This window comes from Pristiophorus japonicus, unplaced genomic scaffold (assembly GCF_044704955.1).
Source record: "Pristiophorus japonicus isolate sPriJap1 unplaced genomic scaffold, sPriJap1.hap1 HAP1_SCAFFOLD_354, whole genome shotgun sequence".
Taxonomy (NCBI): domain Eukaryota; kingdom Metazoa; phylum Chordata; class Chondrichthyes; family Pristiophoridae; genus Pristiophorus; species Pristiophorus japonicus.
This window is the reverse complement of record NW_027253369.1, coordinates 78,907-147,437: the sequence shown is the minus strand read 5'-3', so window position 1 is coordinate 147,437 and position 68,531 is coordinate 78,907.

Below are 68,531 nucleotides of genomic sequence, written 5' to 3'. Positions count from 1 at the left end.
GACAGTCCAGTGGGTCAAGCGACTGTCCCGTGGGTCAAGCGACTGTCCCGTGGGTCGGGTGACTGTCCCATGGGTCAAGCGACTGTCCCGTGGGTCAAGCGACTGTCCTGTGGGTCAAGCGATTGTCCCGTGGATCGGGCGACTGTCGCTTGGGTCGGGCGAATGTCCCGTCGGTCAAGCGACTGCCCCGTGTGTCAAGCGACTGTCCCGTGGGTCAAACGACTGTCCCGTGGGTCGGGTGACTGTCCCGTGGGTCAAGCGACTGTCCCGTGGGTCAAGCGACTGTCCTGTGGGTCAGGCGACATTCCCTTGGGTCAGGCGACTGTCCCGTTGGTGAAGCGACTGTCCCGTGGGTCAAGCGACTGTGACGTGGGTGGGTGACTGTTCAGTGGGTCAAGTGACTGTCCCATGGGTCAAGCGACTGTACCGTGGGTCAAGCGACTGTACCGTGGGTCAAGCGACTGTCCCTTGGGTCAAGCGTCTGTCCCTTGGCTCAAGCTACTGTCCCGTGGGTAAAGCAACTGTCCCGTGGGCCAAGCGACTGTCCCTTGGGGCAAGCGACTGTCCCGTGGGTCAAGCGACTGTCCCTTGGGTCAAGCGACTGTCCCGTGGGGCAAGCGACTGTCCCGTGGGTCAAGCGACTGTCCCGTGGGTCAGCTGACTGTCCCGTTGGTCGGGCGACAGTCCAGTGGGTCAAGCGACTGTCCCGTGGGTCAAGCGACTGTCCCGTGGGTCGGGTGACTGTCCCATGGGTCAAGCGACTGTCCCGTGGGTCAAGCGACTGTCCTGTGGGTCAAGCGACTGTCCCGTGGATCGGGCGACTGTCGCTTGGTTCGGGCGAATGTCCCGTCGGTCAAGCGACTGCCCCGTGTGTCAAGCGACTGTCCCGTGTGTCAAGCGACTGTGCCGTGGGTCGGGTGACTGTCCCGTGGGTCGGGCGACTGTCCCGTGGGTCAAGCGACTGACCCGTGTGTCAAGCGACTGTCCCGTGGGTCGGGCGACAGTCCCTTGGGTCGGGCGACTGTCCCGTGGGTAAAGTGACTGTCCCGTGGGTCAAGCGACTGTGCCGTGGGTCGGGTGACTGTCCCGTGGGTCAAGCGACTGTCCCATGGGTCAAGCGACTGTCCTGTGCGTCAAGCAACTGTCCCGTGGGTCGGGCGACTGTTCCTTGGGACGGGCAACTGTCTCGTGGGTCAAGCGACTGACCCGTGTGTCAAGCGACTGTTCCGTGGGTCAGGAGACAGTCCCTTGGGTCGGGCGACTGTCCCGTTGGTGAAGCGACTGTCCCGTGGGTCAAGCGACTGTGCCGTGGGACGGGAGACTGTTCAGTGGGTCAAGCGACTGTCCCATGGGTCAAGTGACTGTCCCGTGGGTCAAGCAACTGTCCTGTGGGTCAAGCGACTGTCCCTTGGGTCAAGCGTCTGTCCCTTGGGTCAAGCAACAGTCCCGTGGATCAAGCAATTGTCCCGTTGTTCAAGCGACTGTCCCGTGGGTCAAGCGACTGTGCCGTGGGTCGGGTGACTGTCCCGTGGGTCGGGCGACTCTCCCGTGGGTTCATGCGGATGTCCCGTGGATCGGGCGACTGTCCCTTGGGTCAAGCGACTGTCCCGTGGGTCAAGCGACTGTGCCGTGGGTCGGGTGACTGTCCCGTGGGTCGGGCGACTCTCCCGTGGGTTCATGCGACTGTCCCGTGGGTCGGGCTACTGTCCCGTGGGTCGGGCAACTGTTCCTTGGGTCGCGCGACTGTCCCGTGGGTCAAGCAACTGTCCCGTGGGTCAAGCGACTGTCCCTTGGGTCACGCAACTGTCCCGTGGCTCAAGCGACTGTCCCGTGGGTCAAGCGACTGTCCCGTGGGTCGGGTGACTGTCCCTTGGGACGGGCGACTGTCCCGTGGGTCAAGCGACTGTCCCTTGGGTCAAGCGACTGTCCTGTGGGTCAAGCGACTGTCCCTTGGGTCAAGCAACTGTCCCGTGGGTCAAGCAACTGTCCCGTGGGTCATGCTAATGTCCCATGGGTCAAGCGACTGTCCCGTTGGTCAATCAACTGTCCCGTGGGTCAAGCGACTGTCCCTTGGGTCAAGCAACTGTCCCGTGGGTCGGGTGACTGTTCCGTGGGTCGGGCGACCCTCCCGTGGGTTCATGCGACTGTCCCGTGGGTCGGGCAACTGTCCCGTTGGTCAAGCGACTGACCCGTGTGTCAAGCGACTGTCCCGTGGGTCAGGCGACTGTCCCGTTGGTCAATCAACTGTCCCGTGGGTCAAGCGACTGTCCCTTGGGTCAAGCAACTGTCCCGTGGGTCGGGTGACTGTTCCGTGGGTCGGGCGACCCTCCCGTGGGTTCATGCGACTGTCCCGTGGGTCGGGCGACTGTCCCGTGGTTCAAGCGACTGTCCCGTGGGTCGGGCTACTGTCCCGTGGGTCGGGCGACTGTCCCTTGGGTCGGGCGACTGTCCAGTGGGTCAAGCAACTGTCCCGTGGGTCAAGCGACTGTCCCGTGGATCACGCAGCTGTCCCGTGGGTCAAGCGACTGTCCCGTGGGGCAAGTGACTGCCCCGTGGGTCGGGCGACTCTCCCTTGGGTCGGGCGACTGTCCCGTGGGTCAAGCGACTGTCCCTTGGGTCAAGCGACTGTCCCGTGGGTCAAGCGACTGTCCCGTGGGGCAAGTGACTGCCCCGTGGGTCGGGCGACTCTCCCTTGGGTCGGGCGACTGTCCCGTGGGTCAAGCGACTGTCCCTTAGGTCAAGCGACTGTCCCTTGGGTCAAGCGACTGTCCCGTGGGTCAGATGACTGTCCTGTGGGTCAAACGACTGTGCTGTGGGTCGGGCGAGTGTCCCTTGGCTCAAGCTACTGTCCCTTGGGTCAAGCAACTGTCCCTTGGGTCAAGCGACTGTCCCGTGGGTCGAGCGGCTGTCCCGTGGGTCGAGCGACTGTCCCGTGGGTCGGGAGTCTGTCCCGTTGGTCAAGCGACTATCCCGTGGGTCAAGTGACCATCCAGTGGGTCAAGCGACTGTCCCATGGTTCCGGAGTCTGTCCCGTGGGTCAAGCGACTGTCCCGTAGGTCGGGCGACTGTCCCGTGGGTCAAGCGACTGTCCCGTGGGTCGGGCGACTGTCCCGTGGGTCGGGCGACTGTCCCGTGGGACAAGCAACTGTCACTTGGGTCAAGTGACTTTCCCTTGGGTCAAGCGACTGTCCCGTGGGTCAAGCGACTGTCCCATGGTTCAAGCGACTGTCCCTTGGTTCAAGCGACTGTCCCGTGGTTCAAGCGACTGTCCTGTGGGTCGGGCGACTGTCCCGTGGGTCGGGCGACTGTCCCGTGGGTCGGTCGACTGTCCCGTGGGTCAAGCAACTGTCCCGTGGCTCAAGCGACTGTCCCGTGGTTCAAGCGACTGTCCTGTGGGTCGGGTGACTCTCCCGTGGGTCGGGCGACTGTCCCGTGGGTCAAGCGACTGTCCCTTGGGTCAAGCGACTGTCCCGTGGGTCAAGCGACTGTCCCGCGGGTCGGGCGACTGTCCCGTGGGTCAAGCGACTGTACCTTGGGTCAAGCAACTGTCCCGTGGGTCAAGCGACTGTCCCATGGGTCAAGAAACTGTCCCTTGGGTCGGGTGACTGTTCAGTGGGTCAAGCGACTGTCCCGTGGGTCAAGCGACTGTCCCGTGGGTCAAGCGACTGTCCCTTGGGTCACGCAACTGTCCCGTGGGTCAAGCGACTGTCCCATGGGTCAAGAAACTGTCCCTTGGGTCGGGTGACTGTTCAGTGGGTCAAGCGACTGTCCCGTGGGTCAAGCGACTGTCCCGAGGGTCAAGCGACTGTCCCTTGGGTCACGCAACTGTCCCGTGGGTCAAGCAACTGTCCCGTGGGTCATGCGACTGTCCTGTGGGTCGGGCGACTGTCCCTTGGGTCGGGCGACTGTCCCGTGGGTCAAGCGACTGTCCATTGGGTCAAGCTACTGTCCCGTGGGGCAAGCGACTGTCCCGTGGGTCAAGCGACTGTCCCGTGGGTCAGCTGACTGTCCCGTGGGTCGGGCGACAGTCCAGTGGGTCAAGCGACTGTCCCGTGGGTCGTGTGACTGTCCCGTGGGTCAAGCGACTGTCCTGTGGGTCAAGCGACTGTCCTGTGGGTCAAGCGACTGTCCCATGGGTCAAGCGACTGTCCCTTGGTTCAAGCGACTGTCCCGTGGGTCAAGCGACTGTCCCGTGGGTCGGGCGACTGTCCCGTGGGTCAAGCAACTGTCCCGTGGCTCAAGCGACTGTCCCGTGGGTCAAGCGACTGTCCTGGGGGTCTGGCGACTGTCCCTTGGGTCGGGCGACTGTCCCGTGGGTCAAGCGACTGTCCCTTGGGTCACGCAACTGTCCCGTGTGTCAAGCGACTGTCCGGTGGGTCAAGCAACTGTCCTGTGGGTCGGGCGACTGTCCCTTGGGTCGGGTGACTGTCCCGTGTGTCAAGCGACTGTCCGGTGGGTCAAGCAACTGTCCTGTGGGTCAGGCGACTGTCCCTTGGGTCGGGTGACTGTCCCGTGGGTCAAGCGACTGTCCCATGGGTCAAGGAATTGTACCTTGGGTCGGGTGACTGTCCAGTGGGTCAAGCGACTGTCCCATGGGTCAAGAAACTGGCCTTTGGGTTGGGTGACTGTTCAGTGGGTCAAGCGTCTGTCCCTTGGGTCAAGCGACTGTCCCGTGGGTCAAGCAAATGTCCAGTGGGTCAAGCAACTGTCCCGTGGGTCAAACTAATGTCCCATGGGTCAAGCGACTGACCCATGGGTCAATCAACTCTCCCGTGGGACAAGCGACTGTCCCTTGGGTCAAGCGACTGTCCCGTGGGTCAAGCGACTGTCCCTTGGGTCAAGCTACTGTCCCGTGGGTCAAGCTAATGTCCCATGGGTCAAGCGACTGTCCCATGGGTCAAGCAACTGTCCCGTGGGTCAAGCGACTGTCCCATGGGTCAAGAAACTGTCCCTTGGGTCGGGTGACTGTTCAGTGGGTCAAGCGACTGTCCCGTGGGTCAAGCGACTGTCCTGTGGGTCAAGCGTCTGTTCCTTGGGTCACGCAACTGTCCCGTGGGTCAAGCGACTGTCCCGTGGGTCAAGCGACTGTCCTGTGGGTCGGGCGACAGTCCCTTGGGTCGGGTGACTGTCCCGTGGGTCAAGCGACTGTCCTGTGGGTCGGGCGACTGTCCCTTGGGTCGGGCGACTGTCCCGTGGGTCAAGCAACTGTCCTGTGGGTCAAGCGACTGTTCCTTGGGTCACGCAACTGTCCCGTGGGTCAAGCGACTGTCCCGTGGGTCAAGCGACTGTCCTGTGGGTCGGGCGACTGTCCCTTGGGTCGGGTGACTGTCCCGTGGGTCAAGCGACTGTCCCGTGGGTCAAGCGACTGTCCCATGGGTCAAGGAACTGTACCATGGGTCGGGTGACTGTTCAGTGGGTCAAGCGACTGTCCCATGGGTCAAGAAACTGTCCCTTGGGTCGGGTGACTTTTCAGTGGGTCAAGCGACTGTCCCGAATGTCAAGCGACTGTCCCGTGGGTCAAGCGACTGTCCCTTGGGTCAAGCGTCTGTCCCTTGGGTCAAGCGACTGTCCCGTGGCTCAAGCAAATGTCCAGTGGGTCAAGCGACTGTCCCGTGGGTCAAGCTAATGCGCCATGGGTCAAGCGACTGTCCCGTGGGTCAATCAACTGTCCCGTGGGTCAAGCGACTGTCCCTTGGGTCAAGCGACTGTCTCGTGGGTCACGCAACTGTCCCGTGGGTCAAGCGACTGTCCCATGTGTCAAGCGACTGTCCTGTGGGTCGGGCGACAGTCCCTTGGGTCGGGCGACTGTCCCATGGGTCAAGCAACTGTCGCGTGGGTCAAGCGACTGTCCCTTGGGTCACGCAAATGTCCCGTGGGTCAAGCGACTGTCCCGTGGGTCAAGCGACTGTCCCTTGGGTCGGGTGACTGTCCGGTGGGTCAAGCGACTGTCCCGTGGGTCAAGCAACTGTCCCTTGGGTCAAGCGACTGTCCCGTGGGTCAAGCGACTATCCCGTGGATCAAGCGACTGTCCCGTGGGTCAAGCAACTGTCCCTTGGGTCAAGTGACTGCCCCGTGGGTCAAGTGACTGTCCAGTGGTTCAAGCAACTGTCACTTGGGTCGGGTGACTGTCCCGTGGGTCAAGCGACTGTCCCTTGGGTCAAGTGACTGTCCCGTGGGTCAAGCGACTGTCCCGTGGGTCTGTCGACTGTCCAGTGGGACAAGTGACTGTCCAGTGTGTCAAGCAACTGTCACTTGGGTCGGGTGACTGTCCCGTGGGTCAAGCGACTGTCCCGTGGGTCAAGCGACTGTCCCGTGGGTCGGGCGACTGTCCGTTGGGTCAAGCGACTGTCCCGTGGGTCGGGCGACTGTCCTGTGGGTCAAGCGACTGTCCCGTGGGTAGGGCGACTGGCTCGAGGGTCAAGCAACTGTCCGGTGGGTCGGGTGACTGTCCCGTGGGTCAGTTGACTGTCACGTGGGTCGGGCGACAGTCCAGTGGGTCTAGCGACTGTCCCGTGGGTCAAGCGACTGTCCCATGGGTCAAGGAACTGTACCTTGGGTCGGGTGACTGTTCAGTGGGTCAAGCGACTGTCCCATGGGTCAAGAAACTGTCCCTTGCGTCGGGTGACTGTTCAGTGGGTCAAGCGACTGTCCCGTGGGTCAAGCGACTGTCCCGTGGGTCAAGCGACTGTCCCGTGGGCCAAGCGACTGTCCCGTGGGTCAAGCGACTCACCCGTGGGTCAAGCTAATGTCCCATGGGTCAAGCGACTGTCCCATGGGTCAATCAACTGTCCCGTGGGTCAAGCGACTGTCCCTTGGGTCAAGCGACTGTCCCGTGGGTCAAGCGTCTGTCCCTTCGGTCAAGCTACTGTCCCGTGGGTAAAGCGACTGTCCCGTGGGGCAAGCGACTGTCCCGTGGATCAAGCGACTGTCCCGTGGGTCAGCTGACTGTCCCGTGGGTCGGGCGACAGTCCAGTGGGTCAAGCGACTGTCCCGTGGGTCAAGCGACTGTTCCGTGGGTCGGGCGACTGTCCCGTGGGTCAAGCGACTGTCCTGTGGATCAAGCGACTGTCCCGTGGATCGGGCGACTGTCCCTTGGGTCGGGCGAATGTCCCGTGTGTCAAGCGACTGTCTCGTGGGTCAAGCGACTGTGCCGTGGGTCGGGTGACTGTCCCGTGGGTCGGGCGACTCTCCCGTGGGTTCATGCGACTGTCCCGTGGATCGGACGACTGTCCCTTGGGTCGGGCGAATGTCCCGTGGGTCAAGCGACTGTCCCGTGTGTCAAGCGACTGTCCCGTGGGTCAAGCGACTGTGCCGCGGGTCGGGTGACTGTCCCGTGGGTCGGGCGACTCTTCCATGGGTTCATGCGACTGTCCCGTGGGTCAGGCGACTGTCCTGTGGGTCGGGCGACTGTCCCGTGGTTCAAGCGACTGTCCCGTGGGACAAGCAACAGTCCCTTAGGTCACGCAACTGTCCCGGAGGGTCAAGCGACTGTCCCGTGCGTCAAGCCACTGTCCCGTGGGTCGGGCGACTGTCCCTTGGGTCGGGCGACTGTCCCGTGGGTCGGGCGACTGTCCCTTGGGTCAAGCGACTAACCCGTGGGTCAAGTGACCATCCAGTGGGTCAAGCGACTGTCCCTTAGGTCACGCAACTGTCCCGGAGGGTCAAGCGACTGTCCCGTGGGTCAAGCCACTGTCCCGTGGGTCGGGCGACTGTCCCTTGGGTCGGGCGACTGTCCCGTGGGTCGGGCGACTGTCCCTTGGGTCAAGCGACTAACCCGTGGGTCAAGTGACCATCCAGTGGGTCAAGCAACTGTCCCTTAGGTCAAGCGACTGTCCCTTGGGTCAAGCGACTGTCCCGTAGGTCGGGCGACTGTCCCGTGGGTCAATCGACTGTCCCGTGCGTCGGGCGACTGTCCCGTGGGTCGGGCGACTGTCCCGTGGGTCAAGCGACTGTCTCGTTGGTCAAGCGACTGTGCCGTGGGTCGGGTGACTGTCCCGTGGGTCGGGCGACTCTCCCGTGGGTTCATGCGACTGTCCCGTGGATCGGACGACTGTCCCTTGGGTCGGGCGAATGTCCCGTGGGTCAAGCGACTGTCCCGTGTGTCAAGCGACTGTCCCGTGGGTCAAGCGACTGTGCCGTGGGTCGGGTGACTGTCCCGTGGGTCGGGCGACTCTTCCATGGGTTCATGCGACTGTCCCGTGGGTCAGGCGACTGTCCTGTGGGTCGGGCGACTGTCCCGTGGTTCAAGCGACTGTGCCGTGGTTCAAGCGACTGTCACGTGGGTCGGGCTACTGTCCCGTGGGTCGGGCGACTGTCCCTTGGGTCGGGCGACTGTCCCGCGGGTCAAGCAACTGTCCCGTGGGACAAGCAACAGTCCCTTAGGTCACGCAACTGTCCCGGAGGGTCAAGCGACTGTCCCGTGGGTCAAGCCACTGTCCCGTGGGTCGGGCGACTGTCCCTTGGGTCGGGTGACTGTCCCGTGGGTCGGGCGACTGTCCCTTGGGTCGGGCGACTGTCCTGTGGGTCAAGCGACTGTACCGTGGGTCAAGCGACTGTCCCTTAGGTCAAGCGACTGTCCCTTGGGTCAAGCGACTGTCCCGTGGGTCAGGTGACTGTCCCGTGGGTCAAACGACTGTCCTGTGGGTCAAGCGACTGTCCCTTGGGTCAAGCGACTGTACCGTGGGTCAAGCGACTGTCCCGTGGGTCAAGCGACTGTCCCGTGGGTCGGGCGACTGTCCATTGGGTCAAGCGACTGTCCCTTGGGTCAAGCAACTGTCCCGTGGGTCAAGCGACTGTTCCGTGGGTCGGGCGACTGTCCATAGGGTCGGGCGTCTGTCCCGTGTGTTGGGCGACTGTCCCTTGGGTCAAGCGACTGTCCCGTGGGTCGAGCGCCTGTCCTGTGGGTCGAGCGACTGTCCCGTGGGTCGGGAGTCCGTCCCGTGGGTCAAGCGACTAACCCGTGGGTCAAGTGACCATCCAGTGGGTCAAGCGACTGTCCCATGGTTCGGGAGTCTGTCCCGTGGGTCAAGCGACTGTCCTGTAGGTCGGGCGACTGTCCCGTGGGTCAAGCGACTGTCCCGTGGGTCGGGCGACTGTCCCGTGGGTCGGGCGACTGTCCCGTGGGTCAAGCGACTGTCCCGTGGGTCAAGCGACTGTCCCGTGGGTCGGGAGTCCGTCCCGTGGGTCAAGCGACTATCCCGTGGGTCAAGTGACCATCCAGTGGGTCAAGCGACTGTCCCATGGTTCCGGAGTCTGTCCCGTGGGTCAAGCGACTGTCCCGTAGGTCGGGCGACTGTCCCGTGGGTCAAGCGACTGTCCAGTGGGTCAGGCGACTGTCCCGTGGGTCGGGCGACTGTCCCGTGGGACAAGCAACTGTCACTTGGGTCAAGTGACTTTCCCTTGGGTCAAGCGACTGTCCCGTGGGTCAAGCGAATGTCCCATGGGTCAAGCGACTGTCCCTTGGTTAAAGCGACTGTCCCGTGGTTCAAGCGACTGTCCTGTGGGTCGGGCGACTGTCCTGTGGGTCAAGCAACTGTCCCGTGGGTCAAGCGACTGTCCCGTGGGGCAAGCAACTTTCCCATGGGTCAAGCGACTGTCCCTTGGTTCAAGCGACTGTCCCGTGGGTCAAGCGACTGTCCCATGGGTCAAGCGACTGTCCCTTGGTTCAAGCGACTGTCCCGTGGGTCAAGCAACTGTCACTTGGGTCGGGTGACTGTCACATGGGTCAAGCAACTGTCCCGTGGGTCAAGCAACTGTCACTTGGGTCGGGTGACTGTCACATGGGTCAAGCAACTGTCCCGTGGGTCAAGCGACTGTCCCGTGGGGCAAGCGACTTTCCCATGGGTCAAGCGACTGTCCCTTGGGTCGGGCAACAGGCCAGTAGGTCAAGCGACTGTCCCGTGGGTCAAACGACTGTCCCGTGGGTCGGGTGACTGTCCCGTGGATCAAGCGACTGTCCCGTGGGTCAAGCGACTGTCCTGTGGGTCAAGCGATTGTCCCGTGGATCGGGCGACTGTCCCTTGGGTCGGGCAACTGTCCCGTTGGTCAAGCGACTGACCCGTGTGTCAAGCGACTGTCCCGTGGGTCAGGCGACATTCCCTTGGGTCAGGCGACTGTCCCGTTGGTGAAGCGACTGTCCCGTGGGTCAAGCGACTGTGACGTGGGTGGGTGACTGTTCAGTGTGTCAAGCGACTGTCCCATGGGTCACGCGACTGTCCCGTGGGTCAAGCGACTGTCCCGTGGGTCAAGCGACTGTCCCTTGGGTCAAGCGTCTGTCCCTTGGCTCAAGCTACTGTCCCGTGGGTAAAGCAACTGTCCCGTGGGTCAAGCGACTGTCCCTTGGGGCAAGCGACTGTCCCGTGGGTCAAGCGACTGTCCCTTGGGTCAAGCGACTGTCCCGTGGGGCAAGCGACTGTCCCGTGGGTCAAGCGACTGTCCCGTGGGTCAGCTGACTGTCCCGTTGGTCGGGCGACAGTCCAGTGGGTCAAGCGACTGTCCCGTGGGTCAAGCGACTGTCCCGTGGGTCGGGTGACTGTCCCATGGGTCAAGCGACTGTCCCGTGGGTCAAGCGACTGTCCTGTGGGTCAAGCGATTGTCCCGTGGATCGGGCGACTGTCGCTTGGGTCGGGCGAATGTCCCGTCGGTCAAGCGACTGCCCCGTGTGTCAAGCGACTGTCCCGTGGGTCAAACGACTGTCCCGTGGGTCGGGTGACTGTCCCGTGGGTCAAGCGACTGTCCCGTGGGTCAAGCGACTGTCCTGTGGGTCAAGCGACTGTCCCGTGGATCGGGCGACTGTCCCTTGGGTCGGGCAACTGTCCCGTTGGTCAAGCGACTGACCCGTGTGTCAAGCGACTGTCCCGTGGGTCAGGCGACATTCCCTTGGGTCAGGCGACTGTCCCGTTGGTGAAGCGACTGTCCCGTGGGTCAAGCGACTGTGACGTGGGTGGGTGACTGTTCAGTGGGTCAAGTGACTGTCCCATGGGTCACGCGACTGTCCCGTGGGTCAAGCGACTGTACCGTGGGTCAAGCGACTGTCCCTTGGGTCAAGCCTCTGTCCCTTGGCTCAAGCTACTGTCCCGTGGGTAAAGCAACTGTCCCGTGGGTCAAGCGACTGTCCCTTGGGGCAAGCGACTGTCCCGTGGGTCAAGCGACTGTCCCTTGGGTCAAGCGACTGTCCCGTGGGGCAAGCAACTGTCCCGTGGGTCAAGCGACTGTCCCGTGGGTCAGCTGACTGTCCCGTTGGTCGGGCGACAGTCCAGTGGGTCAAGCGACTGTCCCGTGGGTCAAGCGACTGTCCCGTGGGTCGGGTGACTGTCGCTTGGTTCGGGCGAATGTCCCGTCGGTCAAGCGACTGCCCCGTGTGTCAAGCGACTGTCCCGTGGGTCAAGCGACTGTGCCGTGGGTCGGGTGACTGTCCCGTGGGTCGGGCGACTGTCCCGTGGGTCAAGCGACTGACCCGTGTGTCAAGCGACTGTCCCGTGGGTCGGGGGACAGTCCCTTGGGTCGGGCGACTGTCCCGTGGGTAAAGTGACTGTCCCGTGGGTCAAGCGACTGTGCCGTGGGTCGGGTGACTGTCCCGTGGGTCAAGCGACTGTCCCATGGGTCAAGCGACTGTCCTGTGCGTCAAGCAACTGTCCCGTGGGTTGGGCGACTGTTCCTTGGGACGGGCAACTGTCTCGTGGGTCAAGCGACTGACCCGTGTGTCAAGCGACTGTTCCGTGGGTCAGGAGACAGTCCCTTGGGTCGGGCGACTGTCCCGTTGGTGAAGCGACTGTCCCGTGGGTCAAGCGACTGTGCCGTGGGTCGGGAGACTGTTCAGTGGGTCAAGCGACTGTCCCATGGGTCAAGTGACTGTCCCGTGGGTCAAGCAACTGTCCTGTGGGTCAAGCGACTGTCCCTTGGGTCAAGCAACAGTCCCGTGGATCAAGCAATTGTCCCGTTGTTCAAGCGACTGTCCCGTGGGTCAAGCGACTGTGCCGTGGGTCGGGTGACTGTCCCGTGGGTCGGGCGACTCTCCCGTGGGTTCATGCGGATGTCCCGTGGATCGGGCGACTGTCCCTTGGGTCAAGCGACTGTCCCGTGGGTCAAGCGACTGTGCCGTGGGTCGGGTGACTGTCCCGTGGGTCGGGCGACTCTCCCGTGGGTTCATGCGACTGTCCCGTGGGTCGGGCTACTGTCCCGTGGGTCGGGCAACTGTTCCTTGGGTCGCGCGACTGTCCCGTGGGTCAAGCAACTGTCCCGTGGGTCAAGCGACTGTCCCTTGGGTCACGCAACTGTCCCGTGGCTCAAGCGACTGTCCCGTGGGTCAAGCGACTGTCCCGTGGGTCGGGTGACTGTCCCTTGGGACGGGCGACTGTCCCGTGGGTCAAGCGACTGTCCCTTGGGTCAAGCGACTGTCCTGTGGGTCAAGCGACTGTCCCTTGGGTCAAGCAACTGTCCCGTGGGTCAAGCAACTGTCCCGTGGGTCAAGCTAATGTCCCATGGGTCAAGCGACTGTCCCGTTGGTCAATCAACTGTCCCGTGGGTCAAGCGACTGTCCCTTGGGTCAAGCAACTGTCCCGTGGGTCGGGTGACTGTTCCGTGGGTCGGGCGACCCTCCCGTGGGTTCATGCGACTGTCCCGTGGGTCGGGCAACTGTCCCGTTGGTCAAGCGACTGACCCGTGTGTCAAGCGACTGTCCCGTGGGTCAGGCGACTGTCGTTGGTCAATCAACTGTCCCGTGGGTCAAGCGACTGTCCCTTGGGTCAAGCAACTGTCCCGTGGGTCGGGTGACAGTTCCGTGGGTCGGGCGACCCTCCCGTGGGTTCATGCGACTGTCCCGTGGGTCGGGCGACTGTCCCGTGGTTCAAGCGACTGTCCCGTGGGTCGGGCTACTGTCCCGTGGGTCGGGCGACTGTCCCTTGGGTCGGGCGACTGTCCAGTGGGTCAAGCAACTGTCCCGTGGGTCAAGCGACTGTCCCTTGGATCACGCAGCTGTCCCGTGGGTCAAGCGACTGTCCCGTGGGGCAAGTGACTGCCCCGTGGGTCGGGCGACTCTCCCTTGGGTCGGGCGACTGTCCCGTGGGTCAAGCGACTGTCCCTTGGGTCAAGCGACTGTCCCGTGGGTCAAGCGACTGTCCCGTGGGTCTGGCGACTGTCCCGTGGGTCAACTGACTGTCCCGTGGGTCAAGCAACTGTCACTTGGGACGGGTGACTGTCCCATGGGTCAAGCTACTGTCCCGTGGGTCAAGCAACTGTCCCGTGTGTCAAGCGTCTGTCCCTTGTTTCAAGCAACTGTCCCGTGGATCAAGCAACTGTCCCGTGGGTCAAGCTAATGTCCCATGGGTCAAGCGATTGTCCCGTGGGTCAATCAACTGTCCCGTGGGTCAAGCGACTGTCCCTTGGGTCAAGCAACTGTCCCGTGGGTCAAGCGACTGTCCCGTGGGTCAAGCGACTGTCCCGTGGGTCGGGCGACTGTCCCGTGGGTCGGGCTACTGTCCCGTGGGTCAAGCGACTGTCCCTTGGGTAAAGCAACTGTCCCGTGGGTCAAGCGACTGTCCCGTGGTGCAAGCGATTGTCCCGTGGGTCAAGCGACTGTCCCGTGGGTCAGCTGACTGTCCCGTGGGTCGGACGACTCTCTCGTGGGTTCATGCGACTGTCCCGTGGATCGGGCGACTGTCCCTTGGATCGGGCGACTGTCCCGTGTGTCAAGCGACTGTCCCGTGGGTCAAGCGACTGTGGCGTGGGTCGGGTGACTGTCCCGTGGGTCGGGCGACTGTCCCTTGGGTCGGGCGACTGTCCCGTGGGTCAAGCAACTGTCCCGTGGGTCAAGCGACTGTCCCTTGGGTCACGCAACTGTCCTGTGGGTCAAGCGACTGTCCCGTGGGGCAAGTGACTGTCCCGTGGGTCGGGCGACTGTCCCTTGGGTCGGGCGACTGTCCCGTGGGTCAAGCGACTGTCCCTTGGGTCAAGCGACTGTCCCGTGGGTCAAGCGACTGGCCCGTGGGTCTGGCGACTGTCTCGTGGGTCAACTGACTGTCCCGTGGGTCAAGCAAATGTCACTTGTGACGGGTGACTGTTCCATGGGTCAAGCAACTGTCCCGTGGGTCATGCAACTGTCCCTTGGGTCAAGCGTCTGCCCCTTGGGTCAAGCAACTGTCCCGTGGGTCAAGCAACTGTCCCGTGGGTCAAGCTAATGTCCCATGGGTCAAGCGACTGTCCCGTGTGTCAATCAACTGTCCCGTGGGTCAAGCGACTGTCCCTTGGGTAAAGCAACTGTCCCGTGGGTCAAGCAACTGTCCCGTGGGTCAAGCAACTGTCCCTAGGGTCAAGCGACTGTCCCTTGGGTCAAGCGTCTGTCCCTTGGGTCAAGCAACTGTCCCGTGGATCAAGCAACTGTCCCGTGGGTCAAGCTAATGTCCCATGGGTCAAGCGACTGTCCCGTGGGTCAATCAACAGTCCCGTGGGTCAAGCGACTGTCCCTTGGGTCAAGCAACTGTCCCGTGGGTCAAGCGACTGTCCCTTGGGTCAAGCGACTGTCTCGTGGGTCGGGCGACTGTCCCGTGGGTCGGGCTACTGTCCCGTGGGTCAAGCGACTGTCCCGTGGGGCAAGCGACTGTCCCGTGGGTCAAGCGACTGTCCCGTGGGTCAGCTGACTGTCCGGTGGGTCGGACGACTCTCTCGTGGGTTCATGCGACTGTCCCGTGGATCGGGCGACTGTCCCTTGGGTCGGGCGACTGTCCCGTGGGTCAAGCGACTGTCCCGTGGGTCAAGCGACTGTGCCGTGGGTCGGGTGACTGTCCCGTGGGTCGGGCGACTGTCCCGTGGTTCAAGCGACTGTGCCGTGGTTCAAGCGACTGTCCCGTGGGTCGGGCTACTGTCCCGTGGGTCGGGCGACTGTCCCTTGGGTCGGGCGACTGTCCCGTGGGTCAAGCGACTGTCCCTTGGGTCAAGCAACTGTCCCGTGGGTCAAGCGACTGTCCCGTGGGGCAAGCGACTGTCCCGTGGGTCAAGCGACTGTCCCGTGGGTCAGCTGACTGTCCCGTTGGTCGGGCGACAGTCCAGTGTGTCAAGCGACTGTCCCGTGGGTCAAGCGACTGTCCCGTGGGTCGGGTGACTGTCCCATGGGTCAAGCGACTGTCCCGTGGGACAAGCGACTGTCCTGTGGGTCAAGCGACTGTCCCGTGGATCGGGCGAATGTCGCTTGGGTCGGGCGAATGTCCCGTCGGTCAAGCGACTGCCCCGTGTGTCAAGCGACTGTCCCGTGGCTCAAGCGACTGTGCCGTGGGTCGGGTGACTGTCCCGTGGGTCGGGCGACTGTCCCGTGGGTCAAGCGACTGACCCGTGTGTCAAGCGACTGTCCCGTGGGTCGGGCGACAGTCCCTTGGGTCGGGCGACTGTCGCGTGGGTAAAGCGACTGTCCCGTGGGTCAAGCGACTGTGCCGTGGGTCGGGTGACTGTCCCGTGGGTCAAGCGACTGTCCCCTGGGTCAAGCGAGTGTCCTGTGCGTCAAGCAACTGTCCCGTGGGTCGGGCGACTGTCCCTTGGGACGGGCAACTGTCTCGTGGGTCAAGCGACTGACCCGTGTGTCAAGCGACTGTTCCGTGGGTCAGGAGACAGTCCCTTGGGTCGGTCGACTGTCCCGTTGGTGAAGCGACTGTCCCGTGGGTCAAGCGACTGTGCCGTGGGTCGGGAGACTGTTCAGTGGGTCAAGCGACTGTCCCATGGGTCAAGTGACTGTCCCGTGGGTCAAGCAACTGTCCTGTGGGTCAAGCGACTGTCCCTTGGGTCAAGCGTCTGTCCCTTGGGTCAAGCAACAGTCCCGTGGATCAAGCAACTGTCCCGTTGTTCAAGCGACTGTCCCTTGGGTCAAGCGACTGTCCCTTAGGTCAAGCGACTGTCCCTTGGGTCAAGCAACTGTCCCGTGGGTCAAGCGACTGTGCCGTGGGTCGGGTGACTGTCCCGTGGGTCGGGCGACTCTCCCGTGGGTTCATGCGGATGTCCCGTGGATCGGGCGACTGTCCCTTGGGTCAAGCGACTGTCCCGTGGGTCAAGCGACTGTGCCGTGTGTCGGGTGACTGTCCCGTGGGTCGGGCGACTCTCCCGTGGGTTCATGCGACTGTCCCGTGGGTCGGGCTACTGTACCGTGGGTCAGGCAACTGACCCTTGGGTCGCGCGACTGTCCCGTGGGTCAAGCAACTGTCCCGTGGGTCAAGCGACTGTCCCGTGGGTCACGCAACTGTCCCGTGGGTCAAGCGACTGTCCCGTGGGTCACGCGACTGTCCCGTGGGTCGGGTGACTGTCCCTTGGGACGGGCGACTGTCCCGTGGGTCAAGCGACTGTCCCTTGGGTCAAGCGACTGTCCTGTGGGTCAAGCGACTGTCTCTTGGGTCAAGCAACTGTCCCGTGGGTCAAGCATCTGTCGCGTGGGTCAAGCTAATGTCCCATGGGTCAAGCGACTGTCCCGTGGGTCAATCAACTGTCCCGTGGGTCAAGCGACTGTCCCTTGGGTCAAGCAACTGTCCCGTGGGTCGGGTGACTGTCCCGTGGGTCAGGCGACTCTCCCGTGGGTTCATGCGACTGTCCCGTGGGTCGGGCGACTGACCTGTGGGTCGGGCGACTGTCCCGTGGTTCAAGCGACTGTGCCGTGGTTCAAGCGACTGTCCCGTGGGTCGGGCTACTGTCCCGTGGGTCGGGCGACTGTCCCTTGGGTCGGGCGACTGTCCCGTGGGTCAAGCAACTGTCCCATGGGTCAAGCGACTGTCCCGTGGGTCACGCAACTATCCCGTGGGTCAAGCGACTGTCCCGTGGGGCAAGTGACTGCCCCGTGGGTCGGGCGACTGTCCCTTGGGTCGGGCGACTGTCCCGTGGGTCAAGCGACTGTCCCTTGGGTCAAGCGACTGTCCCGTGGGTCTGGCGACTGTCCCGTGGGTCAACTGACTGTCCCGTGGGTCAAGCAACTGTCACTTTGGACGGGTGACTGTCCCATGGGTCAAGCAACTGTCCCGTGGGTCAAGCAACTGTCCCGTGGGTCAGGCGACTGTCCCTTGGGTCGGGCGACTGTCCCGTGGGTCAAGCGACTGTCCCGTGGGTCGGGTGACTGTCCCTTGGGACGGGCGACTGTCCCGTGGGTCAAGCGACTGTCCCTTGGGTCAAGCGACTGTCCTGTGGGTCAAGCGACTGTCCCTTGGGTCAAGCAACTGTCCCGTGGGTCAAGAAACTGTCCCGTGGGACAAGCTAAAGTCCCATGGGTCAAGCGACTGTCCCGTGGGACAACCAACTGTCCCGTGGGTCAAGCGACTGTCCCTTGGGTCAAGCAACTGTCCCGTGGGTCGGGTGACTGTCCCGTGGGTCGGGCGACCCTCCCGTGGGTTCATGCGACTGTCCCGTGGGTCGGGCGACTGACCTGTGGGTCGGGCGACTGTCCCGTGCTTCAAGCGACTGTGCCGTGGTTCAAGCGACTGTCCCGTGGGTCGGGCTACTGTCCCGTGGGTCGGGCAACTGTCCCTTGGGTCGGGTGACTGTCCAGTGGGTCAAGCAACTGTCCCGTGGGTCAAGCGACTGTCCCGTGGATCACGCAACTGTCCCGTGGGTCAAGCGACTGTCCCGTGGGGCAAGTGACTGCCCCATGGGTCGGGCGACTGTCCCTTGGGTCGGGCGACTGTCCCGTTGGTCAAGCGACTGTCCCTTGGGTCAAGCGACTGTCCCGTGGGTCAAGCGACTGTCCCGTGGGTCTGGCGACTGTCCCGTGGGTCAACTGACTGTCCCGTGGGTCAAGCAACTGTCACTTGGGACGGGTGACTGTCCCATGGGTCAAGCTACTGTCCCGTGGGTCAAGCAACTGTCCCGTGGGTCAAGCGACTGTCCCTTGGGTCAAGCGTCTGTCCCTTGGGTCAAGCAACTGTCCCGTGGATCAAGCAACTGTCCCGTGGGTCAAGCTAATGTCCCATGGGTCAAGCGACTGTCCCGTGGGTCAATCAACTGTCCCGTGGGTCAAGCGACTGTCCCTTGGTCAAGCAACTGTCCCGTGGGTCAAGCGACTGTCCCGTGGGTCAAGCGACTGTCCCGTGGGTCGGGCAACTGTCCCGTGGGTCGGGCTACTGTCCCGTGGGTCAAGCAACTGTCCCGTGGGTCAAGCGACTGTCCCTTGGGTAAGCAACTGTCCCGTGGGTCAAGCGACTGTCCCGTGGTGCAAGCGACTGTCCCGTGGGTCAAGCGACTGTCCCGTGGGTCAGCTGACTGTCCCGTGGGTCGGACGACTCTCTCGTGGGTTCATGCGACTGTCCCGTGGATCGGGCGACTGTCCCTTGGGTCGGGCGACTGTCCCGTGGGTCAAGCGACTGTCCCGTGGGTCAAGCGACTGTGGCGTGGGTCGGGTGACTGTCCCGTGGGTCGGGCGACTGTCCCATGGTTCAAGCGACTGTGCCGTGGTTCAAGCGACTGTCCCGTGGGTCGGGCTACTGTCCCGTGGGTCGGGCGACTGTCCCTTGGGTCGGGCGACTGTCCCGTGGGTCAAGCAACTGTCCCATGGGTCAAGCGACTGTCCCTTGGGTCACGCAACTGTCCCGTGGGTCAAGCGACTGTCCCGTGGGGCAAGTGACTGTCCCGTGGGTCGGGCGACTGTCCCTTGTGTCGGGCGACTGTCCCGTGGGTCAAGCGACTGTCCCTTGGGTCAAGCGACTGTCCCGTGGGTCAAGCGACTGTCCCGTGGGTCTGGCGACTGTCTCGTGGGTCAACTGACTGTCCCGTGGGTCAAGCAACTGTCACTTGTGACGGGTGACTGTCCCATGGGTCAAGCAACTGTCCCGTGGGTCATGTAACTGTCCCGTGGGTCAAGCGACTGTCCCGTGGGTCAAGCGACTGTCCCTTGGGTCAAGCAACTGTCCCGTGGGTCGGGTGACTGTCCCGTGGGTCGGGCGACCCTCCCGTGGGTTCATGCGACTGTCCCGTGGGTCGGGCGACTGACCTGTGGGTCGGGCGACTGTCCCGTGGTTCAAGCGACTGTGCCGTGGTTCAAGCGACTGTCCCGTGGGTCGGGCTACTGTCCCGTGGGTCGGGCGACTGTCCCTTGGGTCGGGCGACTGTCCAGTGGGTCAAGCAACTGTCCCGTGGGTCAAGCGACTGTCCCGTGAATCACACAACTGTCCCGTGGGTCAAGCGACTGTCCCGTGGGGCAAGTGACTGCCCCGTGGGTCGGGCGACTGTCCCTTGGGTCGGGCGACTGTCCCGTGGGTCAAGCGACTGTCCCTTGGGTCAAGCGACTGTCCCGTGGGTCAAGCGACTGTCCCGTGGGTCTGGCGACTGTCCCGTGGGTCAACTGACTGTCCCGTGGGTCAAGCAACTGTCACTTGGGACGGGTGACTGTCCCATGGGTCAAGCTACTGTCCCGTGGGTCAAGCAACTGTCCCGTGGGTCAAGCGACTGTCCCTTGGGTCAAGCGTCTGTCCCTTGGGTCAAGCAACTGTCCCATGGATCAAGCAACTGTCCTGTGGGTCAAGCTAATGTCCCATGGGTCAAGCGACTGTCCCGTGGGTCAATCAACTGTCCTGTGGGTCAAGCGACTGTCCCTTGGGTCAAGCAACTGTCCCGTGGGTCAAGCGACTGTCCCGTGGGTCAAGCGACTGTCCCGTGGGTCGGGCGACTGTCCCGTGGGTCGGGCTACTGTCCCGTGGGTCAAGCAACTGTCCCGTGGGTCAAGCGACTGTCCCTTGGGTCAAGCAACTGTCCCGTGGGTCAAGCGACTGTCCCGTGGTGCAAGCGACTGTCCCGTGGGTCAAGCGACTGTCCCGTGGGTCAGCTGACTGTCCCGTGGGTCGGACGACTCTCTCGTGGGTTCATGCGACTGTCCCGTGGATCGGGCGACTGTCCCTTGGGTCGGGCGACTGTCCCGTGGGTCAAGCGACTGTCCCGTGGGTCAAGCGACTGTGGCGTGGGTCGGGTGACTGTCCCGTGGGTCGGGCGACTGTCCCATGGTTCAAGCGACTGTGCCGTGGTTCAAGCGACTGTCCCGTGGGTCGGGCTACTGTCCCGTGGGTCGGGCGACTGTCCCTTGGGTCGGGCGACTGTCCCGTGGGTCAAGCAACTGTCCCATGGGTCAAGCGACTGTCCCTTGGGTCACGCAACTGTCCCGTGGGTCAAGCGACTGTCCCGTGGGGCAAGTGACTGTCCCGTGGGTCGAGCGACTGTCCCTTGGGTCGGGCGACTGTCCCGTGGGTCAAGCGACTGTCCCTTGGGTCAAGCGACTGTCCCGTGGGTCAAGCGACTGTCCCGTGGGTCTGGCGACTGTCTCGTGGGTCAACTGACTGTCCCGTGGGTCAAGCAACTGTCACTTGTGACGGGTGACTGTCCCATGGGTCAAGCAACTGTCCCGTGGGTCATGCAACTGTCCCGTGGGTCAAGCGACTGTCCCTTGGGTCAAGCATCTGCCCCTTGGGTCAAGCAACTGTCCCGTGGGTCAAGCAACTGTCCCGTGGGTCAAGCTAATGTCCCATGGGTCAAGCGACTGTCCCATAGGTGAATCAACTGTCCCGTGGGTCAAGCGACTGTCCCTTGGGTAAAGCAACTGTCCCGTGGGTCAAGCAACTGTCCCGTGGGTCAAGCAACTGTCCCTAGGGTCAAGCGACTGTCCCTTGGGTCAAGCGTCTGTCCCTTGGGTCAAGCAACTGTCCCGTGGATCAAGCAACTGTCCCGTGGGTCAAGCTAATGTCCCATGGGTCAAGCGACTGTCCCGTGGGTCAATCAACTGTCCCGTGGGTCGGGCGACTGTCCCGTGGGTCGGGCGACAGTCCCATGGTTCAAGCGACTGTGCCGTGCTTCAAGCGACTGTCCCGTGGGTCGGGCTACTGTCCCGTGGGTCGGGCGACTGTCCCTTGGGTCGGGCGACTGTCCCGTGGGTCAAGCAACTGTCCCGTGGATCAAGCGACTGTCCCTTGGGTCACGCAACTGTCCCATGGGTCAAGCGACTGTCCCGTGGGGCAAGTGACTGTCCCGTGCGTCGAGCGACTGTCCCTTGGGTCGGGCGACTGTCCCGTGGGTCAAGCGACTGTCCCTTGGGTCAAGCGACTGTCCCGTGGGTCAAGCGACTGTCCCGTGGATCTGGCGACTGTCTCGTGGGTCAACTGACTGTTCCGTGGGTCAAGCAACTGTCACTTGTGACGGGTGACTGTCCCATGGGTCAAGCAACTGTCCCGTGGGTCAAGCAACTGTCCCTAGGGTCAAGCGACTGTCCCTTGGGTCAAGCGTCTGTCCCTTGGGTCAAGCAACTGTCCCGTGGTTCAAGCAACTGTCCCGTGGGTCAAGCTAATGTCCCATGGGTCAAGCGACTGTCCCGTGGGTCAATCAACTGTCCCGTGGGTCAAGCGACTGTCCCTTGGGTCAAGCAACTGTCCCGTGGGTCAAGCGACTGTCCCTTGGGTCAAGCGACTGTCTCGTGGGTCGGGCGACTGTCCCGTGGGTCGGGCTACTGTCCCGTGGGTCAAGCAACTGTCCCGTGGGTCAAGCGACTGTCCCTTGGGTAAAGCGACTGTCCCGTGGGTCAAGCGAATGTCCCGTGGGGCAAGCGACTGTCCCGTGGGTCAAGCGACTGTCCCGTGTGTCAAGCGACTGTCCCGTGGGTCAAGCGACTGTCCCTTGGGTAAAGCAACTGTCCCGTGGGTCAAGCGACTGTCCCGTGGGGCAAGCGACTGTCCCGTGGGTCAAGCGACTGTCCCGTGGGTCAGCTGACTGTCCCGTGGGTCGGACGACTCTCTCGTGGGTTCATGCGACTGTCCCGTGGATCGGGCGACTGTCCCTTGGGTCGGGCGACTGTCCCGTGGGTCAAGCGACTGTCCCGTAGGTCAAGCGACTGTGCCGTGGGTCGGGTGACTGTCCCGTGGGTCGGGCGACTGTCCCGTGGTTCAAGCGACTGTGCCGTGGTTCAAGCGACTGTCCCGTGGGTCGGGCTACTGTCCCGTGGGTCGGGCGACTGTCCCTTGGGTCGGGCGACTGTCCCGTGGGTCAAGCGACTGTCCCTTGGGTCAAGCTACTGTCCCGTGGGTCAAGCGACTGTCCCGTGGGGCAAGCGACTGTCCCGTGGGTCAAGCGACTGTCCCGTGGGTCAGCTGACTGTCCCGTTGGTCGGGCGACAGTCCAGTGTGTCAAGCGACTGTCCCGTGGGTCAAGCGACTGTCCCGTGGGTCGGGCGAATGTCGCTTGGGTCGGGCGAATGTCCCGTCGGTCAAGCGACTGCCCCGTGTGTCAAGCGACTGTCCCGTGGGTCAAGCGACTGTGCCGTGGGTCGGGCTACTGTCCCGTGGGTCGGGCGACTGTCCCTTGGGTCGGGCGACTGTCCCGTGGGTCAAGCGACTGTCCCTTGGGTCAAGCAACTGTCCCGTGGGTCAAGCGACTGTCCCGTGGAGCAAGCGACTGTCCCGTGGGTCAGCTGACTGTCCCGTTGGTCGGGCGACAGTCCAATGTGTCAAGCGACTGTCCCGTGGGTCAAGCGACTGTCCCGTGGGTCGGGTGACTGTCCCATGGGTCAAGCGACTGTCCCGTGGGACAAGCGACTGTCCTGTGGGTCAAGCGACTGTCCCGTGGATCGGGCGAATGTCGCTTGGGTCGGGCGAATGTCCCGTCGGTCAAGCGACTGCCCCGTGTGTCAAGCGACTGTCCCGTGGGTCAAGCGACTGTGCCGTGGGTCGGGTGACTGTCCCGTGGGTCGGGCGACTGTCCCGTGGGTCAAGCGACTGACCCGTGTGTCAAGCGACTGTGCCGTGGGTCGGGTGACTGTCCCGTGGGTCAAGCGACTGTCCCCTGGGTCAAGCGACTATCCTGTGCGTCAAGCAACTGTCCCGTGGGTCGGGCGACTGTCCCTTGGGACGGGCAACTGTCTCGTGGTTCAAGCAACAGTCCCGTGGATCAAGCAACTGTCCCTTTGTTCAAGCGACTGTCCCGTGGGTCGGGCGACTATCCCGTGGGTCAAGCGACTGACCCGTGTGTCAAGCGACTGTGCCGTGGGTCGGGTGACTGTCCCGTGGGTCAAGCGACTGTCCCCTGGGTCAAGCGACTGTCCTGTGCGTCAAGCAACTGTCCCGTGGGTCGGGCGACTGTCCCTTGGGACGGGCAACTGTCTCGTGGGTCAAGCAACAGTCCCGTGGATCAAGCAACTGTCCCTTTGTTCAAGCGACTGTCCCTTGGGTCAAGCGACTGTCCCATAGGTCAAGCGACTGTCCCTTGGGTCAAGCAACTGTCCCGTGGGTTAAGCGACTGTGCCGTGGGTCGGGTGACTGTCCCGTGGGTCGGGCGACTCTCCCGTGGGTTCATGCGGATGTCCCGTGGATCGGGCGACTGTCCCTTGGGTCAAGCGACTGTCCCGTGGGTCAAGCGACTGTGCTGTGGGTCGGGAGACTGTTCAGTGGGTCAAGCGACTGTCCCATGGGTCAAGTGACTGTCCCGTGGGTCAAGCGACTGTCCCTTGGGTCAAGCGTCTGTCCCGTGGGTCAAGCAACAGTCCCGTGGATCAAGCAACTGTCCCTTTGTTCAAGCGACTGTCCCTTGGGTCAAGCGACTGTCCCATAGGTCAAGCGACTGTCCCTTGGGTCAAGCAACTGTCCCGTGGGTCAAGCGACTGTGCCGTGGGTCGGGTGACTGTCCCGTGGGTCGGGCGACTCTCCCGTGGGTTCATGCGGATGTCCCGTGGATCGGGCGACTGTCCCTTGGGTCAAGTGACTGTCCCGTGGGTCAAGCGACTGTGCCGTGGGTCGGGTGACTGTCCCGTGGGTCGGGCGACTCTCCCGTGGGTTCATGCGACTGTCCCGTGGGTCGGGCTACTGTACCGTGGGTCGGGCAACTGTCCCTTGGGTCGCGCGACTGTCCCGTGGGTCAAGCAACTGTCCCGTGGGTCAAGCGACTGTCCCTTGGGTCACGCAACTGTCCCGTGGGTCAAGCGACTGTCCCGTGGGTCAAGCGACTGTCCCGTGGGTCGGGTGACTGTCCCTTGGGACGGGCGACTGTCCCGTGGGTCAAGCGACTGTCCCTTGGGTCAAGCGACTGTCCTGTGGGTCAAGCGACTGTCTCTTGGGTCAAGCAACTGTCCCGTGGGTCAAGCAACTGTCCCGTGGGTCAAGCTAATGTCCCATGGGTCAAGCGACTGTCCCGTGGGTCAATCAACTGTCCCGTGGGTCAAGCGACTGTCCCTTGTGTCAAGCAACGGCCCCTGGGTCGGGTGACTGTCCCGTGGATCGGGCGACTCTCCCGTGGGTTCATGCGACTGTCCTGTGGGTCGGGCGACTGAACTGTGGGTCGGGCGACTGTCCCGTGGTTCAAGCGACTGTGCCGTGGTTCAAGCGACTGTCCCGTGGGTCGGGCTACTGTCCCGTGGGTCGGGCGACTGTTCCTTGGGTCGGGCGACTGTCCCGTGGGTCAAGCAACTGTCCCATGGGTCAAGCGACTGTACCGTGGGTCACGCAACTGTCCCGTGGGTCAAGCGACTGTCCCGTGGGTCGGGTGACTGTCCCGTGGGTCGGGCGACTGTCCCGTGGTTCAAGCGACTGTGCCGTGGTTCAAGCGACTGTCCCGTGGGTCGGGCTACTGTCCCGTGGGTCGGGCGACTGTCCCTTGGGTCGGGCGACTGTCCCGTGGGTCAAGCGACTGTCCCTTGGGTCAAGCAACTGTCCCGTGGGTCAAGCGACTGTCCCGTGGGGCAAGCGACTGTCCCGTGGGTCAAGCGACTGTCCCGTGGGTCAGCTGACTGTCCCGTTGGTCGGGCGACAGTCCAGTGTGTCAAGCGACTGTCCCGTGGGTCAAGCGACTGTCCCGTGGGTCGGGTGACTGTCCCATGGGTCAAGTGACTGTCCCGTGGGACAAGCGACTGTCCTGTGGGTCAAGCGACTGTCCCGTGGATCGGGCGAATGTCGCTTGGGTCGGGCGAATGTCCCGTCGGTCAAGCGACTGCCCCGTGTGTCAAGCGACTGTCCCGTGGGTCAAGCGACTGTGCCGTGGGTCGGGTGACTGTCCCGTGGGTCGGGCGACTGTCCCGTGGGTCAAGCGACTGACCCGTGTGTCAAGCGACTGTCCCGTGTGTCGGGCGACAGTCCCTTGGGTCGGGCGACTGTCCCGTGGGTAAAGCGACTGTCCCGTGGGTCAAGCGACTGTGCCGTGGGCCGGGTGACTGTCCAGTGGGTCAAGCGACTGTCCCCTGGGTCAAGCGACTGTCCTGTGCGTCAAGCAACTGTCCCATGGGTCGGGCGACTGTCCCTTGGGACGGGCAACTGTCTCGTGGGTCAAGCGACTGACCCGTGTGTCAAGCGACTGTTCCGTGGGTCAGGAGACAGTCCCTTGGGTCGGGCGACTGTCCCGTTGGTGAAGCGACTGTCCCGTGGGTCAAGCGACTGTGCCGTGGGTCGGGAGACTGTTCAGTGGGTCAAGCGACTGTCCCATGGGTCAAGTGACTGTCCCGTGGGTCAAGCAACTGTCCTGTGGGTCAAGCGACTGTCCCTTGGGTCAAGCGTCTGTCCCGTGGGTCAAGCAACAGTCCCGTGGATCAAGCAACTGTCCCTTTGTTCAAGCGACTGTCCCTTGGGTCAAGCGACTGTCCCATAGGTCAAGCGACTGTCCCTTGGGTCAAGCAACTGTCCCGTGGGTCAAGCGACTGTGCCGTGGGTCGGGTGACTGTCCCGTGGGTCGGGCGACTCTCCCGTGGGTTCATGCGGATGTCCCGTGGATCGGGCGACTGTCCCTTGGGTCAAGCGACTGTCCCGTGGGTCAAGCGACTGTGCCGTGGGTCGGGTGACTGTCCCGTGGGTCGGGCGACTCTCCCGTGGGTTCATGCGACTGTCCCGTGGGTCGGGCTACTGTACCGTGGGTCGGGCAACTGTCCCTTGGGTCGCGCAACTGTCCCGTGGGTCAAGCAACTGTCCCGTGGGTTAAGCGACTGTCCCTTGGGTCACGCAACTGTCCCGTGGGTCAAGCGACTGTCCCGTGGGTCAAGCGACTGTCCCGTGGGTCGGGTGACTGTCCCTTGGGACGGGCGACTGTCCCGTGGGTCAAGCGACTGTCCCTTGGGTCAAGCGACTGTCCTGTGGGTCAAGCGACTGTCTCTTGGGTCAAGCAACTGTCCCGTGGGTCAAGCAACTGTCCCGTGGGTCAAGCTAATGTCCCATGGGTCAAGCGACTGTCCCGTGGGTCAATCAACTGTCCCGTGGGTCAAGCGACTGTCCCTTGGGTCAAGCAACGGCCTCTGGGTCGGGTGACTGTCCCGTGGATCGGGCGACTCTCCCGTGGGTTCATGCGACTGTCCCGTGGGTCGGGCGACTGAACTGTGGGTCGGGCGACTGTCCCGTGGTTCAAGCGACTGTGCCGTGGTTCAAGCGACTGTCCCGTGGGTCGGGCTACTGTCCCGTGGGTCGGGCGACTGTTCCTTGGGTCGGGCGACTGTCCCGTGGGTCAAGCAACTGTCCCATGGGTCAAGCGACTGTACCGTGGGTCACGCAACTGTCCCGTGGGTCAAGCGACTGTCCCGTGGGTCGGGTGACTGTCCCGTGGGTCGGGCGACTGTCCCGTGGTTCAAGCGACTGTGCCGTGGTTCAAGCGACTGTCCCGTGGGTCGGGCTACTGTCCCGTGGGTCGGGCGACTGTCCCTTGGGTCGGGCGACTGTCCCGTGGGTCAAGCGACTGTCCCTTGGGTCAAGCAACTGTCCCGTGGGTCAAGCGACTGTCCCGTGGGGCAAGCGACTGTCCCGTGGGTCAAGCGACTGTCCCGTGGGTCAGCTGACTGTCCCGTTGGTCGGGCGATAGTCCAGTGTGTCAAGCGACTGTCCCGTGGGTCAAGCGACTGTCCCGTGGGTCGGGTGACTGTCCCATGGGTCAAGTGACTGTCCCTTGGGACAAGCGACTGTCCTGTGGGTCAAGCGACTGTCCCGTGGATCGGGCGAATGTCGCTTGGGTCGGGCGAATGTCCCGTCGGTCAAGCGACTGCCCCGTGTGTCAAGCGACTGTCCCGTGGGTCAAGCGACTGTGCCGTGGGTCGGGTGACTGTCCCGTGGGTCGGGCGACTGTCCCGTGGGTCAAGCGACTGACCCGTGTGTCAAGCGACTGTCCCGTGTGTCGGGCGACAGTCCCTTGGGTCGGGCGACTGTCCCGTGTGTAAAGCGACTGTCCCGTGGGTCAAGCGACTGTGCCGTGGGCCGGGTGACTGTCCCGTGGGTCAAGCGACTGTCCCCTGGGTCAAGCGACTGTCCTGTGCGTCAAGCAACTGTCCCATGGGTCGGGCGACTGTCCCTTGGGACGGGCAACTGTCTCGTGGGTCAAGCGACTGACCCGTGTGTCAAGCGACTGTTCCGTGGGTCAGGAGACAGTCCCTTGGGTCGGGCGACTGTCCCGTTGGTGAAGCGACTGTCCCGTGGGTCAAGCGACTGTGCCGTGGGTCGGGAGACTGTTCAGTGGGTCAAGCGACTGTCCCATGGGTCAAGTGACTGTCCCGTGGGTCAAGCAACTGTCCTGTTGGTCAAGCGACTGTCCCTGGGGTCAAGCGTCTGTCCCGTGGGTCAAGCAACAGTCCCGTGGATCAAGCAACTGTCCCTTTGTTCAAGCGACTGTCCCTTGGGTCAAGCGACTGTCCCATAGGTCAAGCGACTGTCCCTTGGGTCAAGCAACTGTCCCGTGGGTCAAGCGACTGTGCCGTGGGTCGGGTGACTGTCCCGTGGGTCGGGCGACTCTCCCGTGGGTTCATGCGGATGTCCCGTGGATCGGGCGACTGTCCCTTGGGTCAAGCGACTGTCCCGTGGGTCAAGCGACTGTGCCGTGGGTCGGGTGACTGTCCCGTGGGTCGGGCGACTCTCCCGTGGGTTCATGCGACTGTCCCGTGGGTCGGGCTACTGTACCGTGGGTCGGGCAACTGTCCCTTGGGTCGCGCGACTGTCCCGTGGGTCAAGCAACTGTCCCGTGGGTCAAGCGACTGTCCCTTGGGTCACGCAACTGTCCCGTGGGTCAAGCGACTGTCCCGTGGGTCAAGCGACTGTCCCGTGGGTCGGGTGACTGTCCCTTGGGACGGGCGACTGTCCCGTGGGTCAAGCGACTGTCCCTTGGGTCAAGCGACTGTCCTGTGGGTCAAGCGACTGTCTCTTGGGTCAAGCAACTGTCCCGTGGGTCAAGCAACTGTCCCGTGGGTCAAGCTAATGTCCCATGGGTCAAGCGACTGTCCCGTGGGTCAATCAACTGTCCCGTGGGTCAAGCGACTGTCCCTTGGGTCAAGCAACGGCCCCTGGGTCGGGTGACTGTCCCGTGGATCGGGCGACTCTCCCGTGGGTTCATGCGACTGTCCCGTGGGTCGGGCGACTGAACTGTGGGTCGGGCGACTGTCCCGTGGTTCAAGCGACTGTGCCGTGGTTCAAGCGACTGTCCCGTGGGTCGGGCTACTGTCCCGTGGGTCGGGCGACTGTGCCTTGGGTCGGGCGACTGTCCCGTGGGTCAAGCAACTGTCCCATGGGTCAAGCGACTGTACCGTGGGTCACGCAACTGTCCCGTGGGTCAAGCGACTGTCCCGTGGGTCGGGTGACTGTCCCGTGGGTCGGGCGACTGTCCCGTGGTTCAAGCGACTGTGCCGTGGTTCAAGCGACTGTCCCGTGGGTCGGGCTACTGTCCCGTGGGTCGGGCGACTGTCCCTTGGGTCGGGCGACTGTCCCGTGGGTCAAGCGACTGTCCCTTGGGTCAAGCAACTGTCCCGTGGGTCAAGCGACTGTCCCGTGGGGCAAGCGACTGTCCCGTGGGTCAAGCGACTGTCCCGTGGGTCAGCTGACTGTCCCGTTGGTCGGGCGACAGTCCAGTGTGTCAAGCGACTGTCCCGTGGGTCAAGCGACTGTCCCGTGGGTCGGGTGACTGTCCCATGGGTCAAGTGACTGTCCCGTGGGACAAGCGACTGTCCTGTGGGTCAAGCGACTGTCCCGTGGATCGGGCGAATGTCGCTTGGGTCGGGCGAATGTCCCGTCGGTCAAGCGACTGCCCCGTGTGTCAAGCGACTGTCCCGTGGGTCAAGCAACTGTGCCGTGGGTCGGGTGACTGTCCCGTGGGTCGGGCGACTGTCCCGTGGGTCAAGCGACTGACCCGTGTGTCAAGCGACTGTCCCGTGTGTCGGACGACAGTCCCTTGGGTCGGGCGACTGTCCCGTGGGTAAAGCGACTGTCCCGTGGGTCAAGCGACTGTGCCGTGGGCCGGGTGACTGTCCCGTGGGTCAAGCGACTGTCCCCTGGGTCAAGCGACTGTCCTGTGCATCAAGCAACTGTCCCATGGGTCGGGCGACTGTCCCTTGGGACGGGCAACTGTCTCGTGGGTCAAGCGACTGACCCGTGTGTCAAGCGACTGTTCCGTGGGTCAGGAGACAGTCCCTTGGGTCGGGCGACTGTCCCGTTGGTGAAGCGACTGTCCCGTGGGTCAAGCGACTGTGCCGTGGGTCGGGAGACTGTTCAGTGGGTCAAGCGACAGTCCCGTGGATCAAGCAACTGTCCCTTTGTTCAAGCGACTGTCCCTTGGGTCAAGCGACTGTCCCATAGGTCAAGCGACTGTCCCTTGGGTCAAGCAACTGTCCCGTGGGTCAAGCGACTGTGCCGTGGGTCGGGTGACTGTCCCGTGGGTCGGGCGACTCTCCCGTGGGTTCATGCGGATGTCCCGTGGATCGGGCGACTGTCCCTTGGGTCAAGCGACTGTCCCGTGGGTCAAGCGACTGTGCCGTGGGTCGGGTGACTGTCCCGTGGGTCGGGCGACTCTCCCGTGGGTTCATGCGACTGTCCCGTGGGTCGGGCTACTGTACTGTGGGTCGGGCAACTGTCCCTTGGGTCGCGCGACTGTCCCGTGGGTCAAGCAACTGTCCCGTGGGTCAAGCGACTGTCCCTTGGGTCACGCAACTGTCCCGTGGGTCAAGCGACTGTCCCGTGGGTCAAGCGACTGTCCCGTGGGTCGGGTGACTGTCCCTTGGGACGGGCGACTGTCCCGTGGGTCAAGCGACTGTCCCTTGGGTCAAGCGACTGTCCTGTGGGTCAAGCGACTGTCTCTTGGGTCAAGCAACTGTCCCGTGGGTCAAGCAACTGTCCCGTGGGTCAAGCTAATGTCCCATGGGTCAAGCGACTGTCCCGTGGGTCAATCAACTGTCCCGTGGGTCAAGCGACTGTCCCTTGGGTCAAGCAACTGTCCCGTGGGTCGGGTGACTGTCCCGTGGGTCGGGCGACTCTCCCGTGGGTTCATGCGACTGTCCCGTGGGTCGGGCGACTGACCTGTGGGTCGGGCGACTGTCCCGTGGTTCAAGCGACTGTGCCGTGGTTCAAGCGACTGTCCCGTGGGTCGGGCTACTGTCCCGTGGGTCGGGCGACTGTCCCTTGGGTCGGGCGACTGTCCCGTGGGTCAAGCAACTGTCCCATGGGTCAAGCGACTGTCCCGTGGGTCACGCAACTGTCCCGTGGGTCAAGCGACTGTCCCGTGGGGCAAGTGACTGCCCCGTGGGTCGGGCGACTGTCCCTTGGGTCGGGCGACTGTCCCGTGGGTCAAGCGACTGTCCCTTGGGTCAAGCGACTGTCCCGTGGGTCTGGCGACTGTCCCGTGGGTCAACTGACTGTCCCGTGGGTCAAGCAACTGTCACTTGGGACGGGTGACTGTCCCATGGGTCAAGCAACTGTCCCGTGGGTCAAGCAACTGTCCCGTGGGTCAAGCGACATTCCCTTGGGTCAAGCGTCTGTCCCTTGGGTCAAGCAACTGTCCCGTGGATCAAGCAACTGTCCCGTGGGTCAAGCGACTGTCCCGTGGGTCAAGCGACTGTCCCGTGGGTCGGGCGACGGTCCCTTGGGTCGGGCGACTGTCTCGTGGGTCAAGTGACTGTCCCGTGGGTCAAGCGACTGTCGCTTGCGTCGGGCGTCTGTCCCGTGGGTCAAGCGACAGTCCCTTGGGTCGGGCGACTGTCCCTTGGTTCGGGCGACTGTCTCGTGAGTCAAGCGACTGTCCCGTGGGTCGAGCGACTGTCCCGTGGATCGGGCGACTGTCCCGTTGATTAAGCGACTGTCCCGTGGTTCGCGCGACTGTCCCGTGGGTCAAGCGACTGTCCCTTGGGTTGGGCGACTGTCCCTTGGGTCAAGCGACTGTCCCGTGGGTCAGGCGACTGTCCCGTGGGTCGTCGACTGTTCCGTGGGTCATGCGACTGGCCCGTGGGTCAAGCGACTGTCCCTTGGGACGGGCGACTGTCCCTTGGGTCGAACGACTGTCCAGTGGGTCAAGCGTCTGTCCCGTGGGTCGGGCGACTGTTCCGTGGGTCATGCGACTGTCCCGTGGGTCAAGCGACAGTCCCGTGGGTCAAGCGACTGTCCCTTGGGTCGAACGACTGTCCAGTGGGTCAAGCGACTGTCCTGTGGGTCAAGCGACTGTCCATTTGGACGGGCGACTGTCCCTTGGGTCGAACGACTGTCCAGTGGGTCAAGCGACTGTCCCGTGGGTCGGGCGACTGTTCCGTGGGTCATGCGACTGTCCCGTGGGTCAAGCGACTGTCCCGTGGGTCAAGCGACTGTCCCGTGGGTCGGGCGACTGTCTCTTGGGTCGGGCGACTGTCTCGTGAGTCAAGCGACTGTCCCGTGGATCAAGCGACTGTCGCTTGCGTCGGGCGTCTGTCCCGTGGGTCAAGCGACTGTCCCTTGGGTCGGGCGACTGTCCCTTGGGTCGGGCAACTGTCTCGTGAGTCAAGCGACTGTCCCGTGGGTCGATCGACTGTCCCATGTGTCAAGCGACTGTCCTGTGGGTCGGGCGACAGTCCCTTGGGTCGGGCGACTGTCCCATGGGTCAAGCAACTGTCGCGTGGGTCAAGCGACTGTCCCTTGGGTCACGCAAATGTCCCGTGGGTCAAGCGACTGTCCCGTGGGTCAAGCGACTGTCCCTTGGGTCGGGTGACTGTCCGGTGGGTCAAGCGACTGTCCCGTGGGTCAAGCAACTGTCCCTTGGGTCAAGCGACTGTCCCGTGGGTCAAGCGACTATCCCGTGGATCAAGTGACTGTCCCGTGGGTCAAGCAACTGTCCCTTGGGTCAAGTGACTGCCCCGTGGGTCAAGTGACTGTCCAGTGGTTCAAGCAACTGTCACTTGGGTCGGGTGACTGTCCCGTGGGTCAAGCGACTGTCCCTTGGGTCAAGTGACTGTCCCGTGGGTCAAGCGACTGTCCCGTGGGTCTGTCGACTGTCCAGTGGGACAAGTGACTGTCCAGTGTGTCAAGCAACTGTCACTTGGGTCGGGTGACTGTCCCGTGGGTCAAGCGACTGTCCCGTGGGTCAAGCGACTGTCCCGTGGGTCGGGCGACTGTCCGTTGGGTCAAGCGACTGTCCCGTGGGTCGGGCGACTGTCCTGTGGGTCAAGCGACTGTCCCGTGGGTAGGGCGACTGGCTCGAGGGTCAAGCAACTGTCCGGTGGGTCGGGTGACTGTCCCGTGGGTCAGTTGACTGTCACGTGGGTCGGGCGACAGTCCAGTGGGTCTAGCGACTGTCCCGTGGGTCAAGCGACTGTCCCATGGGTCAAGGAACTGTACCTTGGGTCGGGTGACTGTTCAGTGGGTCAAGCGACTGTCCCATGGGTCAAGAAACTGTCCCTTGCGTCGGGTGACTGTTCAGTGGGTCAAGCGACTGTCCCGTGGGTCAAGCGACTGTCCCGTGGGTCAAGCGACTGTCCCGTGGGCCAAGCGACTGTCCCGTGGGTCAAGCGACTCACCCGTGGGTCAAGCTAATGTCCCATGGGTCAAGCGACTGTCCCATGGGTCAATCAACTGTCCCGTGGGTCAAGCGACTGTCCCTTGGGTCAAGCGACTGTCCCGTGGGTCAAGCGTCTGTCCCTTCGGTCAAGCTACTGTCCCGTGGGTAAAGCGACTGTCCCGTGGGGCAAGCGACTGTCCCGTGGATCAAGCGACTGTCCCGTGGGTCAGCTGACTGTCCCGTGGGTCGGGCGACAGTCCAGTGGGTCAAGCGACTGTCCCGTGGGTCAAGCGACTGTTCCGTGGGTCGGGCGACTGTCCCGTGGGTCAAGCGACTGTCCTGTGGATCAAGCGACTGTCCCGTGGATCGGGCGACTGTCCCTTGGGTCGGGCGAATGTCCCGTGTGTCAAGCGACTGTCTCGTGGGTCAAGCGACTGTGCCGTGGGTCGGGAGACTGTTCAGTGGGTCAAGCGACTGTCCCATGGGTCAAGTGACTGTCCCGTGGGTCAAGCAACTGTCCTGTGGGTCAAGCGACTGTCCCTTGGGTCAAGCGTCTGTCCCGTGGGTCAAGCAACAGTCCCGTGGATCAAGCAACTGTCCCTTTGTTCAAGCGACTGTCCCTTGGGTCAAGCGACTGTCCCATAGGTCAAGCGACTGTCCCTTGGGTCAAGCAACTGTCCCGTGGGTCAAGCGACTGTGCCGTGGGTCGGGTGACTGTCCCGTGGGTCGGGCGACTCTCCCGTGGGTTCATGCGGATGTCCCGTGGATCGGGCGACTGTCCCTTGGGTCAAGCGACTGTCCCGTGGGTCAAGCGACTGTGCCGTGGGTCGGGTGACTGTCCCGTGGGTCGGGCGACTCTCCCGTGGGTTCATGCGACTGTCCCGTGGGTCGGGCTACTGTACCGTGGGTCGGGCAACTGTCCCTTGGGTCGCGCAACTGTCCCGTGGGTCAAGCAACTGTCCCGTGGGTTAAGCGACTGTCCCTTGGGTCACGCAACTGTCCCGTGGGTCAAGCGACTGTCCCGTGGGTCAAGCGACTGTCCCGTGGGTCGGGTGACTGTCCCTTGGGACGGGCGACTGTCCCGTGGGTCAAGCGACTGTCCCTTGGGTCAAGCGACTGTCCTGTGGGTCAAGCGACTGTCTCTTGGGTCAAGCAACTGTCCCGTGGGTCAAGCAACTGTCCCGTGGGTCAAGCTAATGTCCCATGGGTCAAGCGACTGTCCCGTGGGTCAATCAACTGTCCCGTGGGTCAAGCGACTGTCCCTTGGGTCAAGCAACGGCCCCTGGGTCGGGTGACTGTCCCGTGGATCGGGCGACTCTCCCGTGGGTTCATGCGACTGTCCCGTGGGTCGGGCGACTGAACTGTGGGTCGGGCGACTGTCCCGTGGTTCAAGCGACTGTGCCGTGGTTCAAGCGACTGTCCCGTGGGTCGGGCTACTGTCCCGTGGGTCGGGCGACTGTTCCTTGGGTCGGGCGACTGTCCCGTGGGTCAAGCAACTGTCCCATGGGTCAAGCGACTGTACCGTGGGTCACGCAACTGTCCCGTGGGTCAAGCGACTGTCCCGTGGGTCGGGTGACTGTCCCGTGGGTCGGGCGACTGTCCCGTGGTTCAAGCGACTGTGCCGTGGTTCAAGCGACAGTCCCGTGGGTCGGGCTACTGTCCCGTGGGTCGGGCGACTGTCCCTTGGGTCGGGCGACTGTCCCGTGGGTCAAGCGACTGTCCCTTGGGTCAAGCAACTGTCCCGTGGGTCAAGCGACTGTCCCGTGGGGCAAGCGACTGTCCCGTGGGTCAAGCGACTGTCCCGTGGGTCAGCTGACTGTCCCGTTGGTCGGGCGACAGTCCAGTGTGTCAAGCGACTGTCCCGTGGGTCAAGCGACTGTCCCGTGGGTCGGGTGACTGTCCCATGGGTCAAGTGACTGTCCCTTGGGACAAGCGACTGTCCTGTGGGTCAAGCGACTGTCCCGTGGATCGGGCGAATGTCGCTTGGGTCGGGCGAATGTCCCGTCGGTCAAGCGACTGCCCCGTGTGTCAAGCGACTGTCCCGTGGGTCAAGCGACTGTGCCGTGGGTCGGGTGACTGTCCCGTGGGTCGGGCGACTGTCCCGTGGGTCAAGCGACTGACCCGTGTGTCAAGCGACTGTCCCGTGTGTCGGGCGACAGTCCCTTGGGTCGGGCGACTGTCCCGTGTGTAAAGCGACTGTCCCGTGGGTCAAGCGACTGTGCCGTGGGCCGGGTGACTGTCCCGTGGGTCAAGCGACTGTCCCCTGGGTCAAGCGACTGTCCTGTGCGTCAAGCAACTGTCCCATGGGTCGGGCGACTGTCCCTTGGGACGGGCAACTGTCTCGTGGGTCAAGCGACTGACCCGTGTGTCAAGCGACTGTTCCGTGGGTCAGGAGACAGTCCCTTGGGTCGGGCGACTGTCCCGTTGGTGAAGCGACTGTCCCGTGGGTCAAGCGACTGTGCCGTGGGTCGGGAGACTGTTCAGTGGGTCAAGCGACTGTCCCATGGGTCAAGTGACTGTCCCGTGGGTCAAGCAACTGTCCTGTTGGTCAAGCGACTGTCCCTGGGGTCAAGCGTCTGTCCCGTGGGTCAAGCAACAGTCCCGTGGATCAAGCAACTGTCCCTTTGTTCAAGCGACTGTCCCTTGGGTCAAGCGACTGTCCCATAGGTCAAGCGACTGTCCCTTGGGTCAAGCAACTGTCCCGTGGGTCAAGCGACTGTGCCGTGGGTCGGGTGACTGTCCCGTGGGTCGGGCGACTCTCCCGTGGGTTCATGCGGATGTCCCGTGGATCGGGCGACTGTCCCTTGGGTCAAGCGACTGTCCCGTGGGTCAAGCGATTGTGCCGTGGGTCGGGTGACTGTCCCGTGGGTCGGGCGACTCTCCCGTGGGTTCATGCGACTGTCCCGTGGGTCGGGCTACTGTACCGTGGGTCGGGCAACTGTCCCTTGGGTCGCGCGACTGTCCCGTGGGTCAAGCAACTGTCCCGTGGGTCAAGCGACTGTCCCTTGGGTCACGCAACTGTCCCGTGGGTCAAGCGACTGTCCCGTGGGTCAAGCGACTGTCCCGTGGGTCGGGTGACTGTCCCTTGGGACGGGCGACTGTCCCGTGGGTCAAGCGACTGTCCCTTGGGTCAAGCGACTGTCCTGTGGGTCAAGCGACTGTCTCTTGGGTCAAGCAACTGTCCCGTGGGTCAAGCAACTGTCCCGTGGGTCAAGCTAATGTCCCATGGGTCAAGCGACTGTCCCGTGGGTCAATCAACTGTCCCGTGGGTCAAGCGACTGTCCCTTGGGTCAAGCAACGGCCCCTGGGTCGGGTGACTGTCCCGTGGATCGGGCGACTCTCCCGTGGGTTCATGCGACTGTCCCGTGGGTCGGGCGACTGAACTGTGGGTCGGGCGACTGTCCCGTGGTTCAAGCGACTGTGCCGTGGTTCAAGCGACTGTCCCGTGGGTCGGGCTACTGTCCCGTGGGTCGGGCGACTGTGCCTTGGGTCGGGCGACTGTCCCGTGGGTCAAGCAACTGTCCCATGGGTCAAGCGACTGTACCGTGGGTCACGCAACTGTCCCGTGGGTCAAGCGACTGTCCCGTGGGTCGGGTGACTGTCCCGTGGGTCGGGCGACTGTCCCGTGGTTCAAGCGACTGTGCCGTGGTTCAAGCGACTGTCCCGTGGGTCGGGCTACTGTCCCGTGGGTCGGGCGACTGTCCCTTGGGTCGGGCGACTGTCCCGTGGGTCAAGCGACTGTCCCTTGGGTCAAGCAACTGTCCCGTGGGTCAAGCGACTGTCCCGTGGGGCAAGCGACTGTCCCGTGGGTCAAGCGACTGTCCCGTGGGTCAGCTGACTGTCCCGTTGGTCGGGCGACAGTCCAGTGTGTCAAGCGACTGTCCCGTGGGTCAAGCGACTGTCCCGTGGGTCGGGTGACTGTCCCATGGGTCAAGTGACTGTCCCGTGGGACAAGCGACTGTCCTGTGGGTCAAGCGACTGTCCCGTGGATCGGGCGAATGTCGCTTGGGTCGGGCGAATGTCCCGTCGGTCAAGCGACTGCCCCGTGTGTCAAGCGACTGTCCCGTGGGTCAAGCAACTGTGCCGTGGGTCGGGTGACTGTCCCGTGGGTCGGGCGACTGTCCCGTGGGTCAAGCGACTGACCCGTGTGTCAAGCGACTGTCCCGTGTGTCGGACGACAGTCCCTTGGGTCGGGCGACTGTCCCGTGGGTAAAGCGACTGTCCCGTGGGTCAAGCGACTGTGCCGTGGGCCGGGTGACTGTCCCGTGGGTCAAGCGACTGTCCCCTGGGTCAAGCGACTGTCCTGTGCATCAAGCAACTGTCCCATGGGTCGGGCGACTGTCCCTTGGGACGGGCAACTGTCTCGTGGGTCAAGCGACTGACCCGTGTGTCAAGCGACTGTTCCGTGGGTCAGGAGACAGTCCCTTGGGTCGGGCGACTGTCCCGTTGGTGAAGCGACTGTCCCGTGGGTCAAGCGACTGTGCCGTGGGTCGGGAGACTGTTCAGTGGGTCAAGCGACAGTCCCGTGGATCAAGCAACTGTCCCTTTGTTCAAGCGACTGTCCCTTGGGTCAAGCGACTGTCCCATAGGTCAAGCGACTGTCCCTTGGGTCAAGCAACTGTCCCGTGGGTCAAGCGACTGTGCCGTGGGTCGGGTGACTGTCCCGTGGGTCGGGCGACTCTCCCGTGGGTTCATGCGGATGTCCCGTGGATCGGGCGACTGTCCCTTGGGTCAAGCGACTGTCCCGTGGGTCAAGCGACTGTGCCGTGGGTCGGGTGACTGTCCCGTGGGTCGGGCGACTCTCCCGTGGGTTCATGCGACTGTCCCGTGGGTCGGGCTACTGTACTGTGGGTCGGGCAACTGTCCCTTGGGTCGCGCGACTGTCCCGTGGGTCAAGCAACTGTCCCGTGGGTCAAGCGACTGTCCCTTGGGTCACGCAACTGTCCCGTGGGTCAAGCGACTGTCCCGTGGGTCAAGCGACTGTCCCGTGGGTCGGGTGACTGTCCCTTGGGACGGGCGACTGTCCCGTGGGTCAAGCGACTGTCCCTTGGGTCAAGCGACTGTCCTGTGGGTCAAGCGACTGTCTCTTGGGTCAAGCAACTGTCCCGTGGGTCAAGCAACTGTCCCGTGGGTCAAGCTAATGTCCCATGGGTCAAGCGACTGTCCCGTGGGTCAATCAACTGTCCCGTGGGTCAAGCGACTGTCCCTTGGGTCAAGCAACTGTCCCGTGGGTCGGGTGACTGTCCCGTGGGTCGGGCGACTCTCCCGTGGGTTCATGCGACTGTCCCGTGGGTCGGGCGACTGACCTGTGGGTCGGGCGACTGTCCCGTGGTTCAAGCGACTGTGCCGTGGTTCAAGCGACTGTCCCGTGGGTCGGGCTACTGTCCCGTGGGTCGGGCGACTGTCCCTTGGGTCGGGCGACTGTCCCGTGGGTCAAGCAACTGTCCCATGGGTCAAGCGACTGTCCCGTGGGTCACGCAACTGTCCCGTGGGTCAAGCGACTGTCCCGTGGGGCAAGTGACTGCCCCGTGGGTCGGGCGACTGTCCCTTGGGTCGGGCGACTGTCCCGTGGGTCAAGCGACTGTCCCTTGGGTCAAGCGACTGTCCCGTGGGTCTGGCGACTGTCCCGTGGGTCAACTGACTGTCCCGTGGGTCAAGCAACTGTCACTTGGGACGGGTGACTGTCCCATGGGTCAAGCAACTGTCCCGTGGGTCAAGCAACTGTCCCGTGGGTCAAGCGACATTCCCTTGGGTCAAGCGTCTGTCCCTTGGGTCAAGCAACTGTCCCGTGGATCAAGCAACTGTCCCGTGGGTCAAGCGACTGTCCCGTGGGTCAAGCGACTGTCCCGTGGGTCGGGCGACGGTCCCTTGGGTCGGGCGACTGTCTCGTGGGTCAAGTGACTGTCCCGTGGGTCAAGCGACTGTCGCTTGCGTCGGGCGTCTGTCCCGTGGGTCAAGCGACAGTCCCTTGGGTCGGGCGACTGTCCCTTGGTTCGGGCGACTGTCTCGTGAGTCAAGCGACTGTCCCGTGGGTCGAGCGACTGTCCCGTGGATCGGGCGACTGTCCCGTTGATTAAGCGACTGTCCCGTGGTTCGCGCGACTGTCCCGTGGGTCAAGCGACTGTCCCTTGGGTTGGGCGACTGTCCCTTGGGTCAAGCGACTGTCCCGTGGGTCAGGCGACTGTCCCGTGGGTCGTCGACTGTTCCGTGGGTCATGCGACTGGCCCGTGGGTCAAGCGACTGTCCCTTGGGACGGGCGACTGTCCCTTGGGTCGAACGACTGTCCAGTGGGTCAAGCGTCTGTCCCGTGGGTCGGGCGACTGTTCCGTGGGTCATGCGACTGTCCCGTGGGTCAAGCGACAGTCCCGTGGGTCAAGCGACTGTCCCTTGGGTCGAACGACTGTCCAGTGGGTCAAGCGACTGTCCTGTGGGTCAAGCGACTGTCCATTTGGACGGGCGACTGTCCCTTGGGTCGAACGACTGTCCAGTGGGTCAAGCGACTGTCCCGTGGGTCGGGCGACTGTTCCGTGGGTCATGCGACTGTCCCGTGGGTCAAGCGACTGTCCCGTGGGTCAAGCGACTGTCCCGTGGGTCGGGCGACTGTCTCTTGGGTCGGGCGACTGTCTCGTGAGTCAAGCGACTGTCCCGTGGATCAAGCGACTGTCGCTTGCGTCGGGCGTCTGTCCCGTGGGTCAAGCGACTGTCCCTTGGGTCGGGCGACTGTCCCTTGGGTCGGGCAACTGTCTCGTGAGTCAAGCGACTGTCCCGTGGGTCGATCGACTGTCCCATGTGTCAAGCGACTGTCCTGTGGGTCGGGCGACAGTCCCTTGGGTCGGGCGACTGTCCCATGGGTCAAGCAACTGTCGCGTGGGTCAAGCGACTGTCCCTTGGGTCACGCAAATGTCCCGTGGGTCAAGCGACTGTCCCGTGGGTCAAGCGACTGTCCCTTGGGTCGGGTGACTGTCCGGTGGGTCAAGCGACTGTCCCGTGGGTCAAGCAACTGTCCCTTGGGTCAAGCGACTGTCCCGTGGGTCAAGCGACTATCCCGTGGATCAAGTGACTGTCCCGTGGGTCAAGCAACTGTCCCTTGGGTCAAGTGACTGCCCCGTGGGTCAAGTGACTGTCCAGTGGTTCAAGCAACTGTCACTTGGGTCGGGTGACTGTCCCGTGGGTCAAGCGACTGTCCCTTGGGTCAAGTGACTGTCCCGTGGGTCAAGCGACTGTCCCGTGGGTCTGTCGACTGTCCAGTGGGACAAGTGACTGTCCAGTGTGTCAAGCAACTGTCACTTGGGTCGGGTGACTGTCCCGTGGGTCAAGCGACTGTCCCGTGGGTCAAGCGACTGTCCCGTGGGTCGGGCGACTGTCCGTTGGGTCAAGCGACTGTCCCGTGGGTCGGGCGACTGTCCTGTGGGTCAAGCGACTGTCCCGTGGGTAGGGCGACTGGCTCGAGGGTCAAGCAACTGTCCGGTGGGTCGGGTGACTGTCCCGTGGGTCAGTTGACTGTCACGTGGGTCGGGCGACAGTCCAGTGGGTCTAGCGACTGTCCCGTGGGTCAAGCGACTGTCCCATGGGTCAAGGAACTGTACCTTGGGTCGGGTGACTGTTCAGTGGGTCAAGCGACTGTCCCATGGGTCAAGAAACTGTCCCTTGCGTCGGGTGACTGTTCAGTGGGTCAAGCGACTGTCCCGTGGGTCAAGCGACTGTCCCGTGGGTCAAGCGACTGTCCCGTGGGCCAAGCGACTGTCCCGTGGGTCAAGCGACTCACCCGTGGGTCAAGCTAATGTCCCATGGGTCAAGCGACTGTCCCATGGGTCAATCAACTGTCCCGTGGGTCAAGCGACTGTCCCTTGGGTCAAGCGACTGTCCCGTGGGTCAAGCGTCTGTCCCTTCGGTCAAGCTACTGTCCCGTGGGTAAAGCGACTGTCCCGTGGGGCAAGCGACTGTCCCGTGGATCAAGCGACTGTCCCGTGGGTCAGCTGACTGTCCCGTGGGTCGGGCGACAGTCCAGTGGGTCAAGCGACTGTCCCGTGGGTCAAGCGACTGTTCCGTGGGTCGGGCGACTGTCCCGTGGGTCAAGCGACTGTCCTGTGGATCAAGCGACTGTCCCGTGGATCGGGCGACTGTCCCTTGGGTCGGGCGAATGTCCCGTGTGTCAAGCGACTGTCTCGTGGGTCAAGCGACTGTGCCGTGGGTCGGGTGACTGTCCCGTGGGTCGGGCGACTCTCCCGTGGGTTCATGCGACTGTCCCGTGGATCGGACGACTGTCCCTTGGGTCGGGCGAATGTCCCGTGGGTCAAGCGACTGTCCCGTGTGTCAAGCGACTGTCCCGTGGGTCAAGCGACTGTGCCGCGGGTCGGGTGACTGTCCCGTGGGTCGGGCGACTCTTCCATGGGTTCATGCGACTGTCCCGTGGGTCAGGCGACTGTCCTGTGGGTCGGGCGACTGTCCCGTGGTTCAAGCGACTGTCCCGTGGGACAAGCAACAGTCCCTTAGGTCACGCAACTGTCCCGGAGGGTCAAGCGACTGTCCCGTGCGTCAAGCCACTGTCCCGTGGGTCGGGCGACTGTCCCTTGGGTCGGGCGACTGTCCCGTGGGTCGGGCGACTGTCCCTTGGGTCAAGCGACTAACCCGTGGGTCAAGTGACCATCCAGTGGGTCAAGCGACTGTCCCTTAGGTCACGCAACTGTCCCGGAGGGTCAAGCGACTGTCCCGTGGGTCAAGCCACTGTCCCGTGGGTCGGGCGACTGTCCCTTGGGTCGGGCGACTGTCCCGTGGGTCGGGCGACTGTCCCTTGGGTCAAGCGACTAACCCGTGGGTCAAGTGACCATCCAGTGGGTCAAGCAACTGTCCCTTAGGTCAAGCGACTGTCCCTTGGGTCAAGCGACTGTCCCGTAGGTCGGGCGACTGTCCCGTGGGTCAATCGACTGTCCCGTGCGTCGGGCGACTGTCCCGTGGGTCGGGCGACTGTCCCGTGGGTCAAGCGACTGTCTCGTTGGTCAAGCGACTGTGCCGTGGGTCGGGTGACTGTCCCGTGGGTCGGGCGACTCTCCCGTGGGTTCATGCGACTGTCCCGTGGATCGGACGACTGTCCCTTGGGTCGGGCGAATGTCCCGTGGGTCAAGCGACTGTCCCGTGTGTCAAGCGACTGTCCCGTGGGTCAAGCGACTGTGCCGTGGGTCGGGTGACTGTCCCGTGGGTCGGGCGACTCTTCCATGGGTTCATGCGACTGTCCCGTGGGTCAGGCGACTGTCCTGTGGGTCGGGCGACTGTCCCGTGGTTCAAGCGACTGTGCCGTGGTTCAAGCGACTGTCACGTGGGTCGGGCTACTGTCCCGTGGGTCGGGCGACTGTCCCTTGGGTCGGGCGACTGTCCCGCGGGTCAAGCAACTGTCCCGTGGGACAAGCAACAGTCCCTTAGGTCACGCAACTGTCCCGGAGGGTCAAGCGACTGTCCCGTGGGTCAAGCCACTGTCCCGTGGGTCGGGCGACTGTCCCTTGGGTCGGGTGACTGTCCCGTGGGTCGGGCGACTGTCCCTTGGGTCGGGCGACTGTCCTGTGGGTCAAGCGACTGTACCGTGGGTCAAGCGACTGTCCCTTAGGTCAAGCGACTGTCCCTTGGGTCAAGCGACTGTCCCGTGGGTCAGGTGACTGTCCCGTGGGTCAAACGACTGTCCTGTGGGTCAAGCGACTGTCCCTTGGGTCAAGCGACTGTACCGTGGGTCAAGCGACTGTCCCGTGGGTCAAGCGACTGTCCCGTGGGTCGGGCGACTGTCCATTGGGTCAAGCGACTGTCCCTTGGGTCAAGCAACTGTCCCGTGGGTCAAGCGACTGTTCCGTGGGTCGGGCGACTGTCCATAGGGTCGGGCGTCTGTCCCGTGTGTTGGGCGACTGTCCCTTGGGTCAAGCGACTGTCCCGTGGGTCGAGCGGCTGTCCCGTGGGTCGAGCGACTGTCCCGTGGGTCGGGAGTCCGTCCCGTGGGTCAAGCGACTAACCCGTGGGTCAAGTGACCATCCAGTGGGTCAAGCGACTGTCCCATGGTTCGGGAGTCTGTCCCGTGGGTCAAGCGACTGTCCTGTAGGTCGGGCGACTGTCCCGTGGGTCAAGCGACTGTCCCGTGGGTCGGGCGACTGTCCCGTGGGTCGGGCGACTGTCCCGTGGGTCAAGCGACTGTCCCGTGGGTCAAGCGACTGTCCCGTGGGTCGGGAGTCCGTCCCGTGGGTCAAGCGACTATCCCGTGGGTCAAGTGACCATCCAGTGGGTCAAGCGACTGTCCCATGGTTCCGGAGTCTGTCCCGTGGGTCAAGCGACTGTCCCGTAGGTCGGGCGACTGTCCCGTGGGTCAAGCGACTGTCCAGTGGGTCAAGCGACTGTCCCGTGGGTCAAGCGAATGTCCCATGGGTCAAGCGACTGTCCCTTGGTTAAAGCGACTGTCCCGTGGTTCAAGCGACTGTCCTGTGGGTCGGGCGACTGTCCTGTGGGTCAAGCAACTGTCCCGTGGGTCAAGCGACTGTCCCGTGGGGCAAGCAACTTTCCCATGGGTCAAGCGACTGTCCCTTGGTTCAAGCGACTGTCCCGTGGGTCAAGCGACTGTCCCATGGGTCAAGCGACTGTCCCTTGGTTCAAGCGACTGTCCCGTGGGTCAAGCAACTGTCACTTGGGTCGGGTGACTGTCACATGGGTCAAGCAACTGTCCCGTGGGTCAAGCAACTGTCACTTGGGTCGGGTGACTGTCACATGGGTCAAGCAACTGTCCCGTGGGTCAAGCGACTGTCCCGTGGGGCAAGCGACTTTCCCATGGGTCAAGCGACTGTCCCTTGGGTCGGGCAACAGGCCAGTAGGTCAAGCGACTGTCCCGTGGGTCAAACGACTGTCCCGTGGGTCGGGTGACTGTCCCGTGGATCAAGCGACTGTCCCGTGGGTCAAGCGACTGTCCTGTGGGTCAAGCGATTGTCCCGTGGATCGGGCGACTGTCCCTTGGGTCGGGCAACTGTCCCGTTGGTCAAGCGACTGACCCGTGTGTCAAGCGACTGTCCCGTGGGTCAGGCGACATTCCCTTGGGTCAGGCGACTGTCCCGTTGGTGAAGCGACTGTCCCGTGGGTCAAGCGACTGTGACGTGGGTGGGTGACTGTTCAGTGTGTCAAGCGACTGTCCCATGGGTCACGCGACTGTCCCGTGGGTCAAGCGACTGTCCCGTGGGTCAAGCGACTGTCCCTTGGGTCAAGCGTCTGTCCCTTGGCTCAAGCTACTGTCCCGTGGGTAAAGCAACTGTCCCGTGGGTCAAGCGACTGTCCCTTGGGGCAAGCGACTGTCCCGTGGGTCAAGCGACTGTCCCTTGGGTCAAGCGACTGTCCCGTGGGGCAAGCGACTGTCCCGTGGGTCAAGCGACTGTCCCGTGGGTCAGCTGACTGTCCCGTTGGTCGGGCGACAGTCCAGTGGGTCAAGCGACTGTCCCATGGGTCAAGCGACTGTCCCGTGGGTCGGGTGACTGTCCCATGGGTCAAGCGACTGTCCCGTGGGTCAAGCGACTGTCCTGTGGGTCAAGCGATTGTCCCGTGGATCGGGCGACTGTCGCTTGGGTCGGGCGAATGTCCCGTCGGTCAAGCGACTGCCCCGTGTGTCAAGCGACTGTCCCGTGGGTCAAACGACTGTCCCGTGGGTCGGGTGACTGTCCCGTGGGTCAAGCGACTGTCCCGTGGGTCAAGCGACTGTCCTGTGGGTCAAGCGACTGTCCCGTGGATCGGGCGACTGTCCCTTGGGTCGGGCAACTGTCCCGTTGGTCAAGCGACTGACCCGTGTGTCAAGCGACTGTCCCGTGGGTCAGGCGACATTCCCTTGGGTCAGGCGACTGTCCCGTTGGTGAAGCGACTGTCCCGTGGGTCAAGCGACTGTGACGTGGGTGGGTGACTGTTCAGTGGGTCAAGTGACTGTCCCATGGGTCACGCGACTGTCCCGTGGGTCAAGCGACTGTACCGTGGGTCAAGCGACTGTCCCTTGGGTCAAGCGTCTGTCCCTTGGCTCAAGCTACTGTCCCGTGGGTAAAGCAACTGTCCCGTGGGTCAAGCGACTGTCCCTTGGGGCAAGCGACTGTCCCGTGGGTCAAGCGACTGTCCCTTGGGTCAAGCGACTGTCCCGTGGGGCAAGCAACTGTCCCGTGGGTCAAGTGACTGTCCCGTGGGTCAGCTGACTGTCCCGTTGGTCGGGCGACAGTCCAGTGGGTCAAGCGACTGTCCCGTGGGTCAAGCGACTGTCCCGTGGGTCGGGTGACTGTCGCTTGGTTCGGGCGAATGTCCCGTCGGTCAAGCGACTGCCCCGTGTGTCAAGCGACTGTCCCGTGGGTCAAGCGACTGTGCCGTGGGTCGGGTGACTGTCCCGTGGGTCGGGCGACTGTCCCGTGGGTCAAGCGACTGACCCGTGTGTCAAGCGACTGTCCCGTGGGTCGGGGGACAGTCCCTTGGGTCGGGCGACTGTCCCGTGGGTAAAGTGACTGTCCCGTGGGTCAAGCGACTGTGCCGTGGGTCGGGTGACTGTCCCGTGGGTCAAGCGACTGTCCCATGGGTCAAGCGACTGTCCTGTGCGTCAAGCAACTGTCCCGTGGGTCGGGCGACTGTTCCTTGGGACGGGCAACTGTCTCGTGGGTCAAGCGACTGACCCGTGTGTCAAGCGACTGTTCCGTGGGTCAGGAGACAGTCCCTTGGGTCGGGCGACTGTCCCGTTGGTGAAGCGACTGTCCCGTGGGTCAAGCGACTGTGCCGTGGGTCGGGAGACTGTTCAGTGGGTCAAGCGACTGTCCCATGGGTCAAGTGACTGTCCCGTGGGTCAAGCAACTGTCCTGTGGGTCAAGCGACTGTCCCTTGGGTCAAGCAACAGTCCCGTGGATCAAGCAATTGTCCCGTTGTTCAAGCGACTGTCCCGTGGGTCAAGCGACTGTGCCGTGGGTCGGGTGACTGTCCCGTGGGTCGGGCGACTCTCCCGTGGGTTCATGCGGATGTCCCGTGGATCGGGCGACTGTCCCTTGGGTCAAGCGACTGTCCCGTGGGTCAAGCGACTGTGCCGTGGGTCGGGTGACTGTCCCGTGGGTCGGGCGACTCTCCCGTGGGTTCATGCGACTGTCCCGTGGGTCGGGCTACTGTCCCGTGGGTCGGGCAACTGTTCCTTGGGTCGCGCGACTGTCCCGTGGGTCAAGCAACTGTCCCGTGGGTCAAGCGACTGTCCCTTGGGTCACGCAACTGTCCCGTGGCTCAAGCGACTGTCCCGTGGGTCAAGCGACTGTCCCGTGGGTCGGGTGACTGTCCCTTGGGACGGGCGACTGTCCCGTGGGTCAAGCGACTGTCCCTTGGGTCAAGCGACTGTCCTGTGGGTCAAGCGACTGTCCCTTGGGTCAAGCAACTGTCCCGTGGGTCAAGCAACTGTCCCGTGGGTCAAGCTAATGTCCCATGGGTCAAGCGACTGTCCCGTTGGTCAATCAACTGTCCCGTGGGTCAAGCGACTGTCCCTTGGGTCAAGCAACTGTCCCGTGGGTCGGGTGACTGTTCCGTGGGTCGGGAGACCCTCCCGTGGGTTCATGCGACTGTCCCGTGGGTCGGGCAACTGTCCCGTTGGTCAAGCGACTGACCCGTGTGTCAAGCGACTGTCCCGTGGGTCAGGCGACTGTCCCGTTGGTCAATCAACTGTCCCGTGGGTCAAGCGACTGTCCCTTGGGTCAAGCAACTGTCCCGTGGGTCGGGTGACAGTTCCGTGGGTCGGGCGACCCTCCCGTGGGTTCATGCGACTGTCCCGTGGGTCGGGCGACTGTCCCGTGGTTCAAGCGACTGTCCCGTGGGTCGGGCTACTGTCCCGTGGGTCGGGCGACTGTCCCTTGGGTCGGGCGACTGTCCAGTGGGTCAAGCAACTGTCCCGTGGGTCAAGCGACTGTCCCGTGGATCACGCAGCTGTCCCGTGGGTCAAGCGACTGTCCCGTGGGGCAAGTGACTGCCCCGTGGGTCGGGCGACTCTCCCTTGGGTCGGGCGACTGTCCCGTGGGTCAAGCGACTGTCCCTTGGGTCAAGCGACTGTCCCGTGGGTCAAGCGACTGTCCCGTGGGTCTGGCGACTGTCCCGTGGGTCAACTGACTGTCCCGTGGGTCAAGCAACTGTCACTTGGGACGGGTGACTGTCCCATGGGTCAAGCTACTGTCCCGTGGGTCAAGCAACTGTCCCGTGTGTCAAGCGTCTGTCCCTTGTTTCAAGCAACTGTCCCGTGGATCAAGCAACTGTCCCGTGGGTCAAGCTAATGTCCCATGGGTCAAGCGATTGTCCCGTGGGTCAATCAACTGTCCCGTGGGTCAAGCGACTGTCCCTTGGGTCAAGCAACTGTCCCGTGGGTCAAGCGACTGTCCCGTGGGTCAAGCGACTGTCCCGTGGGTCGGGCGACTGTCCCGTGGGTCGGGCTACTGTCCCGTGGGTCAAGCGACTGTCCCTTGGGTAAAGCAACTGTCCCGTGGGTCAAGCGACTGTCCCGTGGTGCAAGCGATTGTCCCGTGGGTCAAGCGACTGTCCCGTGGGTCAGCTGACTGTCCCGTGGGTCGGACGACTCTCTCGTGGGTTCATGCGACTGTCCCGTGGATCGGGCGACTGTCCCTTGGATCGGGCGACTGTCCCGTGTGTCAAGCGACTGTCCCGTGGGTCAAGCGACTGTGGCGTGGGTCGGGTGACTGTCCCGTGGGTCGGGCGACTGTCCCTTGGGTCGGGCGACTGTCCCGTGGGTCAAGCAACTGTCCCGTGGGTCAAGCGACTGTCCCTTGGGTCACGCAACTGTCCTGTGGGTCAAGCGACTGTCCCGTGGGGCAAGTGACTGTCCCGTGGGTCGGGCGACTGTCCCTTGGGTCGGGCGACTGTCCCGTGGGTCAAGCGACTGTCCCTTGGGTCAAGCGACTGTCCCGTGGGTCAAGCGACTGGCCCGTGGGTCTGGCGACTGTCTCGTGGGTCAACTGACTGTCCCGTGGGTCAAGCAAATGTCACTTGTGACGGGTGACTGTTCCATGGGTCAAGCAACTGTCCCGTGGGTCATGCAACTGTCCCTTGGGTCAAGCGTCTGCCCCTTGGGTCAAGCAACTGTCCCGTGGGTCAAGCAACTGTCCCGTGGGTCAAGCTAATGTCCCATGGGTCAAGCGACTGTCCCGTGTGTCAATCAACTGTCCCGTGGGTCAAGCGACTGTCCCTTGGGTAAAGCAACTGTCCCGTGGGTCAAGCAACTGTCCCGTGGGTCAAGCAACTGTCCCTAGGGTCAAGCGACTGTCCCTTGGGTCAAGCGTCTGTCCCTTGGGTCAAGCAACTGTCCCGTGGATCAAGCAACTGTCCCGTGGGTCAAGCTAATGTCCCATGGGTCAAGCGACTGTCCCGTGGGTCAATCAACAGTCCCGTGGGTCAAGCGACTGTCCCTTGGGTCAAGCAACTGTCCCGTGGGTCAAGCGACTGTCCCTTGGGTCAAGCGACTGTCTCGTGGGTCGGGCGACTGTCCCGTGGGTCGGGCTACTGTCCCGTGGGTCAAGCGACTGTCCCGTGGGGCAAGCGACTGTCCCGTGGGTCAAGCGACTGTCCCGTGGGTCAGCTGACTGTCCGGTGGGTCGGACGACTCTCTCGTGGGTTCATGCGACTGTCCCGTGGATCGGGCGACTGTCCCTTGGGTCGGGCGACTGTCCCGTGGGTCAAGCGACTGTCCCGTGGGTCAAGCGACTGTGCCGTGGGTCGGGTGACTGTCCCGTGGGTCGGGCGACTGTCCCGTGGTTCAAGCGACTGTGCCGTGGTTCAAGCGACTGTCCCGTGGGTCGGGCTACTCTCCCGTGGGTCGGGCGACTGTCCCTTGGGTCGGGCGACTGTCCCGTGGGTCAAGCGACTGTCCCTTGGGTCAAGCAACTGTCCCGTGGGTCAAGCGACTGTCCCGTGGGGCAAGCGACTGTCCCGTGGGTCAAGCGACTGTCCCGTGGGTCAGCTGACTGTCCCGTTGGTCGGGCGACAGTCCAGTGTGTCAAGCGACTGTCCCGTGGGTCAAGCGACTGTCCCGTGGGTCGGGTGACTGTCCCATGGGTCAAGCGACTGTCCCGTGGGACAAGCGACTGTCCTGTGGGTCAAGCGACTGTCCCGTGGATCGGGCGAATGTCGCTTGGGTCGGGCGAATGTCCCGTCGGTCAAGCGACTGCCCCGTGTGTCAAGCGACTGTCCCGTGGCTCAAGCGACTGTGCCGTGGGTCGGGTGACTGTCCCGTGGGTCGGGCGACTGTCCCGTGGGTCAAGCGACTGACCCGTGTGTCAAGCGACTGTCCCGTGGGTCGGGCGACAGTCCCTTGGGTCGGGCGACTGTCGCGTGGGTAAAGCGACTGTCCCGTGGGTCAAGCGACTGTGCCGTGGGTCGGGTGACTGTCCCGTGGGTCAAGCGACTGTCCCCTGGGTCAAGCGAGTGTCCTGTGCGTCAAGCAACTGTCCCGTGGGTCGGGCGACTGTCCCTTGGGACGGGCAACTGTCTCGTGGGTCAAGCGACTGACCCGTGTGTCAAGCGACTGTTCCGTGGGTCAGGAGACAGTCCCTTGGGTCGGTCGACTGTCCCGTTGGTGAAGCGACTGTCCCGTGGGTCAAGCGACTGTGCCGTGGGTCGGGAGACTGTTCAGTGGGTCAAGCGACTGTCCCATGGGTCAAGTGACTGTCCCGTGGGTCAAGCAACTGTCCTGTGGGTCAAGCGACTGTCCCTTGGGTCAAGCGTCTGTCCCTTGGGTCAAGCAACAGTCCCGTGGATCAAGCAACTGTCCCGTTGTTCAAGCGACTGTCCCTTGGGTCAAGCGACTGTCCCTTAGGTCAAGCGACTGTCCCTTGGGTCAAGCAACTGTCCCGTGGGTCAAGCGACTGTGCCGTGGGTCGGGTGACTGTCCCGTGGGTCGGGCGACTCTCCCGTGGGTTCATGCGGATGTCCCGTGGATCGGGCGACTGTCCCTTGGGTCAAGCGACTGTCCCGTGGGTCAAGCGACTGTGCCGTGGGTCGGGTGACTGTCCCGTGGGTCGGGCGACTCTCCCGTGGGTTCATGCGACTGTCCCGTGGGTCGGGCTACTGTACCGTGGGTCGGGCAACTGACCCTTGGGTCGCGCGACTGTCCCGTGGGTCAAGCAACTGTCCCGTGGGTCAAGCGACTGTCCCGTGGGTCACGCAACTGTCCCGTGGGTCAAGCGACTGTCCCGTGGGTCACGCGACTGTCCCGTGGGTCGGGTGACTGTCCCTTGGGACGGGCGACTGTCCCGTGGGTCAAGCGACTGTCCCTTGGGTCAAGCGACTGTCCTGTGGGTCAAGCGACTGTCTCTTGGGTCAAGCAACTGTCCCGTGGGTCAAGCATCTGTCGCGTGGGTCAAGCTAATGTCCCATGGGTCAAGCGACTGTCCCGTGGGTCAATCAACTGTCCCGTGGGTCAAGCGACTGTCCCTTGGGTCAAGCAACTGTCCCGTGGGTCGGGTGACTGTCCCGTGGGTCAGGCGACTCTCCCGTGGGTTCATGCGACTGTCCCGTGGGTCGGGCGACTGACCTGTGGGTCGGGCGACTGTCCCGTGGTTCAAGCGACTGTGCCGTGGTTCAAGCGACTGTCCCGTGGGTCGGGCTACTGTCCCGTGGGTCGGGCGACTGTCCCTTGGGTCGGGCGACTGTCCCGTGGGTCAAGCAACTGTCCCATGGGTCAAGCGACTGTCCCGTGGGTCACGCAACTATCCCGTGGGTCAAGCGACTGTCCCGTGGGGCAAGTGACTGCCCCGTGGGTCGGGCGACTGTCCCTTGGGTCGGGCGACTGTCCCGTGGGTCAAGCGACTGTCCCTTGGGTCAAGCGACTGTCCCGTGGGTCTGGCGACTGTCCCGTGGGTCAACTGACTGTCCCGTGGGTCAAGCAACTGTCACTTTGGACGGGTGACTGTCCCATGGGTCAAGCAACTGTCCCGTGGGTCAAGCAACTGTCCCGTGGGTCAGGCGACTGTCCCTTGGGTCGGGCGACTGTCCCGTGGGTCAAGCGACTGTCCCGTGGGTCGGGTGACTGTCCCTTGGGACGGGCGACTGTCCCGTGGGTCAAGCGACTGTCCCTTGGGTCAAGCGACTGTCCTGTGGGTCAAGCGACTGTCCCTTGGGTCAAGCAACTGTCCCGTGGGTCAAGAAACTGTCCCGTGGGACAAGCTAAAGTCCCATGGGTCAAGCGACTGTCCCGTGGGACAATCAACTGTCCCGTGGGTCAAGCGACTGTCCCTTGGGTCAAGCAACTGTCCCGTGGGTCGGGTGACTGTCCCGTGGGTCGGGCGACCCTCCCGTGGGTTCATGCGACTGTCCCGTGGGTCGGGCGACTGACCTGTGGGTCGGGCGACTGTCCCGTGCTTCAAGCGACTGTGCCGTGGTTCAAGCGACTGTCCCGTGGGTCGGGCTACTGTCCCGTGGGTCGGGCAACTGTCCCTTGGGTCGGGTGACTGTCCAGTGGGTCAAGCAACTGTCCCGTGGGTCAAGCGACTGTCCCGTGGATCACGCAACTGTCCCGTGGGTCAAGCGACTGTCCCGTGGGGCAAGTGACTGCCCCATGGGTCGGGCGACTGTCCCTTGGGTCGGGCGACTGTCCCGTTGGTCAAGCGACTGTCCCTTGGGTCAAGCGACTGTCCCGTGGGTCAAGCGACTGTCCCGTGGGTCTGGCGACTGTCCCGTGGGTCAACTGACTGTCCCGTGGGTCAAGCAACTGTCACTTGGGACGGGTGACTGTCCCATGGGTCAAGCTACTGTCCCGTGGGTCAAGCAACTGTCCCGTGGGTCAAGCGACTGTCCCTTGGGTCAAGCGTCTGTCCCTTGGGTCAAGCAACTGTCCCGTGGATCAAGCAACTGTCCCGTGGGTCAAGCTAATGTCCCATGGGTCAAGCGACTGTCCCGTGGGTCAATCAACTGTCCCGTGGGTCAAGCGACTGTCCCTTGGTCAAGCAACTGTCCCGTGGGTCAAGCGACTGTCCCGTGGGTCAAGCGACTGTCCCGTGGGTCGGGCAACTGTCCCGTGGGTCGGGCTACTGTCCCGTGGGTCAAGCAACTGTCCCGTGGGTCAAGCGACTGTCCCTTGGGTAAGCAACTGTCCCGTGGGTCAAGCGACTGTCCCGTGGTGCAAGCGACTGTCCCGTGGGTCAAGCGACTGTCCCGTGGGTCAGCTGACTGTCCCGTGGGTCGGACGACTCTCTCGTGGGTTCATGCGACTGTCCCGTGGATCGGGCGACTGTCCCTTGGGTCGGGCGACTGTCCCGTGGGTCAAGCGACTGTCCCGTGGGTCAAGCGACTGTGGCGTGGGTCGGGTGACTGTCCCGTGGGTCGGGCGACTGTCCCATGGTTCAAGCGACTGTGCCGTGGTTCAAGCGACTGTCCCGTGGGTCGGGCTACTGTCCCGTGGGTCGGGCGACTGTCCCTTGGGTCGGGCGACTGTCCCGTGGGTCAAGCAACTGTCCCATGGGTCAAGCGACTGTCCCTTGGGTCACGCAACTGTCCCGTGGGTCAAGCGACTGTCCCGTGGGGCAAGTGACTGTCCCGTGGGTCGGGCGACTGTCCCTTGTGTCGGGCGACTGTCCCGTGGGTCAAGCGACTGTCCCTTGGGTCAAGCGACTGTCCCGTGGGTCAAGCGACTGTCCCGTGGGTCTGGCGACTGTCTCGTGGGTCAACTGACTGTCCCGTGGGTCAAGCAACTGTCACTTGTGACGGGTGACTGTCCCATGGGTCAAGCAACTGTCCCGTGGGTCATGTAACTGTCCCGTGGGTCAAGCGACTGTCCCGTGGGTCAAGCGACTGTCCCTTGGGTCAAGCAACTGTCCCGTGGGTCGGGTGACTGTCCCGTGGGTCGGGCGACCCTCCCGTGGGTTCATGCGACTGTCCCGTGGGTCGGGCGACTGACCTGTGGGTCGGGCGACTGTCCCGTGGTTCAAGCGACTGTGCCGTGGTTCAAGCGACTGTCCCGTGGGTCGGGCTACTGTCCCGTGGGTCGGGCGACTGTCCCTTGGGTCGGGCGACTGTCCAGTGGGTCAAGCAACTGTCCCGTGGGTCAAGCGACTGTCCCGTGAATCACACAACTGTCCCGTGGGTCAAGCGACTGTCCCGTGGGGCAAGTGACTGCCCCGTGGGTCGGGCGACTGTCCCTTGGGTCGGGCGACTGTCCCGTGGGTCAAGCGACTGTCCCTTGGGTCAAGCGACTGTCCCGTGGGTCAAGCGACTGTCCCGTGGGTCTGGCGACTGTCCCGTGGGTCAACTGACTGTCCCGTGGGTCAAGCAACTGTCACTTGGGACGGGTGACTGTCCCATGGGTCAAGCTACTGTCCCGTGGGTCAAGCAACTGTCCCGTGGGTCAAGCGACTGTCCCTTGGGTCAAGCGTCTGTCCCTTGGGTCAAGCAACTGTCCCATGGATCAAGCAACTGTCCTGTGGGTCAAGCTAATGTCCCATGGGTCAAGCGACTGTCCCGTGGGTCAATCAACTGTCCTGTGGGTCAAGCGACTGTCCCTTGGGTCAAGCAACTGTCCCGTGGGTCAAGCGACTGTCCCGTGGGTCAAGCGACTGTCCCGTGGGTCGGGCGACTGTCCCGTGGGTCGGGCTACTGTCCCGTGGGTCAAGCAACTGTCCCGTGGGTCAAGCGACTGTCCCTTGGGTCAAGCAACTGTCCCGTGGGTCAAGCGACTGTCCCGTGGTGCAAGCGACTGTCCCGTGGGTCAAGCGACTGTCCCGTGGGTCAGCTGACTGTCCCGTGGGTCGGACGACTCTCTCGTGGGTTCATGCGACTGTCCCGTGGATCGGGCGACTGTCCCTTGGGTCGGGCGACTGTCCCGTGGGTCAAGCGACTGTCCCGTGGGTCAAGCGACTGTGGCGTGGGTCGGGTGACTGTCCCGTGGGTCGGGCGACTGTCCCATGGTTCAAGCGACTGTGCCGTGGTTCAAGCGACTGTCCCGTGGGTCGGGCTACTGTCCCGTGGGTCGGGCGACTGTCCCTTGGGTCGGGCGACTGTCCCGTGGGTCAAGCAACTGTCCCGTGGGTCAAGCGACTGTCCCTTGGGTCACGCAACTGTCCCGTGGGTCAAGCGACTGTCCCGTGGGGCAAGTGACTGTCCCGTGGGTCGAGCGACTGTCCCTTGGGTCGGGCGACTGTCCCGTGGGTCAAGCGACTGTCCCTTGGGTCAAGCGACTGTCCCGTGGGTCAAGCGACTGTCCCGTGGGTCTGGCGACTGTCTCGTGGGTCAACTGACTGTCCCGTGGGTCAAGCAACTGTCACTTGTGACGGGTGACTGTCCCATGGGTCAAGCAACTGTCCCGTGGGTCATGCAACTGTCCCGTGGGTCAAGCGACTGTCCCTTGGGTCAAGCATCTGCCCCTTGGGTCAAGCAACTGTCCCGTGGGTCAAGCAACTGTCCCGTGGGTCAAGCTAATGTCCCATGGGTCAAGCGACTGTCCCATAGGTGAATCAACTGTCCCGTGGGTCAAGCGACTGTCCCTTGGGTAAAGCAACTGTCCCGTGGGTCAAGCAACTGTCCCGTGGGTCAAGCAACTGTCCCTAGGGTCAAGCGACTGTCCCTTGGGTCAAGCGTCTGTCCCTTGGGTCAAGCAACTGTCCCGTGGATCAAGCAACTGTCCCGTGGGTCAAGCTAATGTCCCATGGGTCAAGCGACTGTCCCGTGGGTCAATCAACTGTCCCGTGGGTCGGGCGACTGTCCCGTGGGTCGGGCGACAGTCCCATGGTTCAAGCGACTGTGCCGTGCTTCAAGCGACTGTCCCGTGGGTCGGGCTACTGTCCCGTGGGTCGGGCGACTGTCCCTTGGGTCGGGCGACTGTCCCGTGGGTCAAGCAACTGTCCCGTGGATCAAGCGACTGTCCCTTGGGTCACGCAACTGTCCCATGGGTCAAGCGACTGTCCCGTGGGGCAAGTGACTGTCCCGTGCGTCGAGCGACTGTCCCTTGGGTCGGGCGACTGTCCCGTGGGTCAAGCGACTGTCCCTTGGGTCAAGCGACTGTCCCGTGGGTCAAGCGACTGTCCCGTGGGTCTGGCGACTGTCTCGTGGGTCAACTGACTGTTCCGTGGGTCAAGCAACTGTCACTTGTGACGGGTGACTGTCCCATGGGTCAAGCAACTGTCCCGTGGGTCAAGCAACTGTCCCTAGGGTCAAGCGACTGTCCCTTGGGTCAAGCGTCTGTCCCTTGGGTCAAGCAACTGTCCCGTGGTTCAAGCAACTGTCCCGTGGGTCAAGCTAATGTCCCATGGGTCAAGCGACTGTCCCGTGGGTCAATCAACTGTCCCGTGGGTCAAGCGACTGTCCCTTGGGTCAAGCAACTGTCCCGTGGGTCAAGCGACTGTCCCTTGGGTCAAGCGACTGTCTCGTGGGTCGGGCGACTGTCCCGTGGTTCGGGCTACTGTCCCGTGGGTCAAGCAACTGTCCCGTGGGTCAAGCGACTGTCCCTTGGGTAAAGCGACTGTCCCGTGGGTCAAGCGAATGTCCCGTGGGGCAAGCGACTGTCCCGTGGGTCAAGCGACTGTCCCGTGTGTCAAGCGACTGTCCCGTGGGTCAAGCGACTGTCCCTTGGGTAAAGCAACTGTCCCGTGGGTCAAGCGACTGTCCCGTGGGGCAAGCGACTGTCCCGTGGGTCAAGCGACTGTCCCGTGGGTCAGCTGACTGTCCCGTGGGTCGGACGACTCTCTCGTGGGTTCATGCGACTGTCCCGTGGATCGGGCGACTGTCCCTTGGGTCGGGCGACTGTCCCGTGGGTCAAGCGACTGTCCCGTAGGTCAAGCGACTGTGCCGTGGGTCGGGTGACTGTCCCGTGGGTCGGGCGACTGTCCCGTGGTTCAAGCGACTGTGCCGTGGTTCAAGCGACTGTCCCGTGGGTCGGGCTACTGTCCCGTGGGTCGGGCGACTGTCCCTTGGGTCGGGCGACTGTCCCGTGGGTCAAGCGACTGTCCCTTGGGTCAAGCTACTGTCCCGTGGGTCAAGCGACTGTCCCGTGGGGCAAGCGACTGTCCCGTGGGTCAAGCGACTGTCCCGTGGGTCAGCTGACTGTCCCGTTGGTCGGGCGACAGTCCAGTGTGTCAAGCGACTGTCCCGTGGGTCAAGCGACTGTCCCGTGGGTCGGGCGAATGTCGCTTGGGTCGGGCGAATGTCCCGTCGGTCAAGCGACTGCCCCGTGTGTCAAGCGACTGTCCCGTGGGTCAAGCGACTGTGCCGTGGGTCGGGCTACTGTCCCGTGGGTCGGGCGACTGTCCCTTGGGTCGGGCGACTGTCCCGTGGGTCAAGCGACTGTCCCTTGGGTCAAGCAACTGTCCCGTGGGTCAAGCGACTGTCCCGTGGAGCAAGCGACTGTCCCGTGGGTCAAGCGACTGTCCCGTGGGTCAGCTGACTGTCCCGTTGGTCGGGCGACAGTCCAATGTGTCAAGCGACTGTCCCGTGGGTCAAGCGACTGTCCCGTGGGTCGGGTGACTGTCCCATGGGTCAAGCGACTGTCCCGTGGGACAAGCGACTGTCCTGTGGGTCAAGCGACTGTCCCGTGGATCGGGCGAATGTCGCTTGGGTCGGGCGAATGTCCCGTCGGTCAAGCGACTGCCCCGTGTGTCAAGCGACTGTCCCGTGGGTCAAGCGACTGTGCCGTGGGTCGGGTGACTGTCCCGTGGGTCGGGCGACTGTCCCGTGGGTCAAGCGACTGACCCATGTGTCAAGCGACTGTGCCGTGGGTCGGGTGACTGTCCCGTGGGTCAAGCGACTGTCCCCTGGGTCAAGCGACTATCCTGTGCGTCAAGCAACTGTCCCGTGGGTCGGGCGACTGTCCCTTGGGACGGGCAACTGTCTCGTGGTTCAAGCAACAGTCCCGTGGATCAAGCAACTGTCCCTTTGTTCAAGCGACTGTCCCGTGGGTCGGGCGACTATCCCGTGGGTCAAGCGACTGACCCGTGTGTCAAGCGACTGTGCCGTGGGTCGGGTGACTGTCCCGTGGGTCAAGCGACTGTCCCCTGGGTCAAGCGACTGTCCTGTGCGTCAAGCAACTGTCCCGTGGGTCGGGCGACTGTCCCTTGGGACGGGCAACTGTCTCGTGGGTCAAGCAACAGTCCCGTGGATCAAGCAACTGTCCCTTTGTTCAAGCGACTGTCCCTTGGGTCAAGCGACTGTCCCATAGGTCAAGCGACTGTCCCTTGGGTCAAGCAACTGTCCCGTGGGTTAAGCGACTGTGCCGTGGGTCGGGTGACTGTCCCGTGGGTCGGGCGACTCTCCCGTGGGTTCATGCGGATGTCCCGTGGATCGGGCGACTGTCCCTTGGGTCAAGCGACTGTCCCGTGGGTCAAGCGACTGTGCTGTGGGTCGGGAGACTGTTCAGTGGGTCAAGCGACTGTCCCATGGGTCAAGTGACTGTCCCGTGGGTCAAGCAACTGTCCTGTGGGTCAAGCGACTGTCCCTTGGGTCAAGCGTCTGTCCCGTGGGTCAAGCAACAGTCCCGTGGATCAAGCAACTGTCCCTTTGTTCAAGCGACTGTCCCTTGGGTCAAGCGACTGTCCCATAGGTCAAGCGACTGTCCCTTGGGTCAAGCAACTGTCCCGTGGGTCAAGCGACTGTGCCGTGGGTCGGGTGACTGTCCCGTGGGTCGGGCGACTCTCCCGTGGGTTCATGCGGATGTCCCGTGGATCGGGCGACTGTCCCTTGGGTCAAGTGACTGTCCCGTGGGTCAAGCGACTGTGCCGTGGGTCGGGTGACTGTCCCGTGGGTCGGGCGACTCTCCCGTGGGTTCATGCGACTGTCCCGTGGGTCGGGCTACTGTACCGTGGGTCGGGCAACTGTCCCTTGGGTCGCGCGACTGTCCCGTGGGTCAAGCAACTGTCCCGTGGGTCAAGCGACTGTCCCTTGGGTCACGCAACTGTCCCGTGGGTCAAGCGACTGTCCCGTGGGTCAAGCGACTGTCCCGTGGGTCGGGTGACTGTCCCTTGGGACGGGCGACTGTCCCGTGGGTCAAGCGACTGTCCCTTGGGTCAAGCGACTGTCCTGTGGGTCAAGCGACTGTCTCTTGGGTCAAGCAACTGTCCCGTGGGTCAAGCAACTGTCCCGTGGGTCAAGCTAATGTCCCATGGGTCAAGCGACTGTCCCGTGGGTCAATCAACTGTCCCGTGGGTCAAGCGACTGTCCCTTGTGTCAAGCAACGGCCCCTGGGTCGGGTGACTGTCCCGTGGATCGGGCGACTCTCCCGTGGGTTCATGCGACTGTCCTGTGGGCCGGGCGACTGAACTGTGGGTCGGGCGACTGTCCCGTGGTTCAAGCGACTGTGCCGTGGTTCAAGCGACTGTCCCGTGGGTCGGGCTACTGTCCCGTGGGTCGGGCGACTGTTCCTTGGGTCGGGCGACTGTCCCGTGGGTCAAGCAACTGTCCCATGGGTCAAGCGACTGTACCGTGGGTCACGCAACTGTCCCGTGGGTCAAGCGACTGTCCCGTGGGTCGGGTGACTGTCCCGTGGGTCGGGCGACTGTCCCGTGGTTCAAGCGACTGTGCCGTGGTTCAAGCGACTGTCCCGTGGGTCGGGCTACTGTCCCGTGGGTCGGGCGACTGTCCCTTGGGTCGGGCGACTGTCCCGTGGGTCAAGCGACTGTCCCTTGGGTCAAGCAACTGTCCCGTGGGTCAAGCGACTGTCCCGTGGGGCAAGCGACTGTCCCGTGGGTCAAGCGACTGTCCCGTGGGTCAGCTGACTGTCCCGTTGGTCGGGCGACAGTGCAGTGTGTCAAGCGACTGTCCCGTGGGTCAAGCGACTGTCCCGTGGGTCGGGTGACTGTCCCATGGGTCAAGTGACTGTCCCGTGGGACAAGCGACTGTCCTGTGGGTCAAGCGACTGTCCCGTGGATCGGGCGAATGTCGCTTGGGTCGGGCGAATGTCCCGTCGGTCAAGCGACTGCCCCGTGTGTCAAGCGACTGTCCCGTGGGTCAAGCGACTGTGCCGTGGGTCGGGTGACTGTCCCGTGGGTCGGGCGACTGTCCCGTGGGTCAAGCGACTGACCCGTGTGTCAAGCGACTGTCCCGTGTGTCGGGCGACAGTCCCTTGGGTCGGGCGACTGTCCCGTGGGTAAAGCGACTGTCCCGTGAGTCAAGCGACTGTGCCGTGGGCCGGGTGACTGTCCCGTGGGTCAAGCGACTGTCCCCTGGGTCAAGCGACTGTCCTGTGCGTCAAGCAACTGTCCCATGGGTCGGGCGACTGTCCCTTGGGACGGGCAACTGTCTCGTGGGTCAAGCGACTGACCCGTGTGTCAAGCGACTGTTCCGTGGGTCAGGAGACAGTCCCTTGGGTCGGGCGACTGTCCCGTTGGTGAAGCGACTGTCCCGTGGGTCAAGCGACTGTGCCGTGGGTCGGGAGACTGTTCAGTGGGTCAAGCGACTGTCCCATGGGTCAAGTGACTGTCCCGTGGGTCAAGCAACTGTCCTGTGGGTCAAGCGACTGTCCCTTGGGTCAAGCGTCTGTCCCGTGGGTCAAGCAACAGTCCCGTGGATCAAGCAACTGTCCCTTTGTTCAAGCGACTGTCCCTTGGGTCAAGCGACTGTCCCATAGGTCAAGCGACTGTCCCTTGGGTCAAGCAACTGTCCCGTGGGTCAAGCGACTGTGCCGTGGGTCGGGTGACTGTCCCGTGGGTCGGGCGACTCTCCCGTGGGTTCATGCGGATGTCCCGTGGATCGGGCGACTGTCCCTTGGGTCAAGCGACTGTCCCGTGGGTCAAGCGACTGTGCCGTGGGTCGGGTGACTGTCCCGTGGGTCGGGCGACTCTCCCGTGGGTTCATGCGACTGTCCCGTGGGTCGGGCTACTGTACCGTGGGTCGGGCAACTGTCCCTTGGGTCGCGCAACTGTCCCGTGGGTCAAGCAACTGTCCCGTGGGTTAAGCGACTGTCCCTTGGGTCACGCAACTGTCCCGTGGGTCAAGCGACTGTCCCGTGGGTCAAGCGACTGTCCCGTGGGTCGGGTGACTGTCCCTTGGGACGGGCGACTGTCCCGTGGGTCAAGCGACTGTCCCTTGGGTCAAGCGACTGTCCTGTGGGTCAAGCGACTGTCTCTTGGGTCAAGCAACTGTCCCGTGGGTCAAGCAACTGTCCCGTGGGTCAAGCTAATGTCCCATGGGTCAAGCGACTGTCCCGTGGGTCAATCAACTGTCCCGTGGGTCAAGCGACTGTCCCTTGGGTCAAGCAACGGCCCCTGGGTCGGGTGACTGTCCCGTGGATCGGGCGACTCTCCCGTGGGTTCATGCGACTGTCCCGTGGGTCGGGCGACTGAACTGTGGGTCGGGCGACTGTCCCGTGGTTCAAGCGACTGTGCCGTGGTTCAAGCGACTGTCCCGTGGGTCGGGCTACTGTCCCGTGGGTCGGGCGACTGTTCCTTGGGTCGGGCGACTGTCCCGTGGGTCAAGCAACTGTCCCATGGGTCAAGCGACTGTACCGTGGGTCACGCAACTGTCCCGTGGGTCAAGCGACTGTCCCGTGGGTCGGGTGACTGTCCCGTGGGTCGGGCGACTGTCCCGTGGTTCAAGCGACTGTGCCGTGGTTCAAGCGACTGTCCCGTGGGTCGGGCTACTGTCCCGTGGGTCGGGCGACTGTCCCTTGGGTCGGGCGACTGTCCCGTGGGTCAAGCGACTGTCCCTTGGGTCAAGCAACTGTCCCGTGGGTCAAGCGACTGTCCCGTGGGGCAAGCGACTGTCCCGTGGGTCAAGCGACTGTCCCGTGGGTCAGCTGACTGTCCCGTTGGTCGGGCGACAGTCCAGTGTGTCAAGCGACTGTCCCGTGGGTCAAGCGACTGTCCCGTGGGTCGGGTGACTGTCCCATGGGTCAAGTGACTGTCCCTTGGGACAAGCGACTGTCCTGTGGGTCAAGCGACTGTCCCGTGGATCGGGCGAATGTCGCTTGGGTCGGGCGAATGTCCCGTCGGTCAAGCGACTGCCCCGTGTGTCAAGCGACTGTCCCGTGGGTCAAGCGACTGTGCCGTGGGTCGGGTGACTGTCCCGTGGGTCGGGCGACTGTCCCGTGGGTCAAGCGACTGACCCGTGTGTCAAGCGACTGTCCCGTGTGTCGGGCGACAGTCCCTTGGGTCGGGCGACTGTCCCGTGGGTAAAGCGACTGTCCCGTGGGTCAAGCGACTGTGCCGTGGGCCGGGTGACTGTCCCGTGGGTCAAGCGACTGTCCCCTGGGTCAAGCGACTGTCCTGTGCGTCAAGCAACTGTCCCATGGGTCGGGCGACTGTCCCTTGGGACGGGCAACTGTCTCGTGGGTCAAGCGACTGACCCGTGTGTCAAGCGACTGTTCCGTGGGTCAGGAGACAGTCCCTTGGGTCGGGCGACTGTCCCGTTGGTGAAGCGACTGTCCCGTGGGTCAAGCGACTGTGCCGTGGGTCGGGAGACTGTTCAGTGGGTCAAGCGACTGTCCCATGGGTCAAGTGACTGTCCCGTGGGTCAAGCAACTGTCCTGTTGGTCAAGCGACTGTCCCTTGGGTCAAGCGTCTGTCCCGTGGGTCAAGCAACAGTCCCGTGGATCAAGCAACTGTCCCTTTGTTCAAGCGACTGTCCCTTGGGTCAAGCGACTGTCCCATAGGTCAAGCGACTGTCCCTTGGGTCAAGCAACTGTCCCGTGGGTCAAGCGACTGTGCCGTGGGTCGGGTGACTGTCCCGTGGGTCGGGCGACTCTCCCGTGGGTTCATGCGGATGTCCCGTGGATCGGGCGACTGTCCCTTGGGTCAAGCGACTGTCCCGTGGGTCAAGCGACTGTGCCGTGGGTCGGGTGACTGTCCCGTGGGTCGGGCGACTCTCCCGTGGGTTCATGCGACTGTCCCGTGGGTCGGGCTACTGTACCGTGGGTCGGGCAACTGTCCCTTGGGTCGCGCGACTGTCCCGTGGGTCAAGCAACTGTCCCGTGGGTCAAGCGACTGTCCCTTGGGTCACGCAACTGTCCCGTGGGTCAAGCGACTGTCCCGTGGGTCAAGCGACTGTCCCGTGGGTCGGGTGACTGTCCCTTGGGACGGGCGACTGTCCCGTGGGTCAAGCGACTGTCCCTTGGGTCAAGCGACTGTCCTGTGGGTCAAGCGACTGTCTCTTGGGTCAAGCAACTGTCCCGTGGGTCAAGCAACTGTCCCGTGGGTCAAGCTAATGTCCCATGGGTCAAGCGACTGTCCCGTGGGTCAATCAACTGTCCCGTGGGTCAAGCGACTGTCCCTTGGGTCAAGCAACGGCCCCTGGGTCGGGTGACTGTCCCGTGGATCGGGCGACTCTCCCGTGGGTTCATGCGACTGTCCCGTGGGTCGGGCGACTGAACTGTGGGTCGGGCGACTGTCCCGTGGTTCAAGCGACTGTGCCGTGGTTCAAGCGACTGTCCCGTGGGTCGGGCTACTGTCCCGTGGGTCGGGCGACTGTGCCTTGGGTCGGGCGACTGTCCCGTGGGTCAAGCAACTGTCCCATGGGTCAAGCGACTGTACCGTGGGTCACGCAACTGTCCCGTGGGTCAAGCGACTGTCCCGTGGGTCGGGTGACTGTCCCGTGGGTCGGGCGACTGTCCCGTGGTTCAAGCGACTGTGCCGTGGTTCAAGCGACTGTCCCGTGGGTCGGGCTACTGTCCCGTGGGTCGGGCGACTGTCCCTTGGGTCGGGCGACTGTCCCGTGGGTCAAGCGACTGTCCCTTGGGTCAAGCAACTGTCCCGTGGGTCAAGCGACTGTCCCGTGGGGCAAGCGACTGTCCCGTGGGTCAAGCGACTGTCCCGTGGGTCAGCTGACTGTCCCGTTGGTCGGGCGACAGTCCAGTGTGTCAAGCGACTGTCCCGTGGGTCAAGCGACTGTCCCGTGGGTCGGGTGACTGTCCCATGGGTCAAGTGACTGTCCCGTGGGACAAGCGACTGTCCTGTGGGTCAAGCGACTGTCCCGTGGATCGGGCGAATGTCGCTTGGGTCGGGCGAATGTCCCGTCGGTCAAGCGACTGCCCCGTGTGTCAAGCGACTGTCCCGTGGGTCAAGCAACTGTGCCGTGGGTCGGGTGACTGTCCCGTGGGTCGGGCGACTGTCCCGTGGGTCAAGCGACTGACCCGTGTGTCAAGCGACTGTCCCGTGTGTCGGACGACAGTCCCTTGGGTCGGGCGACTGTCCCGTGGGTAAAGCGACTGTCCCGTGGGTCAAGCGACTGTGCCGTGGGCCGGGTGACTGTCCCGTGGGTCAAGCGACTGTCCCCTGGGTCAAGCGACTGTCCTGTGCATCAAGCAACTGTCCCATGGGTCGGGCGACTGTCCCTTGGGACGGGCAACTGTCTCGTGGGTCAAGCGACTGACCCGTGTGTCAAGCGACTGTTCCGTGGGTCAGGAGACAGTCCCTTGGGTCGGGCGACTGTCCCGTTGGTGAAGCGACTGTCCCGTGGGTCAAGCGACTGTGCCGTGGGTCGGGAGACTGTTCAGTGGGTCAAGCGACAGTCCCGTGGATCAAGCAACTGTCCCTTTGTTCAAGCGACTGTCCCTTGGGTCAAGCGACTGTCCCATAGGTCAAGCGACTGTCCCTTGGGTCAAGCAACTGTCCCGTGGGTCAAGCGACTGTGCCGTGGGTCGGGTGACTGTCCCGTGGGTCGGGCGACTCTCCCGTGGGTTCATGCGGATGTCCCGTGGATCGGGCGACTGTCCCTTGGGTCAAGCGACTGTCCCGTGGGTCAAGCGACTGTGCCGTGGGTCGGGTGACTGTCCCGTGGGTCGGGCGACTCTCCCGTGGGTTCATGCGACTGTCCCGTGGGTCGGGCTACTGTACTGTGGGTCGGGCAACTGTCCCTTGGGTCGCGCGACTGTCCCGTGGGTCAAGCAACTGTCCCGTGGGTCAAGCGACTGTCCCTTGGGTCACGCAACTGTCCCGTGGGTCAAGCGACTGTCCCGTGGGTCAAGCGACTGTCCCGTGGGTCGGGTGACTGTCCCTTGGGACGGGCGACTGTCCCGTGGGTCAAGCGACTGTCCCTTGGGTCAAGCGACTGTCCTGTGGGTCAAGCGACTGTCTCTTGGGTCAAGCAACTGTCCCGTGGGTCAAGCAACTGTCCCGTGGGTCAAGCTAATGTCCCATGGGTCAAGCGACTGTCCCGTGGGTCAATCAACTGTCCCGTGGGTCAAGCGACTGTCCCTTGGGTCAAGCAACTGTCCCGTGGGTCGGGTGACTGTCCCGTGGGTCGGGCGACTCTCCCGTGGGTTCATGCGACTGTCCCGTGGGTCGGGCGACTGACCTGTGGGTCGGGCGACTGTCCCGTGGTTCAAGCGACTGTGCCGTGGTTCAAGCGACTGTCCCGTGGGTCGGGCTACTGTCCCGTGGGTCGGGCGACTGTCCCTTGGGTCGGGCGACTGTCCCGTGGGTCAAGCAACTGTCCCATGGGTCAAGCGACTGTCCCGTGGGTCACGCAACTGTCCCGTGGGTCAAGCGACTGTCCCGTGGGGCAAGTGACTGCCCCGTGGGTCGGGCGACTGTCCCTTGGGTCGGGCGACTGTCCCGTGGGTCAAGCGACTGTCCCTTGGGTCAAGCGACTGTCCCGTGGGTCTGGCGACTGTCCCGTGGGTCAACTGACTGTCCCGTGGGTCAAGCAACTGTCACTTGGGACGGGTGACTGTCCCATGGGTCAAGCAACTGTCCCGTGGGTCAAGCAACTGTCCCGTGGGTCAAGCGACATTCCCTTGGGTCAAGCGTCTGTCCCTTGGGTCAAGCAACTGTCCCGTGGATCAAGCAACTGTCCCGTGGGTCAAGCGACTGTCCCGTGGGTCAAGCGACTGTCCCGTGGGTCGGGCGACGGTCCCTTGGGTCGGGCGACTGTCTCGTGGGTCAAGTGACTGTCCCGTGGGTCAAGCGACTGTCGCTTGCGTCGGGCGTCTGTCCCGTGGGTCAAGCGACAGTCCCTTGGGTCGGGCGACTGTCCCTTGGTTCGGGCGACTGTCTCGTGAGTCAAGCGACTGTCCCGTGGGTCGAGCGACTGTCCCGTGGATCGGGCGACTGTCCCGTTGATTAAGCGACTGTCCCGTGGTTCGCGCGACTGTCCCGTGGGTCAAGCGACTGTCCCTTGGGTTGGGCGACTGTCCCTTGGGTCAAGCGACTGTCCCGTGGGTCAGGCGACTGTCCCGTGGGTCGTCGACTGTTCCGTGGGTCATGCGACTGGCCCGTGGGTCAAGCGACTGTCCCTTGGGACGGGCGACTGTCCCTTGGGTCGAACGACTGTCCAGTGGGTCAAGCGTCTGTCCCGTGGGTCGGGCGACTGTTCCGTGGGTCATGCGACTGTCCCGTGGGTCAAGCGACAGTCCCGTGGGTCAAGCGACTGTCCCTTGGGTCGAACGACTGTCCAGTGGGTCAAGCGACTGTCCTGTGGGTCAAGCGACTGTCCATTTGGACGGGCGACTGTCCCTTGGGTCGAACGACTGTCCAGTGGGTCAAGCGACTGTCCCGTGGGTCGGGCGACTGTTCCGTGGGTCATGCGACTGTCCCGTGGGTCAAGCGACTGTCCCGTGGGTCAAGCGACTGTCCCGTGGGTCGGGCGACTGTCTCTTGGGTCGGGCGACTGTCTCGTGAGTCAAGCGACTGTCCCGTGGATCAAGCGACTGTCGCTTGCGTCGGGCGTCTGTCCCGTGGGTCAAGCGACTGTCCCTTGGGTCGGGCGACTGTCCCTTGGGTCGGGCAACTGTCTCGTGAGTCAAGCGACTGTCCCGTGGGTCGATCGACTGTCCCGTGGATTGGACGACTGTCCCGTGGGTCGGGCGACTGTCCTGCGGGTCAAGCGACTGTCCCTTTGGTTGGGCGACTGTCCCTTGGGTCAAGCAACTGTCCCGTGGGTGAAGCGACTGTCACGTGGGTCGAGCGACTGTCCCGTGGGTCAATCGACTGTCCCGTGGGTCGGGCGACTGTCTCGGGGGTCGGGCGACTGTCCCTTGGGTCAAGCAACTGTCCCGTGGGTGAAGCGACTGTCACGTGGGTCGAGCGACTGTCCCGCGGGTCAATCGACTGTCCCGTGGGTCGGGCGACTGTCTCGGGGGTCGGGCGACTGTCTCGGGGGTCAAGCGAATGTCCCGTGGGTTAATCGACTGTCCCGTGGGTCGGGCGACTGTCCCGTGGGTCAAGCGACTGTCCCGTGGGTCGGGCGGCAGTCCCGTGGGTCAAGCGACTGTCCCGTGGGTTGGGTGACTTTACGGTGGGTCAAGCGACTGTCCCGTGGGTCAAGCGACTGTCCCTTGGGTCGGGCGACTGTCCCTTGGGTCGAACGTCTGTCTCGTGGGTTGAGCGACTGTCCCGTGGGTCAAGCGACTGTCCCTTAGGTCGGGCGACTGTTCCGTAGGTCAAGCGACTGTCCCGTGGGTCAAGCGACTGTCCCTTGGGTCGGGCGACTGTCCCGTGGGTCAAGCGACTGTCCCGTGGGTCAAGCGACTGTCCCGTGGGTCGGGCGACTGTCGCTTGCGTCGGGCGTCTGTCCCGTGGGTCAAGCGACTGTCCCATGGGTCGAGCGACTGTCCCGTGAGTCGGGCGACTGTCCCGTTGATTAAGCGACTGTCCCGTGGGTCGGGCGACTGTACCGTGGGTCAAGCGACTGTCCCGTGGCTCGGGCGACTGTCCCGTGGGTCAAGCGACTGTCCCGTGGGTCAATCGACTGTCCCTTGGGTCAGGCAAATGTCCCTTGGGTCAGGCGACTGTCTCGTGGGTCAAGTGACTGTCCCTTGGGTCGGGCGACTGTCCCTTGGGTCGGGCGACTGTCTCGTGAGTCAAGCGACTGTCCCATGGGTCAAGCGACTGTCCCGTGGATCGGGCGACTGTCCCATGGGTCAACCGATTGTCCTGTGGGTCAAGCGACTGTCCCGTGGGTTGGGCAACTGTCCTGTGGGTCAAGCGACTGTCCCGTGGTTCAAGCGACTGTCCCGTGGCTCGGGCGACTGTCCCGTGGGTCAACCGATTGTTCTGTGGGTCAAGCGACTGTCCCGTGGGTTGGGCAAATGTCCTGTGGGTCAAGCGACTGGCCCGTGGTTCAAGCGACTGTCCCGTGGCTCGGGCGACTGTCCCGTGGGTCAAGCGACTGTCCCGTGGGTCAAGCGACTGTCCCGTGGGTCGGGCGACTGTCCCTTGGGTCGGGCGACTGTCTCGTGGGTCAAGTGACTGTCCCGTGGTTCAAGCGACTGTCCCGTGGATCGGGCGACTGTCCCGTTGATTAAGCGGCTGTCCTGTGGTTCGGGCGACTGTCCCGTGGGTCGGGCGACTGTCCCGTGGGTCAAGCGACTGTCCCGTGGGTCGGGCAACTGTCCCGTGGGTCGGGCGACTGTCCCGTGGGTCAAGCGACTGTCCCGTGGGTCGGGCGACTGTCCCGTGGGTCAAGCGACTGTCCCGTGGGTCGGGCGGCAGTCCCGTGGGTCAAGCGACTGTCCCGTGGGTCGGGCAACTGTCTCGTGAGTCAAGCGACTGTCCCGTGGGTCGAGCGACTGTCCCGTGGATCGGGCGACTGTCCCGTTGATTAAGTGACTGTCCATGGGTCGGGCGACTGTCCCGTGGGTCAAGCGACTGTCCCTTGGGTCGGGCGACTGTCCCTTGGGTCAAGCGACTGTCCCATGGGTGAAGCGACTGTCACGTGGGTCGAGCAACTGTCCCGTGGATCAATCGACTGTCCGTGGGTCGGGCGACTGTCTCGGGGGTCAAGCGACTGTCCTGTGGGTCGGGCGACTGTCCCGTGTGTCGGGCGACTGTCTCGGGGGTCAAGCCACTGTCCCGTGGGTCAAGCGACTGTCCCGTGGGTTGGGTGACTTTACGGTGGGTCAAGCGATTGTCCCGTGGGTCAAGCGACTGTCCCTTGGGTCAGGCGACTGTCCCTTGGGTCGAACGTCTGTCTCGTGGGTTGAGCGACTGTTCCGTGGGTCAAGCGACTGTCCCTTGGGTCGGGCGACTGTTCCGTAGGTCAAGCGACTGTCCCGTGGGTCAAGCGGCTGTCCCTTGGGTCGGGCGACTGTCCCGTGGGTCAAGCGACTGTCCCGTGGATCAAGCGACTGTCCCGTGGGTCGGGCGACTGTCCCTTGGGTCGGGCGACTGTCTCGTGGGTCAAGTGATTGTCCCGTGGGTCAAGCGACTGTCGCTTGCGTCGGGCGTCTGTCCCGTGGGTCAAGCGACTGTCCCTTGGGTCGGGCGACTGTCCCTTGGGTCGGGCGACTGTCTCGTGAGTCAAGCGACTGTCCCGTGGTTTGAGCGACTGTCCAGTGGGTCGGGCGACTGTCCCTTGCGTCAAGCGACTGTCGCTTGCGTCGGGCGTCTCTCCCGTGGGTCAAGCGACTGTCCCTTGGGTCGGGCGACTGTCCCTTGGGTCGGGCGACTGTCTCGTGAGTCAAGTGACTGTCCCGTGGGTCAAGCGACTGTCCCGTGGATCGGGCGACTGTCCCGTGGGTCAACCGATTGTCCTGTGGGTCAAGCGACTGTCCCGTGGGTCGGGCGACTGTCCTGTCGGTCAAGCGACTGTCCCGTGGTTCAAGCGACTGTCCCGTGGGTCGGGTGACTGTCCCGTGGATCAAGCGACTGTCCCGTGGGTCAAGCGACTGTCCCGTGGGTCAAGCGACTGTCCCGTGGGTCGGGCGACTGTCTCGTGGGTCAAGTGACTGTCCCGTGGGTCAAGCGACTGTACCGTGGGTCACGCAACTGTCCCGTGGGTCAAGCGACTGTCCCGTGGGTCGGGTGACTGTCCCGTGGGTCGGGCGACTGTCCCGTGGTTCAAGCGACTGTGCCGTGGTTCAAGCGACTGTCCCGTGGGTCGGGCTACTGTCCCGTGGGTCGGGCGACTGTCCCTTGGGTCGGGCGACTGTCCCGTGGGTCAAGCGACTGTCCCTTGGGTCAAGCAACTGTCCCGTGGGTCAAGCGACTGTCCCGTGGGGCAAGCGACTGTCCCGTGGG